The 71,013-nt window shown below is 48.7% G+C and overlaps 1 protein-coding gene across 2 annotated transcripts; it reads left to right on the forward strand.

Annotated features, from left to right (window-relative positions):
• The first annotated feature begins 335 nt into the window (after positions 1 to 335).
• Positions 336 to 52,370, forward strand: HK2 (hexokinase 2). Of its 2 annotated transcripts, none has more exons than XM_083453832.1 (18): positions 336 to 483; positions 27,167 to 27,329; positions 32,163 to 32,311; positions 33,055 to 33,174; positions 34,427 to 34,522; positions 36,457 to 36,556; positions 37,646 to 37,829; positions 38,789 to 38,944; positions 39,320 to 39,553; positions 40,104 to 40,408; positions 41,946 to 42,094; positions 43,141 to 43,260; positions 43,683 to 43,778; positions 44,273 to 44,372; positions 44,684 to 44,867; positions 45,124 to 45,279; positions 47,946 to 48,179; positions 49,778 to 52,370. In XM_083453832.1, exons 1-18 carry the CDS (start codon positions 436 to 438, stop codon positions 49,920 to 49,922), a joined length of 2,739 nt encoding a protein of 912 aa, XP_083309958.1. In that variant the 5' UTR covers positions 336 to 435; the 3' UTR covers positions 49,923 to 52,370. The 2 variants fall into 2 exon arrangements, with proteins under 2 accessions (XP_083309958.1, XP_083309957.1); XM_083453831.1 differs by lacking the exon at positions 336 to 483 and adding an exon at positions 16,455 to 16,895.
• The last annotated feature ends 18,643 nt before the right edge of the window (positions 52,371 to 71,013 follow it).

Consider the following 71,013-nt stretch of genomic DNA (forward strand, 5'->3'; position numbering starts at 1 on the left):
ATCAAAACGACTAAGTTGCATTGAACCTCCTGCGTTACTCCCTCCTGCCGGCCACGTGCCAGTTTTACCCTGGAGCAGAGCAGGGCTGCGAGCAAAACTCCCCGCGCCCCAAAGATTCTGGCTTTTTACATCCACAGACAAGCCTTTTTGACAGCAGAGGGGTGAATTATTTATTTATTTGGCTGCTCATCATCGCTCAGCTCTGGGATTAAACTGCTTCCTGCTACAATCCCGTATTTCTCTGCCTCAAGCCCAGGCAGTGACCTCCCTCCGTGAGTCTCGTAGATGCTAGCGCTCTCTCTCTCTCTCTCTCTCTCTCTCTCTCTCTCTCTCTCTCTCCACCCACTCAGTCCGTATTGAGCAAGTCTTTAAAGAGGGAACTCCAGAGCAGGCACCACATTGTTCTAAATTGCTTCCCCACAACTGAGAGAGAGGATGGCTGGCAGGGACCTTGATGCCATGGACCAGGAAATCTTCAACCAGGTAAGAGCACTCTCTTTTCACCTCTAAGCACCTCTCCTGTTTTGGTGAGAGGGAGAAGCAAGCCAGGCTTCAGTTTTTACAGCCCACTTGAAAATTAAGGTATCTTTAATAGGAATACAGCTTAGGCAGGTGTGTAATTTTCAGCTTCCTCGAGCAAACAGGTAGCTCATCCTTCAGATGAACTTGGTGCAACCCTTTTCACCACAGGTTTAAATACTAACATTCCAGTCTAGTGTTTCCTAGTCACTTGCAGTGTTTATAATCCTGAAAAGTTCAGGATGAACACAGCTTGCCTTGCTCCATGGTGAATTTTCAGCTGATGTGTTTTTCTCTGTGTGTCTTCTCTGTCTGATTCCTCCAAAGCCTGATAGGAAGGAAACACTGTATAGAAAACATAGCGATCAGGGAAGGGAGATGTTCAGCAACAGGAAAGATAAAATCTAGATGGACAATGCAAATATCTTGCATTGTCCGGGATGTATGTTGACACCCCTTATGTTGAAACTAGTTTCTTGTTATGCATGATTATGTTGACTTTACAGGGCAACATAAACTGATAAACTAGAGTTGTGCAGATAATTGAGGCTGGAAGCAGAGAATGGCTTTTAAAGAAAGCAGAGTGTGATTGGACTATATGCAAGGATGGGGAAGCTGTAGAGTAGACCTCCAGAAATTGGAGGTCCATTGACCATGGTGGTCATGACTGATGGGAGTTCATGAGTGATGGAAGGTCATGACTGATGGGAGTCCAATGACACCTGCAGGACATCTGGAACTGTATTCCTGGAGTAAATATATTAAGTGGGCATAAGGCCTCTAGGAAGAAGACTTAGAGAAGCATCTTCTGTTAACAGAACCCAGTGTCAAACCCATTATGTTTTCTGGTTAGATTTTGCTTCCAGTGTAACTGAACTGGCTTGGTTCTGGTTGAAGTTTGCTGCCCTTAGTTTAATTCTACAGACAGGTGTTTCCCTGAAAATCTTGCTGCTGGTAGTAAGTGATGCAAGGTTCAGAATAGCAGTTTCCCCGCAAACACTGAGGTTTAAAATAAGCATGTAGCTCTGTCTGGGAAAAGAGAGCACTCAGACAACAGACAAGATTTTATTAAATAAGACCATGGCACACATTTACTGGTTGCTGGGAAAGGAATAACATGTTCCCCCTTTTTTTGGGGGGGGGGGGAAATGCCTGCAAAAGAAACAGTTCAGAAGTTTAAGCAGAAAGATGTATTCGTAATAATTAGCTGTGATTGCAAGATTGATTGGTTAATTAACTAATATACATGTTAACGGTGGACTTTTGAATTGGAGCTGCCCCCATGAAAGAGGGATCAGGGCTAATTGCATTGTTCTGTTACAAGTCATTCTGCTTCAACTCTTGATTCGAGCCAAGTATTGAAGAGGGTTTGCCAAAGAATGCATTAATTGTCTCTGTGTTAATTAACTAAATCTACATGAAATAGTTTCAGAACCTTCTCTTTACTGAGATACAACAATATTTGTTTTAACTGTGTAATTGAGCATTTAGATAAAAATGAGAAGAGTCAGTCAAGCAAACACAGCCGACCTGATGGGCAAACTGAGCTTTCTCTCTGCTCAGTGCAGACTGCCTGGGTTCAGCCAGAGAGTAAATGCCTACAGTTCAACACTGTTCCTCCTATCTGGATGTGTTCAGGTTCAGGCTCAGCCCTGGCATTTACCTGAGCAAGGCCCCCTGCCCCCACTCCCCCCCCATGAGTCCTGTAACCTGCCCTGCTGCCCTCAGGAATGGGGGTGAATGTTGCTTCATTGCTGCAATTGCAATAGGATTCACCTGCCAAGCTGGTTGGATTCTGTCTGGTGGGAGCATCACCTTTTACTTTGCCTTCATTGATTTGTTTCATAAAATTTATATACTGCTGGATTGTAGAAAGCCTCAAAGTGGACCAAATGCCTTGGTCCAGCCCTGTGTGTGTGTGTCTGTGTTTTGATTTCGAAGTACATCCAATGTACACTTAAAGCACATGACTTCTGCCAAAGAATCCTGGGAACTGTAGTTTTCCCATAACAGAGTTACAACTCCAAGCATCCTTAGCATTCCACAGTTCTCAGATGGATGAAGGGCTTTCCTACTAGGGCTGACGTAGTGACAGCCCAGTCAATCACATGCATTTTCTTCTTAGAGACCTCTTTGCCATAGCTAGTCTTTTGGAATGGCTGAGTTGCGCAGAGATTGACAGAAATGCCTCTGTAGGTTCAAGAAAGAATAATGTGTGAGAGAGACGGGAGAGAGTGTGTGGCTTTGAAATTTTGAGCAGGTAATGTTAATGGGGCTCGTGGCTGGTGACCTGTTCTGAGGAGGGAGATCCCCAGCTGGGGTGCCACCAGCAAAAAGGCCCTGCCTATAGCCTCCATGCTCAGTACCTCCACGAGTGGAGCGTTCAGAACAGAGCCTCCATAGGCACATGACAATCAGGCAGATTCCTAAGGGATCAGACCATACCATGGTGAGTCTAGCACTTTGAGCTAGGCTTGGAAACAAACCTGTACAGGTGTTTTAGCATTGGTGAAAATGCTCAATCCTGCTTGTTTAATGTTTCTCTAGGAAGGGGGGCTGCTGGTGCAACATCTGTCGTTGATGGGGGGGGGTATGAACCAGGTGGACACTTCTCCGAGGCTGCATTTAAAAATACTCCCAAGCTACAAATCTAGAGTTAAAGAATGGGATAGTGGTCTTGTAGGCCATTTCATCAAACCTGTTGCTCAGTGCAAGGGATCCAGATCTAACAGCATCCCAAGTAGAGGGCTGCCTAAAGACCTCCATTGAGGGAGGGCCCACCACTCACCTCCTGCAGCCCCACCCAGAAGCCTCCATCCTGACATGCTAGCTTTTTCTGAACAGCTTTGAACACGGTTTGTCATTAGCACGGAACTCGCTTCCTGATGGTGATGTTGTGTGACGATAACAGACGTGTACATAATTGTACTACCCCAAAATGAAAATGCATTTACTGTGTCGAAGAGAACTATAAATAGATAGATATGCTACTTTGACAGCATAGGAAGCTGCCTTATATTGAATCAGACCTTGAATCCAACTAGCTCAGTGTTGTCTGTTCTGACTGGCAGTCGCTCTCCAGCACTTCTTGCAGGAGTTTTTCCCAGCCCTACCTGCAAGCTTTGAGGGTATTGAACCTGGAAAGGGTATTGAACCTGGAAGCAAGGCAGGTGCATCAAGGCGGATGGCCATTCCCTGACCCGTTCTACTAAGTGGGGTATGTGGAGTGCACATGTGTGGCAGTTTGGGGTCCAGGTTTTGACAGAGCCTTGGGCAAAACTCCCTCCCTAGCCCCACACTCAGTGTGCCTACCTCCTCATTGCAGCAGAACCAGGGGACTCTTATCTGCACCGCCCCAGCAGGAGCCCCACCTGGCATCTAGGCCTAGTGACACAAGACCTGGTGTGCTCTGTTATGTGTGCAACCCAGATTTGCCACCTGACTGTCTTGGGTCCTTTCTCAACGTATTTTCATTTTCAAAGAACTGACACAATTTAGCTTCCCTTCTTGCATAGTGTCGGTTTCAACATGCTGCAACAAACCATTTAGAAAGCACCACATATTGCACTAGCCAATGCTCAGGTAGTCGTATTGCATCCATAATACTCTACAGAGGACAGCCCTCTATTTCAAGTGCTTTTCCAGTCCAAGTTTGTTTTGAAGAGGAAGAACCATAAAGACGAAGATCAGTGGGCCTTGAAGTTGCCCATCAGCAGTGAACAGCTGAGGTCACCTGGTCATTATGATGAGATGCATTTCATTAAAAAAATATAGCAATTATTTCTAAATTTGCACCTGTGCCTATAAACTGCTAACACATGCAAATTTTATGCATATGTCTCTTTCGCCTGCTTCCTTTTTGGAGCAATGCATCTCCTCTGTTTCGATAAGGCATAAGTGGTCATTCTGTGGAGCTCTCAGTGTGCAAATGGTACTTCAGAAAGTGTGCCCTGGGATGTCTGGAGAGACAGGAGGGGCTGCATCTGGGTACTGACAGGAAGCCTGTATGTATATGTAGCCCAGGAGAGGCATTGCATGATCAGAGGGATGAGAGAGTTGCAGCAGAGTTCTGGACAGAGGTGATGGGGGCTGACATAAGGCTCTGGAGATGGACATTGCATTATCTTCATTTGCTGTTTTCTCTTGATCATTTGACATATGGCTTTCTGGGCTGCTATTCTGCCACTATTGCACTATGCTGTGTGGAGAATATGTGGGTTGCAAATATTAAATGAAATCAAACAAAAACAAGGCAACAACAGGGCACAGAACTGTATGCCAAGGGAGCAGAGAGGAAGGGACATGTTTTTGCCATGCTGGAATGGGAGACGTAACATGACTCTTGAGGAGGAAGATGATAATTTTGGTCTTGGACCCATTGAGTTTAGATCAGCCTTCCCTAGCCTGGTGCCCTCCAGATGTTTTGGCCTAACAACTGTAATCAGTCCTAGCCATCACAGCATTGGACCTGGGAGACCAGGGTTTGAATTCTGCCACTCAGCCATGAAGGTCACCTTGAGCTAGTCACTGCCTCTCAGTCTAACCTAGCTCACAGGGTTGTTGTGGGGATTAAATTGAGGGGGAGTACCATGTATGCTAAAAAGCAGAGACATCACCTTGCCAACAAAGGTCCGTATAGTAAAAGCTATGGTTTCCCCAGTAGTGATGTATGGAAGTGAGAGCTGGACCATAAAGAAGGATTGATGCTTTTGAATTCTGGTGCTGGAGGAGACTCTTGAGAGTCCCATGGACTGCAAGAAGATCAAACCGATCCATTCTTAAGGAAATCAGCCCTGAGTGCTCACTGGAAGGACAGATCCTGAAGCTGAGGCTCCAATACTTTGGCCACCTCATGAGAAGAGAAGACTCCCTGGAAAAGACCCTGATGCTGGGAAAGATGGAGGGCCCAAGGAGAAGGGGCAGACAGAGGACAAGATGATGGGACAGTGTTCTGGAAGCTACCAGCATGAGTTTGACCAAACTGCGGGAGGCAGTGGAAGACAGGAGGGCCTGGCGTGCTCTTGTCCATGGGGTCACGAAGAGGCGGACACGACTGAATGACTAAACAACACCATGTATGCTACCTTGAGCTTCTTGGAGAAAAAGATGGGCTAGAAATGCATAAACAAACAAGTAAGATGGTTGCTCAGCCTCACAACACTTCAGGCAAAACTCATCATCGGCAACAACAAATGTGTTTACACATTCCAAATCAGAGAGGTTAGTATAACAAATATGAGCCAAGTACATTTTCCATCCAGGATCCCTTGTAAATCACTGCTATGAATTGCTGGACTGTCACCTTAATCTCCTGGATTCTTCTTGGCAGAAACACAGCTCTATGAAATCAGCTCTATGATATCAGTTTGGAAGACTTTTTTATTTATTTAAAGTAACTAGCAAGAAGCAATCCATGTAAGTGATGTTGACAGATGAATATATGTTATTATGAATGACATTCATATCCTTTGCTCTGTGCTTTATATATCCTGCTTGCAATGCAAACTGCCCTCTGGATGAAGAAGCCAGCTTTTGACAGCTCTGGTTGTGACAAGCACACTTGAGTAGCACTTGAGGAGGAGGAAAGTGGAAAATAAACAAGAGGAGAGGCTGTCACTCAAAATCTGCATTTCTCCGGATGTTGTGATGCAGTGTTCCAACTTGCAAAGGATCCATTCGAATGAGTACATTAGTGTACTTACTCCATCTTTTGACATGTTATGATGCAGCCATGGGTAATACAAACCCAACGACTTCTTTCCCACTGCAATGTGTCCTTAGCACAGCGGAATCTCCAGCAGCAGAATGGTGGTTGTGTGGCATGTATGCGTGCAAAACCCACCCACCCCACTCTCTCTTCTCTCTGGAATCCCTCCCCAGGTTGCTTTTCTGGAACCCCTATTAGTAGTGGGGTAGAATCATGGAGTTGGAAGGGGACCCCAGGGACCATCTAGTTCAACCGTCTGCAAGGCAGAAATCACAGCTAAAGAATCCCAGACAGATGGTTGTCCAAATGCTGTTTAAAGACCTCCATTGAAGGATAGCCCACCACTTTCTGAAAGCATCTGTTCCACTGTCAAAGAGCTCTTGCCATCAGAAAGTTCTTCCTAAGGTTTAGTCAGAATGCCCTTTCTTGTCATTTGAATCCATTGGTTCAGGTCCTCTTCCTGGAGCAGCAGAAAACAAGCTGGCTCCATCTTCCATGCAAACAGGTACTGTCTCTGTCTCTCTTTCTCTCTGTGTAGGGGAAAGACTTTCAGTGGGACAGTGGGACCTTAAGTACCGGTACCCCCTCCTCCCTTGTGAATTGTTCCCTCCTGAGGAGGTGTTTTGCAGCCGTGCCTAGGCTAAAGTTATGCTTGGCTGGGTCAACCTGGAGCATATGGTTCTGGAAGGCAGGAGCTTAGATGGAAAAAGGGAAGTGGAGGTCACTGGAGGAGTGAAGAGCGGTGGGTTTGTAGTAGCAGCACCAAGACCCCTGAACCTTCCTCCTTGCGGTGGCATTGTAGCAGCTGGCACATGGGGAGAACGGCTGGCCAGAGCTTCCTGCTCCCCTGATATGGCCAGAAATGGGGTCTAAGGATCCAGGAGGGGCCACTCTGGTCTTATGTAGCTGCTGCACCTCTTATGTACACCTCTCACCTTCCATTCTACATCATAGGTGTAGCACCCCCAAGGCTCTTTGTTGTGCTCCCCTAAATCTGCCTCTGGCTGCTGCCTCTTGCGGACTCTGCATGGAGGGCGATGGGGAGCTTTGTGCAATACTTCAGTTGCAAAGCACACACTTCTCTCCCATTCAGCCATTATATGCTTTGCAACTGCATCTGCCTTCCTGATAAGCTGGAGCAAAAAGCTGGCCAACACAGACTGCAAAAAGAAATACTCTGAGCATATGCAGTTTCACATTGATAAAAACTCACAGCACCAACGTGACTACGGGGATAAAATGGAGTTTTCTGCTGCTGTCTTGTTTCCTGCTGCCAAACATTTGGGAACAAGTACTAGAAAAGCTTTAATAAAATGAGCATTTGCAACCATGTTCATGCCTCCTTGGCCATTCCTCGGCTATATGGTTTTTAAAAAAAGAAGGAAGGAAGAAGCGATGCTGCAGCAACCAGCATCTGACCTGATGGCCCCTGGTATGTGTAGAACATCTCAGGTGCTGATGCTGGGCCTGCTAGTTGATGCCTCCTCCAATCTCTGCTGCTCTCTTGGTCATTGGGGGCCCCAGGACCCTGCACTTTGAGGTCCAACCCAAGCTGGAGCACCGGGGTCTGACCAGTGGTCAGTCTCAGAGGACAAATGTTTCCACACCATTTTGATGGGGCAGCTTGGCAGGCATGTGGCAGCTTCTATTCCAGACCAGCATCCTCAGGTTACAAGGGACAGGGAGGTTTCTGACCCGGCCTTGCAGTTCTTCCCGCGTGCTCTTTCAGGGAGGCCTCCTGCACAACAAATTCTTGGTCTGGTGCACAAATCCCAGGTGAATTGCATTATAGGGTATAGGGTGTGAAGGAGCAAGACTGAATGGTTTTAAAAGTCACTCCAGTCCTCTTCTCTCAAATATGAAGCCATTGTGGGCAACCGTGAGTCCTTTGCACACAGCTGAGCCCCTGGAAAGGGGCCTCTAGCCACCCACTTGCTCTGAAATGCAAGCACGGCTCTTCCGCTCACCCACATTTGCACCCTTTCACCTGGGTGCAAAAGGGCTGTCACGTGGAAGATGGAGCAGGGGAATCCCACTAAACCTTTGGACAACATCCTCAGAAGCTGAATGTTGGAAGATTCAGGGCAGATAAAACAAGGTTTTTCTTCACACAGAGCATATTAAGTTGTGAAACTCCTTGCACAGGAGGCAGTGATGGCCACTACTCTGGATGGCTTTAAAAGAGGTGTAGACAGATTCATGGAGGACAAGGCTGTCGATGGCTGCTAGGCTACATTGTTCACTGCTGGAGGCAGCGATGCTTTTGAATACCAGTCTCTGGAAATTACAGAAGGAGAGAGTTCATCTTGCACCCTGTTTATGGGGTCTTCCACAGGCATCTGGTTGGCCACTGTGGAGAGGATGCTGGACTAGATGGGCCATTGGCCTGATCCAGCCAGCTCTTATGTTCTTAGTGGGTACTGCAGTCGGGGTGTGTGGGGGGCCACTCCTGCACCGATACATCATGTGTCCTTAGTTTCAGGTCATTCTTGCCCTGATGATTCAAGTGGGCTTTCGTTTTTTTACTGACTTATCCCTTTGCACACACAGACATGCACTTTCAAAAAAAACACACATTTTGTCTACCACTCTGTGGGAAGGGGGAAGTAACTTTCTGATTGATGCAAAGTCCAGCCAAGTGACACTGTCCACAGCCATCCTCCCAGAAAAGGGAGAGACCTCATGACTGACACAAAGGATAGGCAGTCAGCTGTGTGCAAAGCTGGAAAAACCGGCTCCCTCTGAGCCCTGTATGGGCAAGGAAATGTTGGGTGTGTTTTCACGCCAAGATTACTGGCATCTGGATTCACGTTTATGTAAGTGCCTCTTGTCTCAGCCTTTCTCCCATCTGCAACAAGGGAGATCATAATATTAGCCTACCTTACAAGGCTGTTGTAAAATAATTATGGAGACAAATGCCTGTGAAAATGCTATAGTGTGATAAATGCTAAAATGCAGTAGCAGGAGCCAATGATGGAAGTTGCCTTGTATCAAGTCAGACTATTTGTTCATCCGGATTCTTGTTGAGTATTCTCGATGGTTCTCCAGGGACTCGGACAGAGAAGCACCTTCACCATCACTAGCTGGCTGGACTGGAAATGCCAGGGACTTTTCCTGGGACCTCCTGTGTGCAACATATGTGCTCTGCTAGTGATCTCTAGTTTTGTCCCTAGTTGTCAGTATTCTTCATCATGAACCCCTCAGCAATACTGATGTCATATATATGTGTACACACACACACACACACACACACACACACACACACACGGTGCTGTGTCCTTGCTCACTCAACTCACCAATCCCCCACCATTCTCCCCACATTAACCCCCTAGAACTTCCCCTCCCCACCCCAATGCAACTACTAAGTGCCCCTTTCATTTTCCCAACACCATTTCCAAGATTGTGATGTGACACTGCAAATCCTCCAATGGGGGCTGTGTGTGATGACAGCATTACACTTTTATGTATATAGACAGATACCTATATATTGAAATGCTGCCCTCAGATATGAGGGTGGTAGGACCGCTTGTGTTCCTGGAGCCTAGAGCTCTGTCTTCCTGAGCAGCCAAGCAGCAGGAATGCTTTGCTCTGCCCACATCCCGCCCCACGTGCTCTGCCTCTTCTCTACCCTTTGGAAACTGGCCTGACTAACATTGTTTCTATTTCAAGAAACTGTAAAATGACCAGGACACATTCTGTTTCATTGCCTGAGGCGAAATGGGAAGGTGCTGTCCTCTCATGGCCGCTGCAGTCCTGCTTACTGGAGTCACACAGCTTCGGCTTCCGGTGAGATCTCGTCAGAACACAGAAGCCACTTCTTATTGCTTCTCTAGTGGCAGCAGCGATGGGCAGTTCATTGCCAGGGGAAAAGTGAGGTGAAGATGCAGCAGCAGCAGCGAAATCTCACAAGAGTTCAGTTGCCACTGCTTCTTCCTGCTTCTCTGGCAGTGGTGTGTGTGTGTGTGGTGCCACGCTCACAGGATTCTACCACCTGAGGCACCTTCAAAGGTTTCTCTGAAGGGATTCTGGGAATTGTGGTCAGAATCTTTTAGTAAAAGCATCTCACTTTCCAACCACAGAACCACAAGTCCCACAGATCCTCAGGTGGAAGCCACAATGAGGCTGCTTTTTATCAAGGGCACGGCAGCCAGAGCTGCCACTGAGATCAGCCACGGGTTGCTGCTCTTACCAATGGTCAGAATCTGCAAAGGCAAAGCTGTCACTCTGAGGTTGCTTCCCCTCTTCCCAACCCCCCCCCCTTTCCCTCCTGCATCATGTCTTTCGAATGTGAGCCTGAGAGGAGGAACTATCTCAGTGCTGGCAAAGCAAAAGGTTGGGCAGCTGGCTTGCTTCGTTAGCAGTAACACATCCAGATTTGGGACGGATAAAAGAAAGTACGTCTTCATGTTATGCATAGCTAAGCTGTGGAACTCACTCCCACCATCCTAGGTGGCATTAAAAGAGGATGAGACAAATTCATGGAGGAGAAGGCTATTAGGGGCTACTAGCCAGGACAGCTCTTCTCTGCCTTCATGCTCAGAGGCAGCAATGCCCCTGAATCCCAGTTGCTGGAAACCAGAGGAAGGGAGAGTTGCTCTTGTGCTCATCTCCTGCTTGTGGGCCTCCCATTTGGGCATCTGGTTGGCCACTGTGAGAACAGGATGCTGGGCTAGATGGACTGGGAGTGAGAGTGCCGTTCATATTTCATCTGTGCAAACCTACCAAGATGCTTGAGGAAAGGGCTTAGCTATCCACTGTTTGCATGTATCTTATTTGAAATGGGTTTTTAAAAAGTCATTTACAAGCAAAGGGCAGATGTTCTCCATTCTATTGAGCCTGAGTCACGCATTCATTTTGCCTGGGGTTTAGCAGGAGTCAGTGAATGACGTAGTGTCATGCTGAAAAGATTAAGCAGCACCAGCATCTGTGACAGTAGCAGGCTTGACTTCCAAGGATCTTTCCCTATATAAGGGCTAGGTCAGTGTCTGGATCATATAAGAGCAGGATGCTGAACTGAATGGACCACTGTCTGGTGCTCTTCTGGCGATAAATCTCCGCTTGGATTTGGACCACATTAGATTCTGAGGAACTTCACATAAGAACGTGCCTCTTTCCACTTCAAAAAGGGTTCCAGCCTAGAACCTTTTTATTTAAAAAAATGTGGCAATAACTCCCACTCCCACCTCTTCTCCTAAACAGTTTTCTTTGGGCAGGGGTCTTGTTTTTTCGTGGAGTGGCTTCCAGCCGTATCAGCCCACCCCTGGACCTGTGTGGTTCAGACACACCTCTAATGTCCTCTGGGAGAACAAAGTCTCCCTCTCGGTTCTGTGCTAAATGACTTGCCTTAGAGAGTGATTGCGAGGGACTGTAAAACCCAGTCAAGGTGCTGCTGTAACAGAAGGCTCCCCAGGAAGTATTAATTCTTCCGTGCCCTTTACAGCATCCAATAAAACTGCATTGAGGCTATATTTAGACAGGACAGATGCCCTGGGAGGGGCTTTTAGATTCGCAGGGCACAGTTCAAGGGAGAGGAAGAAGGCCCTTTAAAAGGGGAGAGCTATAAAATTGCAAAGTGAATCACCATGAAGAAACTAAATATTTATTTCTCTGAAAGCAACCAGGGTGGAAAACGTATGTTTTTTAAAGCACAAAACACAATTTAACATTTGTAGAAAGAGGCACTTGAACCTTCCAGTGCACACTTTTCAATTTACAGTGGATCAGGTGTTGCAGAACTTCCTGCCCATGGCCCAAAATTGGTTCGCAAGGCTATTTTGTCCAAATCAATGGAAAGTGGCAGCAGTAACGGCCGTGGCCTATGAGGCCTTGCGGCAGTGATGGAGAGTGCTGGCAGTAGATTGCAGAAGTAATTGCCAGGACATTGTCCTGTTTGCCTCTGTGTAGTTCCTTCCTTATTTCATGATATATATCATAAATTCAAAGATTATTTATAGAAATATTATAAGATTAATGAATGCTAGAATGACATCAGATTGAACGTAAAAGGTTATTAGTAAAAAGGTGTAAAATTAAAAGACTCAATATTTTAAGATATCAAGGAGATCAAGATATATTAAGATATCAAAATTAAGATAAAGGTCAGTTAAGATAGAGGGAAGGGATCTGCTGATCAAATATATGAACTGGAATACAGTGAAGGGAGGTGTGGGGAAGTCTGGGAAATAAGTAAATGCAAGGAATATTATGAAGATGGAATTGTTTTTATTTGTTTTTTTCCTTCTCTTCTTTTTTCTGTTATGTTGCTGTTTTTTGTCGTTTTGTATTTTTCTGTTATTTTTCTGGGTTTTTTTAATGTAAAAACCTTAATAAAAATATTATTTTATATATATATATATATATATATATATATATATATATATATAATGATATATCACAATATTTAGCTGATATATTGTGATATTGAAAACCAGTTATCGCCCAGACCTACTTTAGAAGTTGAGTGTGTGTGTGTGTGTGTCGTCGTCCTGGAGGCAGAAGAGTCACTGTCACTGTCACTCTCCTATGTAAAAGAGGTCCTGGACTTCCTAATTTTAAGATGCTGCTTCTTGCCAGTTGCACTTTCCATAGGCACTTGTCTTACTAATAAGCTCTGAGACATTTGCTATCCAGTTAATCAGCACCAGTTATATAAGGTAATTCTATGAAGGTTTATTCTGAAACAAGCTCCATTGAGTTCAATGGGGCTCCCATGCAGCTGTGTACAGAACCACAGCCTTAATCAACTAATTAACTGGTTAAACATTGTGGCCCTAGGATATAGTGAAACCACACTCGAGCTCCACCTTCCATGGTATTTTTAACATCTTAAATTGCTGCTAATTTCTTGTCCCCTAATTAAATGCATCCATCTTTGTAGATTATTTCCATAGATCAAAACCCCATCACTGGCCATCAAAATTGGGTAATCATTTCAAAGTACTGCAGCTGCTGATTTAGCTGGGCTGGTTTCATCCTCTTCAACCCCCCCCCCCAAAAAAAACCCATTCTAACACTATTTATTTATTGCATTTCTACCCCAGCTCTTCCTCCAAGGAGCTCAAAGTGACACATGTGGTCGTCCCCCCTCCTTGTTTAACCCCCCACAACCAGCCCTGAGAGGCAGGTTAGGCTGAGAGGCAGTGACTGGTCCAGGGTGACACCCAGTGAGCTTCATGGCTGAGTGTGGGATTTGAACCCCAGGCTCCCAGGACTGGCCCAACACTCTAACCACTAGCTCCCTTGCCAAAGAGTGGTAGGATGTTACACAGATGAGCAGAGCAGGTTTACGCTCAGAATTTCACAGTGTTGCGGATACACCACCTGTACCTATTCAGCTTTGTGGGGAAGGAAGAAAACACAGTGGCTGGCCACAGTGGCTGGCACCCATCTGGACTCACGGGGCGGAAGGCAGGGAGCCCAAACAGTAATTAGAGCCAGTCAGTGCCAAGAGGAGAGGCAGAACCAACTAGTTTTGTCCCCATCTCCCCCCTCCCTGCTGACTTTCCAAGGGCAACCCCAGGAGCAGAGGAGGCGGACAACCTTGGCCAGTGCCACCCCCTAGGCTGGTCGAGGCAAGAAGGCAGGCGGATAGGTGGGGGCTGGGTGAGGGCGACTGAGGTAGCTCTACATGCTGCAGTGGACCAGCCAGCACGGCCAGCAATGCTTTAGATCAGATTCTTTGTTTTAAAATTAATAGCACATAGTTAGAATTATGGATCTTGCTCCCACAAGAGGTAATGTGGCCACCAACCACAAAGATGATTTTAAAAGAGAATTAGCTCCCTCCTCCAAGAATTTGTCTATTGATGGCTGCTAGCCATGATGGCTAAGCTGTGACTTCACAGTCGCAGGCAGAAATGATTCTGAATATCAGTCGCTGGAAACTGCAAGAGCGCTCCTGTGATCGAATCCTGCTTGTGGGTTCTCCACAGGGCTCTGGGTGGCCTGATCCAGCACGCTCCCTTCATGTTCATAATATTGTATGGTGTTATTGGGGGTTCAATGTGATAAAGCACTTTGTGAAGCATGTTATTTAAGAAGCAATTTCATAATATTTTAAATGGATATATACATACAAATAAGAAACGACGTAAAAACAGCAGGTGTGTCCCTGGCATTACTTGAATCTATGCCATGGTTTCCCAGTCAGGGACTATACTGTCCACAAACATTGCATGTGGAGGCAGCCAATGACATTGCCATGCATGAGGAGCCAACAGCTGCAGATCCACTGCAAAGAGCCACTGTTATTGCTGGCATGCTGCTGGTATGATAGAGATTAGAGGGTGGCAAAACTAGGCTGTGCCCACTCTCTGCCCTGTGGGTGCAACTTGCCAGCATAAATCTACATTGGGGGAGTTTAGCACCAGCATGGGGCAGAGTGTCCAGTAGTGTAGATGGAGTTATTTTGGTAGAATGACACACGGCTTCTTAATGCTACTCAGCTAGTAGATCTTCAGTTTCCTCCTTCATTTCATTGGAGGAGAGACCACAGGCAATGCAGTACAAACACTTCTGGACAACCTGTTTGTTCAGCATTCACTCTGACTTGATTGTACAAAGAATGCAGGGTGGGAGGTTCTACAATGTTGTGTGTCTAAAGAGCATTGATTCTGATTTGTTAGTTTAGAAGCTAAGGTGGCATACATACTTCTCCGCCACAATAACTCTACGGGGGTAGGTTAGGCTCAGAAGAAGCGACCGGCAGTCACACCCAGTGGGCTAAGTGGGGGATTTGAACCCTGGTCTCCCAGGTACTAGTCCAGCAGGCTAACCACTACACCATACTGGTTCTCAATTATACAACTGTGACAATACAGTGAGGTTATACGACATTAGTTCAAGCAATCATTATTTCAGATATTCAATGCATCTTCCCCTTCACGGTCCTTATTGCAAACTGTCTGGGGTGGTGGGGTTTTTGGGATATAGGTTTTGTTGCACAAGAAGGCCAAATATGCTATTGTTACTATTATTAAAATTTGTATACCACCCCTCATCTGTAGATCTCAGGGTGGTTCGCAACATAAGAACACAAAATTAAAAAATACAAAATATATGATAAAAATAAAAATTACACAACCTGGATTTGACAGCATGTGAATGAATCCACCCTGGAATGTATTGGTGGTGTGGAAGTCTTCTGTGTCTCTGACTGAATTTGCCAGGTATGTGGTTCAATTCCACTTGCAAAATAACTGACAGCCTAATTGACAGCTCTGTGGATTGCTTGCCCATCCTGTAGAAGAGGAGTGGGAAATTTGTGGGAGTCCCCAAATACTATGCTTGATTGCATGCAAGCTCCTCTGGGCTTGAAGGACAGGGCACAAATGTCCCGACCACCAGCCATGCTGTTGGAGTCCAACAATCTCTGCAGGGCCACAGGTTCCTCATCTTTGACAAAGAACATGACAGCATCATAAAGCTTTCTATTTGGAAGTCTTTTCTCAAAGGGCACCAAAAGCACTTTTAGCTTTCCTTATATAAGCCATTTTTAATGGAGCATCATCAGGCCCCTCAGGGTGCACACTGGAATTTAAAATGGCTTACTGTCCCGATAAGAACTATTTCGCTCCTCCACCCTTTGGGCTCCGCAGGGGAACAAGCTTCGCGTCCCCCTCAGCCAACTCCGAAGCAGCGCCTCTAGCCCCGGCGCCGCACTCCGCACGCGCTCAGGAACCCGGCGCCGCCGCGCGTCTCCGGCAGGCGGCGATCCTTGCGCCAGCCCCTCCCGGCTCAGGCGAGCGTCGTGCGGTTCTGCACGCTCGCCAGCCCCCGGCGGAGTGACGACGCCGGCAGAGGCGGGGCAGCGCAAGGCAGGGCGGCGCGCCGAGTCCTCAGCTCAACCTGGGAGCCGGAGCGCCATGTGCGCGGCGGGTCAGAGCGGGATGCGGTGCCTGGAGGGGCGCCGACTCCATGCACAACGGGGCGCAGCTAGTTTCCGATGTTGCACTTGCAGGACAATAAAGAGCCCCAATCCCCAAAGTGGCCTCTCTGCTGCCGCGCCTTTAGGGCTCCTTTTGCTCAGCCGCCCCGCGCAAGATGCCCAGGGCGAGAAAGCGCCCTCGTGGCCAGGGAGGTGCAAAGGGAATGCCGGGTGGGGCATTGGACCCCTTCGGATACCCGAGGCTGTGCCCAAGCGGGCGCTTGTGTTGTTTTCAGAGCCTGGGCACGGATCCTGGGACTTGTGTCCCGAGTAGAAGCGCCTCGGGTGCGGCATGGGCGGGCGGGTGATAAACGGAGCCGCAACCTCCCGGGCGCGTTTTTCCTTGGGGAGCCTCGGCTGTGGGCGGGGCGGGCGCTGCACTCTGCACTCGCTCAGGAGCCTGCTGCCGCCTGGGTGGGCCGCTGGGATTTCCGAGCAGCCGCCTTCCTCCTCCTCCTCCTCCTCCTGCGAGGCTGAGGCTCTACACACCCTCCGGCCGGGGCCAATGGGAGGCGCCGGGCAGGGCGCGTCACGCGGGAGCCGGCAGGGGAGGATGGCATCGCTGGCGAGCCTCGAGAAGCCACTTTGTTCCCGCGCCGGGTAGCCAGGCAGGGCCGCCTCCGCCTCGTCCTCGCCGCCCTCTCCCGGCTCCGGGGCTCCGGCCCCCCGTCTCGCCGCGCCATGATCGCCTCCCACTTGCTGGCGTACTTCTTCACCGAGCTCAACCACAGCCAAGTGCAGCGGGTGAGGGCGCGGCGCCGGGGCCCCGCCGGGCTGGGCGAGGGAGCGGGGCGAGCACGTGGGGGCAGCTCGGGGGTCCGCTCGGGAAACGGCGGCGCGATTAGGGGGGGGGGCGGCGCCGCTCTGCACGCGCTCAGAGGGACGCGCAAGGAACGTCGCCTTGCTTTTCAAGCTGGAGCGCAAAAGCGGGGAATTCCCGTCTGCGCGGGAGACGCGGAGATCTCGTGAAAGGGAACCCAGGGACCCTCTCGTCTGGGGTGGATTGGGCGGCTCTGGGCGCCCCGTTTCCCGGGACAGGGGGAAGGGGCGGGGGCGGCGGCGGCGGCGGCTGCCGCTACGATCTGACCACTGCGCGGGGAGAAACAGGATTATATTAGTGGGTTCTTTGAGCAGCAGCAGGAGATGCGAGGCGCTCTTTCCGGCTTCCACGTGGAATGCAGATGGGACTTTTTATCCCCTCGCGTTTGAGGGGGCTGGACTGTGGCCTCCCCCCCCCCAAATACTCAAGTCTCTTCCCTTCTCCAAACTTTCATGTATTGCAGAGGAGAGCGCCGCCCCCTCCACGACTATCTGGAAGAAATGGGGTCCCAATCCTGCTTTTTCCTTCTCGATAGTTGCTCCCTTCAGTGGATCAGGATGGAGGGGGGGGGGGGAGTCCATGCGGTGATACGATTGGAAGAAGGCCGCCCCTCCCCCCCCGACAGCATTTTGGGGCTACTCCTTCCCCGGCCTCTTCCAGCTTTTATGATGCCAGGAGCGGGTAGTGGTGATGGAGGGATCCCGGATGATCTCTTTCTCCCCCCCCCCCCGGCAGACAACAAAGGAATCTGTTTTCACTTAAAAATTACGCCCCGCCTCCTTGTGGCATCCGCTTCCGTGGACCTCAGCCTCGAGGCAGTGACTTTTTTAAACCTACCTTTTTAGAAGCTTGCTTAGTTCTGAGAACTTTAGGCATTGGGAAAACTTCTTTTTTTAGCCTAGCAACTCTGTGGGAGAGACTGGGGTGTGCGGTTGGAGCCTCAGGAGCAAGATTAATTGTATTTAAATGCAGATGACTTGAGTTTGCAGTAGCTTAAAATAATAACATGCCACATGAAGATTTATAGATGTGGGCATGCTTCTGCAGAGCCTATACTGAGGCAAAGCTTTTGTGTGGTATTTCTTGAGTAAACCTGCGCAGGATTGCCACCTGGTTCTGTGCTGGCTTTTCGTTTCCAATGCCCAGGCTTAATCTTGGCAAGGGGCATGTGCAGAGTGGAGTGCAATTGCCCGTAATGATGCAATATGCATCCATTTGGGGTTTTTAGGTACCTATAAGGTTCCATGTCAGCCGGATCGTGACCTCTTGGCTATCAAACCTTGAAAGTGCCTTTCTGACACTGAGCAGCAGGCAGCCACAGAAGGCAACCTCTTTCATTATAGCTTGCTAGTGGCTTCAGTGTGCCAACACTGTGAGTTGGCACAGCAACAGCGCTTGGACGTGGGTGACCTGCTGCCAGCAGGACCAGCCCAAACCCTCTGATCCTCAAGGCAGAACATCCAAATGGCCCCTTTGACCAAGCAGCATCAGGGACAGGCTGTAGAGTGACTGCTGTGCATGCAGAAGGTGCCAGGTACAATCTCTGGCATCTTCCAGTCTGAAGCCCTGAATAGTCACTGCCAATCAGTGTCAACAATACTGGGCTAGATGGATCAGTGATCTGATTGCTATTTTGCAGGGAGACATTTTCCTCAGCCTCTTCCCCATCACAGTGAGTGGGGGGACTTGTACGCAGGAGGATGTCCCGTGGGGGTTGTGCATCCTGGCTCAGATCTGCCTGCCCCCTCACGACTCTACTTCCCAGTGTCCCAGATGTGCTGCCCGCAGAAGCCACTTTGTCCTGCCTGCTGGCAAGCCTTGCTGGCTTGTGTGCAAACAGAGCTGAAGCAAAGCAGCTGTTGCCTCCCAACAGGAACTGATGCAAGTGGGACACTTCTGCTTTTGGATGGCTTGCTATCTAGATCAGGGCAGTCTTAACTTTTCATACCAAGTGAGAGTACTTGGATACAAAACCCACGGCCGCACTCTGCCTTGTTGCATGGTGGTGGTGGGGGGGGAGGAAGCAAGGCCAGAATTTGATGCCTGCATGCTGCCTTCCCAAAGCTGGGAAAGCACTAACTAGGCTTTGGGAAGGTGGCCTGAGGGCTAGGAGGGGCATAGGATGTTGCTGAGGACTGCCAAAAAAATGCCTCTGCTGCATGGACCACCGTGATCTAGATGATCCCTCAGACAGACACACACAGCCTGCCAAAGTCACACAGGGAAAAGGCTGCCTCTGTTGCGCTTTTGATCTCAGGGGGAAAACCTTTTCCACTCCTCTCTGCTCCATTCCCTTCATTCCAGTGTTGGACTGTTTCAGCTTTCCTCCTTCCTGTGACTCCAGAGTTGCCGAGGAAAAAAGAGCTGCTGGCATCTCCCTTTTTCCCTTGTGGCCCAGGGCTGACTTAAGTTAGGAAATCTTAGTGAGAATTACAGTGGTACCTCTGGTTACGTAAATTCATTCCGGAGGTCCGTTCTTAACCTGAAACTGTTCTTAACCTGAGACACAACTTTAGCTAATGGGGCCTCGCACCGCTGCTACACAATTTCTGTTCTCATCCTGAAGCAAAGTTCTTAACCCGAGGTACTATTTCTGAGTCTGTAACCTGAAGCGTATGTAACCTGAAGTGTATGTAACCTGAGAGAGCTCATGTGATCTCTTTCTATTGCTACGAAAGTAGCTGCAGTTATGACAAAGATCAGAGATAGCATCAGAGTTGGCTCCCTCTCATTAGAGCGCCCTTTGCCCACCTGATGACCTCCAGATGTTTCAGGCTTCAACTTGCATCAGCACCAGGGGACACGTCAACATCATGCAACCATGTTGACTGGTGGGAATTGTATTCTGACCAGGAGGTTGGGGAACCCTCAAACCTTATCAAGAGAGGATGCCTTCTGCCTTGGTTGAGTGCTCATTGACTCACTCCTCCATCCTCATCTGCCCATCCAAACCTGCAAACAGACCCTACATGTGGATGAGGTTGATGGGAATTATAGTCCAAGAGCATTTGGAGGTCACCAGTTGGTGAAGGATGTTCTGTGCAGATGAAGATGTAACAGAGGGAATGTAGCACAATTGGCATTCTTCTTTTTGATGGTTTACTTAGTTGCAACCTGGGAACAGCCTGTATGCCACAGCCTGGCCATTCCTTTGATCGTGTTAATTGCTGCTCCCTGTGAAATAATAGTTTGTCCCTCCTTGTTGGGGAGAGAAGGGTCTGAGCTTTTAACTATTTTCTGTCCAAAGTGGGTCACTTTTGGAAGTAATTCTTCCACTTAAAATGGAACATGCCTGCAGCAACCAGGTCTCATTTGGATATGTGTAGTTTGGGACCCAGAAAATAAGGAGGCAGAAAAGAATTGGGGGGTTGGGGGAAGGAACCCCCCTTCTTTTTGTTCAGGACACACCCGGGCAAACCAAACTGCTTGAACCTCAGTGGTTTGCCTACCTTCCATGCAGCACATGGTGTGGAAGAAACTTTGGAAAAGTATTGCATGCAATTTGTAGGGCCCTTAGTGCAGTCAGAGACATAGAACCTCCAAAGGGCATCCTTTTAAGGTAGCCCCTGCATCCTTGTTGGCGCATTAGAAAAGGCAGGGTAAGGCTATTCTAGAGGGACCTGATTGACCAATTGCAGTTTTATTGTGGTTGGTGGAAAACAGCAATGTGCTTCTTCCAAAGAAAGAGGTGGGCAGGTAAAAATCTCCAGAGGGTTCCAAAGCTGTAAACACAAATCTCAGCTCAGTTGGTAGAACATGAGACTCTTAATCCCAGGATCATGAGTTCGAGCCCCAGGTTGGGTGAAAATGCCCTTCATTGCAGGGGTTGGACTAGATGACCCTTGTGGCCTCTTCCAATTCTACAATTCTATGATTCTATTTTCTAGCTTTCCCCAGGGTTTTTCCAGTTCAGAATGCCAGTTCCTCATGAACTGCCCTTGGAATGTGCCTGTTGAAACACTGCAGCCATGTTATATAAGTCACTGACTTTTGTTGTTGAGCTATAAACTCGGTTTTTCTGTAATCAAGGGATTCTGTAATGTTTTCCCTCTTTTCTTAATTAATACTTGACAGCATTTAGGAAAAGGAACTTCTCCAGCCCTTACTTATGAATGTGACTCATGGACATTTATGCTCTTGCAGAAGTTGTGCCGTAAACTGATGCAATTTGAGGTGGAGGAGATGCAAAGGAAAGACAGTGGGAGAGATCTTTTGGCTTATAATTTCTAGCAATTCAGGGCACCTGCATTGACATACCTTGATCACTCTCAAAGTTGAGTTTCATTGCCAAGAAGTTTTAGCATCATTGAGCAGAGTCTGCGGAAAGGGCCTCTGAATGAAGTCATCCATCCACAGAATAGTTTCTATAATTAGAAGCTCACTTACTAGTGAGTAAACCCCTGAACTTTGTGAGAATTTGAGGGTAAATGTGCATAGGGTTGTGCAGTGAAGCAGCAATCGTATGCAGACTTAGCTTTGGAGCAAGCCCAATTGAACTCAGTGATATTTACTTCTGAGTAAACGTGCATAGAGGTGGACTATAATAGATCCTTGCTGTGCCTCAATCCTTGCCTGTTCTCTCTAAAGCTAGTGATTTTGGTTGAGGGAATCAAGCAAGCCAGCAAGTTGAGACAGGATCGGAATCCAAGTCTTTCAAAATCTAAACCCTTCCTGGCAGAACCCAACCAAAACCTACAAAGATGCTGACTGAGATGATGTTTTTGGGTCTATAGCAGGTTGATTAGTTTGTCAGGGTAGTTCTTAAGTTCAAATCTGCTACTTAACTTGGTAAGTCTATCTACGTTTGATAAAGAAGCACATAAACTATTTTTGGAAAACCAAAGAATTTTAATTGTACCTTCTGGAAATATTAGGTAATGCTAAACAACAACAACAACAACTGCATGTAATTGGCAATCATTTTTAATGATTTCTATGCAATTGTACACACGCTGTACTTACCAAGCAAAACTAAATTATATTAATTGAACCAAAATATATTTTGAATTCCCAAGTCATGTTGCAACTTTTTAACACCCCTCATTTTTGGAAGCTGAAAAATTCAACATGCCCTATTCATGCAGGGCTGTCTCCTGTGCCAACCTGGAGATGATGGGGACCTGCATGCAGAGCAGATGCTCTGTGCTGAGCTACAGCCCTTCTTCCCCTTTCATTATTGGCAGTGGTTGCTCTCCCTGCAGAAGGTGTGTCTGAATGCCATGAGGCTGCAGCAGGAGGGCCCAGGCTTCTGCTTGGTAATTGGTTGCTAACACTCTGTCCCAGCTAAGAGTTCAGACACAGGCTGTGGTGCTAACTGAGGGTGGAGATGAACCAGGGAGGGAGGAACCCGACAAGCAGGAAAGTGACTCATGTTCTGCTGTGAAAGGGCTTTGGGTAACTGTTGTGCTTCATTCATGAAGCCACAAGCAGGCCCAGTTTCTTCAGCCCTTGCTGGAGTAGGAAGTGATCTAAAGGCCCATGGCTCCCCCTCCAAGGCTCTCTGTGCTTCTTGGGATTGATCTTAAATCTTAGCTTGCTCACCTATGCTTAAAGTGTGGACCGTGGTGGGGCAACCACCAGAAACGTACCATAATTGTCAGAGCTCCTCCTCTTTAGCATTTTAAGGATAGGGCGGAACATTAATATGCCAGGATATATTGGTTGTTTGGGGCCAATTTATCTTTCAGAGAGGGGCAGAGGATTATTATTATTATTAAATGAGGCTCCAGAAAGCTCAAATTAACCTGAAGCCGAAGAGCTGTGTGGCTCTCCAAGCAGTGCTCAAGACCACTGTTATGGCAAAATCTGGGTGCGAGGCTGCTCTGCCACCCAGCTCGTCGGACTAAGTCCATGGGTCCCTGCGGAGGAAAATGAGTTCAGCCAGAGAGGAGCAAACTGCAGAAGATCCATGTTTATTGCGCAACAGGTTCAAGGCGAGATTGAACAGCGAGAAAGGAGTGACATGAACTTTTGAAACTTCCCTCCACGTCCCAGAATACAGTGCAAAATACATCCCAGTTACATGATGAATACATTAAGAAGAGGTTGGGTTACACAGATTACATCATGAATATATTAAGAAGAGGTTGGGTTACACAGGATTAACATATGGAGGAGGGAGGGGGGAATATGCAGAGCTGGAGATATGCGTAGATAAGCACATCCTGAGTACCTGTGATAAGAAGACAATGGTCCATGTATGCATAGTCTGCCACCTGGCATTGCCCAGAGGAAAGGCCAGGCAGAGTGATTTGACAGGATTAGGGTTGTGACACCTTGCTTGAGGGATTATGGAGGACAGGGGAGGTGTCATGGAGTCCTAGGGAAATTAAGCAAATTGGCACGTTGATTTTCTATGAATTTTTATAGATTTTAGTCCCTTTTGTCATTGACAATTGGAAATAAATGGATATATTGTAGCGAAGAAGGAGGTGAAGAAGACATGCCCCCCCCTCCGTATCACCACCAAGCTGATGCAAGAAAACAGCAGTTCTCAGATGGGGTTTTAGCTGTGACTACAACTGTGCCAGCCCCACTTTTACCAATGTTGATTGGGCTGCAGTCAGCTTTCAGCCATCAGGGTAATTTGTGTTGAGACACCTGGCTCTGAGATCCAGATGTTCTCAGGGTGCAGGTGTGCAATGTGTTTCTCCACATGGTTTCCCTAATTGCTGCCCACTGACTTCTGCAGGACGGTGGGTTGGTGGCTGCATCCGAAGGACCGGGCGAGTGACGCATGGCTTGTTTGGCCGTCTTTCTCCATACTTTTCCCATGAGCATTTCTGCGGCATTTCCAAATGGGTATTCTTACATAAGGGCTTTGGGAGGTTGCTCCGCAAACCTGGGATGCATTTGAGAGGCAGCAGCACAAAGTTAACAAGCACACTATTGTTCATCTTTGCCGTTTAATAGCAGAGCAGAGCCACAAGAGCACCACATGTGATTCCTGTGTTTTTAATTTTGGCAATGTTTCCTTGATTTTGCACAGAACAGCAGAAGGCCAGATTTACAAGAAGAGGATGACACACTTCTTCCCCCTTGAGTTGGCACTGTGGAAATACTCTATAACTCCTAGCATGGGACAGGCTGGTTGCCTTGAAAGATACCGTATTTTTCGCTCTATAACATGCACCCGACCATAACACGCACGTAGTTTTTAGAGGAGGAAAATCCATAGGCATGCCACCCCTAGGCATTCTCTCCATAACACGCACAGACATTTCCCCTTACTTTCTAGGAGGAAAAAAGTGAGTGTTATGGTGCAAAAAATACGGTATGTGAAATGGGAGGAGGCACGACTTACAGGAAGCAGCCTGTCTTCCAACAAGTGTACAACCCCTTCATACTCAAACCGGCAGAGGATTGTGAAAGCCACGCCCAAAGTTCCTGTTCCGTGTCATTTTTGCTCCTACATGTGTAGAGAAATGTGGTTTGTTCTGCAAGCACGTCTTTCCCTGCCCCTCGGTTGTTTGCGTCATCCCTGAGATGGGGTGGCAGCAGCTGTGCTGGCTCACTTGCCTGCGTAACACAAGGAGGCATTTGGAATTTTTGCATTGTCTTGCGTAGAGAAAGTAGAGGAAAGTTTTTCTCCCTCTCATAACAGTAGCATCTGACTAGCCCCTCCAGCTTTCTTAGGTAGTTAAGCAGAAGAATTTGTTTATTGCATTTATAGCCCTCCTTTTTCACCCCCTCATTTAATCCCTACAACAACCCAGTGAAGTAGGTTAAGAGGCTGTGACTGGCCCAGGGTCACTCAGTGAGCTTCATGACTGAGTGGGGAATTGAACCCTGATCTCCCAGGTCCTAGTCCGACACTCCAACCACCACTCCACACTGGCTTCCTGGAGTACCTCTGCTATGGGGCAGCTATACGAATTAAGTAAATAAATAAATATCAGGAAAGCAAAATGTAACTCGGAGAAAGATCTGAAACATTTTCCTTGAAGCTTGAATTTGTTTTATTCTGGATTGCTTTGTTGGTGTTTCAATGTGTTGTAAACCACTTCGAGATTCTTTCTTGAAAACAAAGCAGTATAGAAATGAAATGAATAATAATAACAATAATAAATCTCAGTGGGGGCGGAAATGGTGCCTTGAGATTCCTTTGTGGCAACCTAGGTTTAAGGTGCTATTTGGCAGCTAGATTATATATCTGAGTTTCTAACACTGCTTATGTTCTTATGGAAGCCTCAGGTGCTGGTGGGCTGCTCTTCCAGCTCACACCAGTGTGACGCCCTCTCACTGCTTCCACTTGTGCGCCATGACACACACCTGTGGCCGAGAAGGCTCTCTAAGAGGCAGCCATTGCACAGGCTGCACCTGTTGGAATTTCTACCTTGGGAGAGGGAGACTTTCCGCTCCCTGGGTGTCAATTGACCATTCATGTCTCCCTTTTCCTCCTGCGCAGGGCAGCTTTTTCTAAGCCTTGCCTTGTGTTTGCTTAACCTGGCAGGCTCCGGGGTTTTTCAGCGTTCAATAATTTCCTCCTTGGAAGTTGCCCAGACTAAGCCGCAGCAAGGACAGAGTTTCCCCTTTCATTGACATATATTGTGTCTCTGTGGAGTTGCAGCATATGGAATTTGAGATCCAGATGACCTCAGCCTCTAGCTTAGCTTTTAGCTCTTTCAGCGCTGGGGATCTTTTCTGTAAAACTAAACATTGCTACCTCGTGTCATGAGGGAGGAATTCAGAAGCCGAGGCCTGGGCAAGATCTGGCATTCCTTGAGCTGCCTTCCCTGTGAGTCCTGCTTTCTGGACTCTGCCTTGTAGCCCTCCAACTTCCATGCTCTTGCCCTCATCTTCTGCCCTGACTCGTGATCCCCGATGGCTTTCTTTTGTGGAAACCCGGATCTGTGAGGAGAATGCACGGTGCAATATTAAGTAAATATTTGCACGGCTGTTTAATAACTAGCCCTGATATGAAATCAGACAAGCAAGCTGGATCAGTTCCTCTGTGCACCACATGCAGTGGTGCGGTCATTAATTTCCGTGAATCAATACTGAATAGAGCCTAGCTGTATGCAACGAAGGCACTCTGCACCTGCCTTCTGCAACCTGGCGCCCTCCAGATACTTTGAACTACAACTCCCATCCGCCCCAGTGCTATATGGCCCTGTTAACTTGTAGTGGCTTTCTGGGGTTTCAGGCCGTAGGACACGGGTAGGCAACCTGGTGCCCTCCGGATGCTGTTACTTCCCATCATCCTTGAGCACTGGCCATGCTAGATGAGATTGGACCTGGGACCTTCTACATGCAAAGCAGGTGTTCTGCCACTGAGCTACAGCCCTTCCACTCATACTTATGTTCCTTTACCCGCTTCTGTTCCCCACTCAGCCTCTGCCAAGCTGATGGGCAGGACAAGATTTGGCCAATTGTCCACATTGCCCAATACCTTTTGTAAGAAGAACAGTTTGTTTTTCAATGTTTTGTTGTTAGAACAGGAAAATTTCTCAGTGCTCAACAGGCTCGATACTTTTGCTAATTGTAGAGACAAAAGCATCAACACTTCCCCCTAATGCTGAGACTTCAGATGGTGCAGATAGGCATGGTTTTATTCTGAGGGCTCACTTTAAAAACACAAGCCTGTCTAGCGCAGCACCCTGCCGTTGCAGTGTGCAACCACTTGCTGATTCTGGGAAGCCAGAGCCAAGCCCCACAGCAGCTTTTGCCCCTTCTGTACTTGTCAGCAGCTGGTCTTCAAAGACGCACTGCCTGCCTCCTCCAGTAGAGGAGGCAGAATGTAGTTGTGTAAAACATTGGCCACTTTCCTAGAGGCATAGATATCCCATGATCAGCTTTCCAGCTTTCACTATCTTTTGACGTGGGTAATAAAATGCATCGTGCCCTTTTCTCCTCAGGCAAGACGGCCCCTGGCACACCCAGAGGCTCCCAGCCGGATTCCAACCAAGCAGCGGGTTCTTGCAGAGCTGGTGGGCAGCTCTAGGTTTCGTCAGTCTCTGAAAAGTTCCGTCTTTCTAGCGTAGCGCATAAAAGGACGAGCTCATAGGAAACACAGGTCCATATATAACAGCAGACCTGTTGCAACAAGCAAGGGTCAGACTTGCCTTGTGGCTCTCTCACGGCACCTCTGAGGGGTCTGTGGTGGACTGAGATCACCAGAGACTCAAGGATTAGCGCTGTTGCGATGTCTCTTTCAAATGTCAAACTGACTTCGCTTTCCCCTCTCCTCCCCCAGATTGACAAATACCTCTACCACATGCGGCTTTCAGATGAAACCCTGCAGGATATCTCAAATCGGTTCCGGAAAGACATGGAGAAGGGCCTTGGGGCGGATACAAACCCTACAGCCTCCGTGAAAATGCTGCCGACGTTTGTGAGGTCCACCCCAGATGGAACAGGTAAAGGGCCACCACCAAGGAAAGGGTTAAATTCCTGAGCTCTGGGACCCGTCTTGATCGACAACGCTCAGCTTTGAAAGATCATAGAGCCATGGACTTGGAAAGGACCCACAGGGTCATCTAGTCCAACCCCCCTGCAATACAGTGGGAGGTGACGATTAAACAGAAGAGTGTCTCTGAGAACGTGCCAAGTGTTTTTTCCTCCATGTAACTGAGACGGTTGGCAGACATGCTTCTCTGCAACCACTGGCCACTTTCTAAAGAGACAGGCCTGACCTTCAGCCTCTGAAACCTGCTGTCCACAAAGGGTGGCGTGAATTTCCAAATAACTCTGTTTCTTTCTGGTCTCCATTGCTGGTCTCTTGGCTCTTGTCCACTTAATAGTTTCAAGTTCAAGAAAGAAAATAGTTTTAAGGGAGCTAAAAGGAATTTAGGAGGTTTTTATTTATGTGTTTGTTTTATGCCCCACCTCTCCTCAAGTTCAAGGTGGCATACAGGGTTTTCCCCTGCCCATTTTATCCTCACAACAATCCTGCGAGGTAGGTTAGGGTAAGAGAAGGGGACTGGCCCAGGGTCAGCTGGTGAGTGGTGGAATTCCCAAACGGCGGTGTCTCCCAAGTCTTAGCCTAGCACTCTAACCACTACACTATGTCTTCTGCCTATGTGTGTGTGTGTTTGTGTACACATGCACACATATATTATACACAGACACACTGGATTTGCTCACTGTTGCCTCTGGTCTGACAGGTTTTGCAAGTTTTTGAAATGATGGGAAAATGTGCAGAGCCTCTTCACCTAGAGGCGAGAGGGCAGTGAGCCTGCGCAGTCTGAGCAGATGTCCTACTACTCTATGTCCCCTTCAGCCCTGCAGAAAAGCCCCCAGCCTCCCCCCCATGGTCTCTCATGGACTGCAGCTCTGGGATGCTAGGTCTGAATTACTCTCAGGCAACGGGGGAACAGAAAGCCTTTCAGTCAGCACCAAAGCTGGCTTCAGTCAGGGAAGTTGGATTGTTTGATGGTTAGCAGCCAAACTGACCCCCTGAAGTTCAGGAAGTCATGGGCTGGAAGCCTCCAGCTTCTCTGCCAGCTCTTTAGTGGGACGTTTCCTGTAAACATCCTTTCTTAGCTTTCTGCTGTTTCCTCAACCTGGTGTCTTCCCAATGCTTTGGGCTTCCATTCCCATCAGCCCCGGCAGTGTTGCTGTGCTTCCCAAGTCATAGGATTGCAGTTGGAAGGGACCCCCAAGGTCATGTAATTGAACCCCCTGCAATGCAGGAATCACAGCTGGTCACTCCTTGTTTTCATGGCTGGGGTGGGAGAGATTTTTCACTCAATACCTCAAAGGTTTGCACATGCACTTAGGTCCGGTAAAGAGACCATTACCTTTGCCCGTCTCACAAGGACAGAGAGCAGAAATAAATACTGTTAAAGCAGCTTGAAGGTGGCTTGAGGCAGGGCTCTATCACTGAACTTGTTAGAATCAAAGAACTGTTGAGTTGGAAGGGACCTCGAGGACAAACCGATTTCTGGCTTATATGTATTCTTTTGTAGTAAGTTAGCTTAATCATTGTTACTGTGGACCAGATATACAGTGGACGCTCAGGTTGCGCACGTGATCCATGCAGGAAGCACATTTGCAACCCGCATCACTGCGTCTGCGCACACACGGGTTGCGATTCGGCGCTTCTGCATTCAGATTTAGTGCTGCTGTGCATGCGCCGAAACCTGGAAGTAACCCGTTCTAGTACTTCCGGGTTCGGTGCTGTGCGCAATCCGAAATCACGCAACCTGAAGCGTCTGTAATCCAAGGTATGACTGTAGTAGGAGATATGTGCCACCCGCCACCCCCAATTTTAGCTATTATAATATTAGCAGCAGTCATAAGGTTAGACACTGTTTCATGACCATTTCCCAGAATAACATCTTTTCGATAACCAAGCAGAAATATTTCAGGTGCCAAGCATATATGGGCTCCTAAGGTGCCGGAGATATTGGCCTGAGCCGATTTCCATAATATTTCTATTTGAGAACAATTCCAAGAGATGGGTATGTAATCTGCATTATTCAATTCATGTCTCCCACCCTAACTTGGATATTAAGTTCAGTTTATAAGACTTTGAATACCATTGATGAAAGGCTGCAAAGTAGTTTTCCTTTAGGTCTGCTGGAGTTAGAATAGATGTGGGGCAGGGGCATTTTGCAAGTGTGAGAAGGGGAGCTGAGCATCCTGAGGAAAGCGGGAGAATTACAAGGCTTGGGGCTGAAGAGCAGGCTGGGATAGTCTCGTCTTGCCGACTTGGCACCAGGATCTTGACTTGGCACTGGGCTCTTGTGTTCTCGGAAAGGGGCTGGCGGCTGGTCAGAAACATCCCCTGCATTTGACCCCTCCACATGTTGTTGCTGCTGCTGCCACCCTCCCCCCTCAAAAGCAAGCCCCCCCCCCCCCCGGGGAGCCTGGGTTGGGGGCCAGCTGGCTTCTAAGAATTGCCTAGATGAGGAGAGGCAGCTCCCTGTCCGGCTGGAGGAGCAGGCTGCCCACATGAACTGTTGCAACACTGGAAGCTCCTCTTGAGTTGGCAGAGAGACCGGCCCAGAAATGGGGAAGGGTCATCTGGAGGTGGACGAGGGCCAAGGAATGTGCTGCTTCTGCAAGGAGCTCCAGATGGTTATCTAGGCTTGCAAAGCAAGAAGGGAGAATTTCCCCTCGGGAAACCAAGCTGGGAAGCCTTTGTAAATGGGGTGGGGTGTGGGACGGTGACCACCACCCAGAAAAAGGGCTCACTGAGCCAGGTCAGAGCTCCACAACCTGTGTGGATCACCAAAGCTCAGCTTTGAAAGATCACAGAATTGTTGAACTGACGAGTCAGAAGGGACCGAAAGGGTCATCTAGTCCAACCCCCTGCAATGCAATGGGAGGCGACAATAAACAGGGAGAGTCTCTTTGAGCAAGCACCAAGTGCTTTCTCTACATGTAACTCAGACTTGTCAGCTGACACGTATCCCTCAGCTTCTTTCTAAAGAGAGGGCCCCAGCTATGGGCCTCTGAAGCCTCCTGTCCCAAAAAGATGGAAAGGACTTCTTTCAAATAATCTTGTTCCTTTCCAGTCCCCTTTGCTGGTCTCTCTGCCCTCGTCCCACTTAATTGCGTCATGTTGGAGACAGAAAATAGTTTCAGGGAGTTGAGTTGGGCCTTGAGTTGGCAGGGGAACAGTCTCACACATGAGGAATGGTTGTTTTAAGACAACGAGGACCAAGGAGGGGGCTACTTCAGCACTGAGTGTCAGGTGCTTATCTAGGCTTGTGAAGCAGCAAGGGCCCATGATATCTCCCATGGGGAAAGCAGAGCTGATCTCTGCAAAAACACAGCCCTAATTCTGCACTTTCCAAGAAGATGACAGACATGCAGCGGGGAGGGGGCTTAACCCCTCCCATGCCTGCCAGGCCTTCTTGGCAAAAAGCCCCTTGATGTCATCTGCCGCCCCAACCCAGTGGGATCCACTTTCAGTTTAAGAATCTGGCTGTGTGAGAGAGAGAGAGATAAAATGGCAAACGGGGATGATTTGCTGGGGGCAACTGTTTGGGGAAGGGTTAAGCAATTCTCCCACCCCATATCTAGCCCACTAGTTCTCCCTGGCACCAGCCCCTGTTTCTCCTTTGCAGTCTTGAGTTCTGCTCTCAGAGACCAGGGGCACTCCGGGGCCTTACACCCAGGCCTGGGTGCTTGGACATTGTCATAGGAGATCCTGCCAACACGATGAGGGGATCCCCGTAGGAAGCTGAACGTATCTACGGCAGGAATCCCTTTCCATGAGAAGGGCTGTTTTGATGCTCTCCTTGCCAGCTGGCCTGCAACTCTGAAGCAGGCAGGCAGTGGGAGAACTCTGCATGGATTCAGCCCAGGCTTGGGGTCTTCCTCTCCCCTCCCTGATCTGGGGTGGGTTGCCGAGGCCCCTGGTCAGAGAGTATTAATTTCGTATCTGCTGCTTGCCCTCTTCTCTACTGGCTTCCTTCCATAACTTGCACGCTGTTGTCGAAATGCAGAGTGACTCTCTGGTGTATCGGTTTCTGGGCCCCCACATTGATTTCTAGGAGCAAGATGCTTTGTACGGTTTCTTAAATTGAGGATTGCAGAAAAGAGATGTTGTTACATACATCAGATGGGTTTCTAAGCTTTAGCAGGGTGCAGTCCACTGGGAAGCTTCTGTACATGTCATAGAATCATAGAATTGTAGGGGTGGAAGGGGAATCATCTAGTCCAACCCCGCACATGGCAGCAATAACAGGTAAAGAGCCCCTGACAGTCCCATTTCCCATGGATGTAAGCCCCCCATGTACAGTGGATTGATGTCAGTGAGGAATGGGGTCATGGCAGCCTCTAACTGATGCCTGATTGGTTGATTGTCTGCATGAACACCATATGGCTAGAGCCTTCTCCGCAAGACCTAGAACTGCAGAATCACAGTTCCTGGCCTTTCCAACTTCCCTTTTCTGCAAGGAGAATTGGATGCTGAGAGAGGCTCTTGACCTGCGGGATCAGACCAGTGGCACACCTAGTCCACCACCCTGTTCTCACAGTCGCCAATCAGATGCCTATGAGAAACCCACAAGCAGGATTCAAGCACAAGAGCCCTCTCCTCTCTTTGGTTTACAGCAACTGCTATTCAGAAGCTCTGCAGCCTCTGTGCCTGTGGAGGCACAGCATAGGTACCATGGCTGGTGACCATGGCTGGTAGCTTCTCAATAAATGTCTTCCAGCAGATGCCCACCATCCAGGGCTTCTTACATCAGGGAGTGAAACAATCCCCATCTTTTCTTTCTTCTTTTCCCCTGCAGAGGAAGGTAACTTCCTGGCCTTGGACCTCGGTGGCACAAACTTCCGGGTCCTGAGAGTCAAGGTGGCTGATAATGGCAGCAAGAAAGTAGAGATGGAGAACCAGATCTATGCTATCCCTGAGGATCTTATGCGGGGCAGCGGAGTGCAGGTGAGTTGAGCTGCCTTCTCTTGGCCATCTCAGGAACCTTTTAGCACCATTGCTCTTTCCTGTTGAAAAAGGAAGCTAAATCTGGGACTGTCATACTTCCAACGATGGGGAAGCAGTGACGAAGAACTGCAGAGAAAGGACCTCAGCAAACACTCTTAAGTGGCTGTTTAGATCTCCTGGGCCCAGGACAATTTGGCTTTAAATGGGAAAAGCAGCACCTTGACTTGAGCTTGGAAACAAGTTTGTCATTTGAGGGTACAGAATTGTCACCTGCTCCAGTCAGCTGCTCAGACACTTTGCTTCCCTTCTCTAAATTTCACGCAATTTGTGATGGCTTCTTGGTCATTTGTGCAAATTCTCAACTCTTAGGGAAGCTGTTTAGAAACAGAGGGAGTTCCTAAATCGCACTGTTTCCTTGTGATGAAATGTTTTTGGGGAAGCTGATAGGATCCAGATTCATTTTCGAATCCTTTGACAAACGATTTCCAAGTCATTCAGGTTAAGCAGCAAGACAAAAAGCAAAACAAAAATAGTGTTTGCAAATTTTCTGCTCCAAAAAAGGGTCCAGAATTCTGCAGTTTACAATGAATGTTTCATCGTTAGACTCCAGCTGTCAAGTTCTGGTTTCAATGGATGTATATACTGTGTGTATAGTATAGAAATAAATAAGGTGGGTCCTGATGCCACCGTTGTCTGACCACAGCCGGCCTTCCTAAGTGTGTGTCTCCTTCTCCGCCCCTCAGCTCTTTGACCACATTGCTGAATGTTTAGCTAACTTCATGGACCAGCTGGAAATCAAGGACCAGAAACTCCCCCTGGGCTTCACTTTCTCCTTCCCTTGCTCCCAGACCAAACTGGATGAGGTAAGCTTGCGACTCAAGTTCTCCTGGGATTCGTGAGAGAGATGGTAAAGGCTCCAGGAATTCTGGAGGATTTCCTGCTTTAAACTTTGCCTCCTCCATGAATTCAGTTAGGAGGCTTTGGAGAAGCTAATTTCTTGGCACCTGATTTGCAACATATGCAGGTAATAATTCTGGTCTGCCCCGTAGGGCCATTGTAAGAACTTACTAAGATGATGTACATGGAATATTTTCAAACATTCATGATATTAAGAATAGTTAACCCATGAGGAGGGTGTGCCAGGCACTTTTTGGAGCTCAGGACTTTTGTATAGAGGAGAAATGGCTGTTTTTGGTGATAGAAACTGGGCTGGCTTCCCATTAGCGGCAGCACAAATGGAAATGTTACGGTGATTATTTTATTTATTTCATAGAATTTAGTACATCGCTTGATTGTAAAAAAACAACCAACCGACCCTCAAAGCAATTTATAAAGAAAATAAAACAATACAGCTATCAGTAAAAACAACTCTTTAAAACATTTAAAAGATAGAAACAGTAATAAACTAAAAACAGATTAAAACCTACATTAAGCTTGCCTAAGCAAAAATGTTTTTCTCAAGTGCTGTAAAGAGTGCCCCGAAGGCGCTTGCTTGATGTCAAGAGGCAGGGAGTTCCAGAGGGCAGGTGCTGCCACACTGAAGGTTTGAGTTCTTACAAATGCAGAAGGGGTATTAGGTGGCACCTAGAGCACCCCCAGCTCTGCCAGTCGAAGTGGCTGAGTGGGCATGTGCGGAGCAAGGTGATCTCACAGGTTTTTATTGTGATCTTTACCCACTCTTCCCAGGGCTGGTCCCAGGGCAGGTTTGAAATTCAGTATTCAAAAGTTGAAACAAATTACAGTCCCAGGAGTTGGGTGGCCCAGGTAAGTCACATCTTGCTTGGGGATTATGTTCCAGGGAAGGCGCATGTACACAGAGACGTGTATACTCAAACCATTCCCTTGGAACTGCCTCCTTCTTTACTGGGAAAACCCCACGCAAAAAGTGCTTCTAAGCTCTCTGCCTTCCATGCATTTAACCTGAGCTATTTCAACCGGCCAGCCTTCAACTGTGTAAAGCTGAAATGGCGCAAGTTAAAGGTGCATTAAGTTGTGAGGTCCCTGTGTTACAACTACGGTGTGGGAAAGTTCTCTCTGCTTTGGAAACTGAACCTCTGTTTGTCTCCCCTGGCTGGCAGGCAGTTCCTTATTTCCTTTCCTCTTTTTCTCAAACAGAGCGTCCTCGTGACGTGGACCAAGGGATTCAAATCCAGTGGTGTGGAAGGCCGGGACGTTGTGGGCCTCTTACGGGAAGCCATAAGAAGACGAGGGGTAATCTAAGCTTGTTGCTGTCTCTAAGATAGTTTGTGTGTGTGTGTGTTGTTGTTATTACATTTACCATATATACTTGAGTGTAAGCCAACTCAAATATAAGCCGAGGCACCTAATTTTACCACAAAAAACTGGGAAAACTTACTGACTTGAGTATAAGCCGGTTCACCACACCACAAATCTCCTGGTGGGCCGGAGTGTGTGTGTGTGCATGCTGGTGGCAGCAAAGGCGGTGGAGGAGGAAGGAGCAGCCCAAAAGGGACCCTCACTTGAGTATAAGCTGAGGGGGGCTTTTTCAGCATTAAAAAATGTGCTTAAAAAGTCGGCTTATACTTGAGTATATACGGTATATCCCACATTTTCCTCCAGAGAGCTAAAAGGTGGCGTACATTGTCCTGCCCCTCCTCATTTAATCCACACGACAACCCTGTAAGGTAGGTTAGGCTGAGAAACTGTGACTGGCCCAGGGTCACCCAGTGAGCTTCAGGGTTAAGTGGGAATTTGAACCCTGATTTCCTGGGTCTTAGTCCAGCACTATGACCACCTCACTCTGCCCGCTCTAGAGCCAGGCAGCTGAATTCCTTTCATTTCCCCCAGTGTGTTGGAGGTGGCAGAGTGCATCCATGGCTGCCTGTGGAATCGATGGCCATGAGATGGTCGCTGGATGAGCAGGAGCGATAGGCCCAGTTCTTCGGCCATGCCCACTCCTTGGTCCTCTCTGGCATCTCCAGGGAGGGCTTGACCTGCAACCTGGGGAGCCACTGTGGGTCAGTGTCGACACTCACTCAGCTAGATGGGCCATTTCCACAGGAAGCTGCCTTCTCCCGAGTCTGAGCATTGGTCCCTCAAGGTCAGTGGTCCCTCACTCGCTCTGCAGGATTTCACACAAGAGTCTGTCCCTGCACCACCTGGAGATTCCAGGTGGACACAGACAGTGAACTGGACCATGCCATAATAGACACCAACATGGCGGCTACTCCATACGCCTCTTGTATCAGGCAGCCGCCACTGAATACCAGTTTCTGGGGGGCACAAGTGCCTCTGCCCTCCAGTCCTGCTTATGGGCTTCCCAAGGGACTAAGGGGGCCTCTGGCCTGATCCAGCTGCAAAGCTCTTCTTGCCTCCTCCTGATCTTGCCAGCTTGGTGGAGTTTCAGTTTCCCCTTGCACGGGGTGGGGTGGAGGCCTGTGTGTGAGGGCCCCCGGCCCCCATTCCCTTCCAGATGCCGCATTTTATTCTTACTTTTTTGGAGTCAGAACATCGCTAGATGTTCATGGTGCCTCGCCCCCCCCTTGTGCAAAGTGGGGGTTTGGGGCTGTGGTGTGGGGTGAGCAGGGCCCGGGACTGACCCATCCAGACAACCAGCTCTTTCCCCACCCAGTTTCTGGAGCCTCATCCTGGAGGGGTAAAGTGAGTGGGTGTTTCTGTTTGCGTGGGTGTGAATGAAGTGAAAAGCAGCACAGTATGTGCAGAAGAGATTTAAATAAGAAAGAAGGAAACCTGAGACACTTAGGAAAACCAAATCGCACATTGCACTGTGGAGAGGGGGTTCTATGCGCCTGTATCTGTGGTAGATAAGTTAAAATCCCACCAAAGAGCATATAATTCTTTGGGATCCTCTGAGTCTTTGAGTTAATTTATGAGTTTTTTTTTTTTTCCAGCTAATGCCAAACTCCACATATTTTTATACCAAAGCAAAAGTTGCACATCCTGTAAGGTTTTCCATTTTGGGGCAGCTGAGGTTCTGGCAGCCACCAGCCTCCAGGTCAGGAGTTCTTGAGAACTGAAATATTTCAGTTGATCACCCCCCCCCCCCCACACACACACAGAGACAGAAGCTGGAATAGGATATTTGAGTATTTTGGACATTTCTTGACAAACCATTGTTCAGAATTTGAATCAACGGTGGCCTTTTCCAACTTCCTGCTCTGTAGGACTTTGAGATTGATGTTGTGGCTGTGGTGAATGACACCGTTGGGACAATGATGACCTGCGGCTACGACGATCACAACTGTGAAATCGGGCTGATTGTTGGTAAGAAGTCTGCGGGGAGAGGAGGGCAGTGACATTCCCCCCACCTTTGGAAAGCACCTGAATTTCCTGCGTACCTGAGGCCAGCCTGCTTCTTATGTTGTTTTGTAATATTTGTACACTACTTGTCTGCAAAACAAAACAAACCTCAAAGCGGTTTACAATTAAGATAAAACAATAAAATTAACATTCAGAAGAGTTAACAACAGTAATTTAAGACTTTCCGAAAATAACAATAGACTGAAAACAGGTTAAAATGCAAATCAACTTTCTAAACATCTGAATAGGCTTGTCTGAAGAAAAATGTTTTTAGGACGCACTGAAAAGAGTACAGTGAAGGTGCCTATCTAGTATCAATAGGCAGGGAGTTCCAAAGTGTAACTACTGTCAGACTAAAAGATTGAGTTCTTACAAATGCAGAATGGGCATTTTGTGGCACCTATTGCATTGCCAGTTCCAACGATCAAAGCAGTCGAGGGGGCACATGTGAGGTAAGGTGATCTCATAGGTCAAGTGGTCCCAAGCTGTTAAGGGCTTTGTATACTAATTATAACACCTTGGACTTGATCCAGAAGCAAGCCAGCAACCAGTGCTGATCTCTGAGCACAGGGGTTCGATGCTGACACGGCCACACTCCTGTCAGCAATTGCGTTGCAGCATTCTGCATTAACTGCAGCTTCCAGATCAAGTGCGAGGGAAGCCCCACACAGAGCACATTGCAGCAGTCCAGATAGTTTGATCCCTCCATCTCACACCCTGTCTTTTGACCTGCCAAAAATATGTCTTAGAAAGTAGTGGCGGCTTTTATTTAGTCTCTTCTGGTACTTTGCTTGCAGTCGCAGAGCCCCATGAGTGTTCCGGGCCAGAAAGGCCAGGAAATAAATCAGGGGCAGGGGAACAGGACACCGTCCAGCTTCCAGCAGCCAACCTGGTCAACAGCTTGGGATGATGGGGGCTGTCACTCAGCGGCATCTGGAGAGCACTGTACTGGCTGCCCTTGAAAGTAGGAAAAGGGTGGGAGGCTCCAGCTGCAGGTTTTTCACTTTCATGGAGTCTCCTAATCTCTCTTTCTCTCTCTCTCCCTCCCTTTAGGTACAGGTAGCAATGCTTGCTACATGGAGGACATGCAGCACATTGACCTTGTGGAGGGCGACGAGGGGCGCATGTGCATCAACATGGAGTGGGGAGCTTTTGGCGACGATGGGGCCCTGAATGACATCAGGACCGAGTTTGACCGGGAAATTGACATGGGCTCCCTGAACCCGGGAAAGCAGCTGTAAGTCCTGTGCCTCAAAAATTATAACCCTGGGTAGCATCGGAAGGGCCTGCTGGGTCAAGCAGAAAGGGCCCCTTTTGCCCAGCGTCCTGTTCTCACAAATGCCTGTTGTAGGAAACCAGCAAGCAGGCTTTGAGCACAAGAGCCCTCTCCCCTCCTGTGGTTTCTGGCAACTGCAGTGGGGCAGGAGAGCTGAAAAATAATCCACATCTGGCAACCAAAATGGCCCTTGGGTTTCAGATAGAACCTGGGTAGACAAGTCTAAAAAGCAGGGACACAAATTTTCATGGTGGCTCATTTATCAGAAGTAATATATCTCTCAATTACCCTGGAAGTGTACACTCCATTCTGATTTAGCTCTAGGAAGGCTTGCCTAAATAAAAAGGTTTTCAACATGCACTGAAAAGAGTACAGTGAAGGCACCTGCCTGGTATCAATAGGCAGGGAGTTCCAAAGTGTAATGCTGCCACATGAAATGATTGCTTGCTTGCAGGTGTGGAATGAGTCTTATGTGGTAGCTGTAACAGTGCCAATTCCGCAGATCAAAGCAGTTGAGAGGGCGTGTCTGAAGTAAGGCAATCCCGCAAGTAAACTAGTCCCAATTTGATTTTAGGAATATGCTTGCTGGCTTAAAGCAGGATATTTAGCTGGTACCAAACAAGAACCTGGGAAGTGCAGTGAAGGTTCTGCAGGGGGGTACATGGTTGTTGAGCGCTTCCCCTGCCCAAGGGCTCCATTTTCCTTGCGGGGGGAGAGGCGCAGGATGTATGGAGGGGCTGTCATTTTCACAACTCCTTTGAGGGCTGAGCTCCTGCCCTACGCATTCTTGCCACGATGGAGTCATATGCAACCCAAACTATCCATCAAACTCCTTTTCAAGTTTATGGTGTGTTGGAGCTTCGGTTTCTGCTGCTGCCCAAACTCAGTCTCTCGCTCCCTCACCTTGGGGTGTGTCACAGGTTTGAGAAGATGATCAGCGGGATGTACATGGGAGAACTGGTCAGGCTCATCCTGGTGAAAATGGCCAAGGAAGACCTCCTCTTCGATGGGAGACTCACCTCGGACTTATTGACGACGGGACACTTTGAGACCAGATACGTCTCTGCAATTGAAAAGTGAGTGAATGGGCCTTGCCTTGTGTTTTCCGTGCTCCTAAATCTGTAGCTTTGGAATAGCCAGAACAAATCCCCCTTGGTGTTTTCCCCATGTGCCTTCTCCGGAGGGATCCTAGGAGCCCATCCTCAGTGGCCGACTCACCTCCTTTTTCTCTGATTGACTGCAATCAGCACAAGGGCTGAGACAGGCGTCTCAGTGGCTGAAAAGCTCCCCTTTCACGCTGACTGGGTGGCCCTGGGATGCTGGGGACAGGGAGCCTGTTTCAGAAATAGTAAAGGACCTTTGACTCCCCACGACCCCAAAGCACCCCCCTCCGCTGTGCAGGAACTGCTGCCTCTTACAGACCCCCTTTGCTTGCCATCCTGGATTTGCAGGGAGAAGGAAGGCCTCCTGAAAGCCCATGAGATCCTCACGAAGCTGGGCCTGGAACCCTCCCATGAAGACTGTGTCGCCACCCAGCGCATCTGCGAGATTGTCTCCACGCGCTCGGCCAACCTCTGTGGCGCTGCCCTGGTGGCTGTGCTCCGGCGCATCAAGGAGAACAAGCGCGTTGAGCGCCTGCGCTCCACTGTTGGAGTGGACGGGACGGTGTACAAGAAGCATCCTCAGTAAGTGGAGCAAGCAAAGCAGCCTTCGTAGCAATGGGGTGTGGGCCATTTGGGGTTATCCGAAGGCAAGTCCCTTGCGTGCCAGTCCTAGAAGGAGAAGCTATCCCAGAATGCTCCCTCAAACATTCCTCGTAAAGTGCTTGGTTTGCAGCAGGGGCAGACTTTTGGTCTTTCAGATTTCACCAGCGAGGCCAAAATTCAGCTGCCCCCACCTCTCACCTTTCATTCTGCATGTGCACAACATGATAGTTGTTGCACCCTGTGGCACCCCCCTCGACTTGGCACCAGTGCTGGGGAACTGGTCTCACTGCCCTAAATCTGCCTCTGTTTCCACACCCTTGATCACCTTGGCCCCCGTCCTCTTCACACACCCCAGCTTATCAAGATGCTCCTCCAACTGTGGTCTTTGCTGGCTGTGCTCAGGGAGTTCATCCTTCGGGGAGGGAATCCATGGTCCTCCAGATGATGCTTTCCCTGTCTGCCAAAACCAGTGATTTCTGGATGTGCCATGGGTGTGTTTGTAATGGTTCTCTCCCCTTGCCTTGCACAGCTTTGCCCGCCGCCTTCAGAAGATGGTGCGCCGCTTCCTGCCCGATTGCGACATCCGATTCATCCGCTCAGAGGACGGGAGCGGGAAAGGCGCGGCCATGGTCACCGCGGTGGCTTACCGGCTGGCAGCCCAACACAAAGCGCGCCAGAAGATCTTGGATCCTCTGAGGCTCAGCCGGGAGCAGCTCCTGGAGATAAAGAAGAGGATGAAGGAAGAGATGGAGCGGGGCCTGGGCCACGAGACCCACGACGAGGCCACCGTGAAGATGCTGCCCTCTTACGTCTGCTCCATCCCAGACGGAACAGGTAACGTGGGTTGAAGATAGTGGACAGTGTCCTTGGCCAAATCCGGTTGGCCGCTTGTGTGCATCACTTGTACTGGAGCAGGACTTGGGAGACACAGTTTCAGATCCCCACTGAGCCATGAGCAAGTCGCAGCCTCTCATTCTAGCCTACCTCGCAGGGCCATTTTGCGGATGAAATGGGCAGGGGAACTATGTGCACCACATTGGTCTCCTTGAAGGAAGGGTGGGATCTGATAATAAAAGTAATTAATAATATGACCCCTTTTGGCTTATGGCATCAAACCGTGGGGGTGTCAATATGTGGCACAGTGGTTGTGGTGGTGGCAATTCTGGCCTCTTTGAATGGGGTGGGAAATTATGCTGTTTTTCCAGAGTGCCATTAATTTACCGCCACCTTTAAAAAGAGGACCGGAGGATTCCTGGAGGACAAGGCTATCAAAGGCTGCTTGTGGCTCTGCCCAGCCACTGCAGTTGGAGGTAGCTTCTGAATACCAGTTGCTGGAAGCCACAGGAGAAGAATATTGTGCTGGCATCCTGCTTGCAATAGTTCGAAAAAGTCTCTGTCGGACACCTTTAGGGAGCAGATCACTACTAAGTCTTGTGTCTGAATTTGCTGGTGTCAGAAAGCTTTCTGTTCTGTCGACCTATTTTCCTCCCTCTTCCCTCTCCTCCTCAGCAAAGCCTTTTTTTATGGACCCTGTGAAACTGTTGGAATAAGAGACATGACTTTGCATGGGGCAAATCTGGAGCGCAATAACATTTTGCTTTAGAAGCTCTTGTTCTTAAGAACATAAGAAGAGCCTGCTGGATCAGGTCGATGACCCCTGCAGTCCAGCATCCTGTTCTCAGAGTGACCAGCCAGATGCTTCTTATGGGAAGCCAGCAAGCAGGATCCAAGCACAGAGCGCTCTCTCCCCCTGTGGTTTCAAGTGACTGATATTCAGAAGTGTTGCTGCCTCCAAGACATGGCCATCCTGGGTAGTAGCTTTGTCCTCCATGAGGTTGTCTAATCTTCTTAAAGCCATCCCGGTTGGTGGCCATGACAGCCTCCTGTGGGAGGGAGCTCCATAGCTTAACTCTGCAGTGTGTGAAGACATACTTTCTTCTGTCTGTCCTGAATCTTCCAACATTCAGCTTCATTAGAAGCCCACTAGTTCTAATGTTATGAGAGGAGAAAACTGTTTCTCTCTCCACTTTCTCCATGCCTTTCATAATTTTATAAACTTATACCAAGTCATCTCTTACTCACCTTTTCCCTAAACTAACAAATCACAAACATTGCAACCTATCATTTCACTTTTCTCCACTGCCCTTTCTGGAGTCAGAAAGGAATTTTCACTTGTGCCAGGTTAGCAAGAGCAGCCTCTGCCAACCTGGTGGCCTGCACATGGTATCTATCTCAGCACCCATACTAGAAGGCAGGTCTAACCCATCCCACCCATCTAAAAGACACCACAAATAGTCCTCTGGGTTCAAGTGTCCTTGGAAGATGGAAGGGAGAGGAATGCTGATGGCAAGTGTGTCTGTTTTTGGTTCAGAAAAGGGGGAGTTCCTGGCCTTGGATCTCGGGGGCACAAACTTCCGGGTGCTGCTTGTGCGCGTGCGGAATGCGATGCGGCGAAGTGTGGAGATGCACAACAAGATCTATTCGATCCCTCAGGATATCATGCAGGGGACAGGAGATGAGGTGAGCAACTCAGTGCAACACTGTGACAGGGATCACAATGGGGGCTTTGACTTCTGAGAGGGTCAGAGAAAACTGTAGCTGAGCAGGAGAGCTCTTGGTTTGCATGCAGAAGTGGTGCAATGATAGATGGATCAGCTGTCTGACCTGGTAGACCAGGGATGGGGATCCTTTTCTGGACAAAGGGCTGCCTTCAGGGCCTGTTACATCAGAACCCCTTTTTGCAGAGTCCCTTTTATTCAGATAGTAAAAGCCCTGAGTGGTGTTTTTACAGACAACCCTAACCATTCAAGCTCAGTGCCTGCAGTCTATGTGTCATTATTTACTTGAGACATTATTTGTTACATTGGAGTTGCACTGTGACAAAGGCTGGGTCCCTTAGGCTGGTTCCAGTTTCCCAGGAACGTCTCTCTTCTCCACCAAGAAAAAAAGACATTTCTGCCTGAAGTGTTTCCTTGAGCACTTTGGGCAATGAACCTTATTCTAAGCCCTTGCTGCAATGGGGTTGTGCGGGCCGAATTAACTACGACATAAAATATGGTTTATTCAGAGAAGGGCCTCAGCCACACCCTGGAGCCTGTGCCTTAGTGCAGCGATGTGCATGCACTCTATAGAGACCGAGGCCATCCTAGCCTTTGCAAACCTGGTGTCCTCCAGGTGTTTTGGACTACAAGTTCCATCAGACAGCACAACTAATGGGAGTCGTAGTCCAAAAGCACCTGGAGGGCATCAGGTTGCTGGAGACTGGCTTATCCTCTTCCCTCTGCTGACCTCCCTCAAGAGCCCCCCACTGCCCTGTCCAGAATGCAGCCCTTATCCCATGATGAGGAAGTTAGTGGCTGCATTCCCAAGATTGCTTTAAATGATGTTGGTAGTTTGCAGAAGAACTTTAAATGCAAGATGGCTTCAAATGATGATGGTAGTTTGGTCCAGGATAGAGAGCAGCTCAGTCCTGCTCACTTTGTGATGCCAGCAAGACCCGCCTGAGCCCCCGTTCAGCTGCTCTGAGCCGTCTTCTCCCGACTCCATTTTGCACTTCTGCCTTTCAGCTCTTTGATCACATTGTCCACTGCATTGCTGACTTCTTGGAGTACATGGGGATGAAAGGCGTGTTGCTGCCTCTCGGATTCACCTTCTCTTTCCCTTGTCACCAGAACAGCCTGGATGAGGTGAGCTTCGTTTGGCTTCTCCCTCCGCCGTAAGTCATTCCTGCAAAAAGGACAAGACAATGTGTTTCACAACAAAGCTGGCTTGTTAGGCTAAGTGGAGCTATCAAATGCAATCTCTGGCAGAGATTTGGGAGAAAGGAAACTAAATGCTGGCAAAGTTTTCCTGCTAGCACACATCACGCTAAATCAGCCTTCCTCAATCTGGTGCCTTCCAGATGTTTTGCACTATTGTCACTTTGGTCCCTGCATCGTACAGGCTTGGGTTGATGGAAGCTGTAATCCAATCAGGAAGGCACCAAGATGATCCTAGGATACAGTTCTTGAATTGCATCCTTTTGCTTCACTGTACCCTTGACAATTTTGTGTTTGCATAACTTCTTTCTTCTCCTTCTTCTTCCTCCTCCTCTTCTTCTTGTCTTAAGGCAATTCTCCTGAAATGGACCAAAGGTTTCAATGCTTCTGGTTGTGAAGGGGAAGATGTGGTTAGCCTGCTGAAGGAGGCCATTCACCGGAGAGAGGTGCGTTCCTGTCAGACAGGTGTGACAAAATATGTAACTTGTGCCTCAGATCAGCCTCCATACCTGAGGATGGGGAAGCAGCCAATGTAACACTGGTTTTGAAAAGAGATCCTGGAAGTATCAGGCTGGTTAGCTTAACATCTGCCCTGGGAAAACTGGTGAAAAATATTGATAAAATAACCAGGCATATAGAAGAACAAGCCCTACCGAAGCAGAGCCAGCATGGCTTCTGCAAAGGCAAGTCTCTGTCTCACAAACCTATCAGAGACCCTAAAAATCTAATAAAATAATTTATTGGTTGTGATCAGAGGAGTAATGACCCAACAAGCAGGGACTGTGCCGTTGGAATGGCCTCTGCATGCCTAGTTAATTTTGTGTACTTGATCCTTGTTTTTGTGTTGGTGGACGCCACCCGCCGCCCCCCTGCTGAATTTTAGAAAGATTCTGGCTTTCATTCAGCACCTGATGCCAAACCTTTGCTCCCTCTTTCTCAGGAGTTTGACCTGGATGTGGTGGCCGTGGTGAATGACACAGTGGGCACCATGATGGCCTGTGCGTACGAAGACCCCTTTTGTGAAGTTGGGCTCATTGTCGGTAAGGTTTCGTTTATTCATTTATTTAATCAAATGTATAAGTATGCATAAGAAATGTATAAGAAACACACAAATACGAGTGTGTGTGCCCGTGTGTTCACACACGTGTGTGGTAGCCAGACCTGCTTTTGGCAACGCCCACAGCTGTCTTGTGAGCAGCATGTGGCTGGCAGAGGGTGAATGCAGCCCCCAGGCCACAGAAGTTTGGCTGTCGCTGCTCTGGTCCCTGTTTACTACCCTGCCCACTTGCAGCAGGGTGTCCCCCCCCCCCCCCCCCGGTGTGTGATGCTGACCTGTGTTGTGGCTTCCCAGGCACAGGCAGCAACGCCTGCTACATGGAGGAGATGAAGAACGTGGAGCTGGTGGACGGGGACGAGGGCCGGATGTGCATTAACATGGAGTGGGGGGCCTTTGGCGACAGTGGCTGCTTGGATGACTTCCGGACGGAGTTTGATGCCGCCGTGGATGAAAACTCTCTCAATCCTGGGAAGCAAAGGTGGGTGGGAGGTTTTCCCTCCTCTTCCTCCTCCTCCTCCTCCTCTGTGTCTAATACATACCAGCCTCCCATTAAGGAGGTTTCAGGTTTGCTAAAGTCCTTGTTCACTAAGCTCCTCCCAATGTTCTTATGGAGGGAGGGTATCTTCCCATGGATGCTGGCCTCTCCATGCTGATCATGTTTACCTCTAAACTGAATTTCCTTCACAGCAAAAAATAAAAATGAAATAAAACCCCCTTTCCCTTTACTGTCTTAGGTTCGAGAAAATGATCAGCGGGATGTACTTGGGTGAAATTGTCCGAAACATCCTGATCGATTTCACCAAGCGAGGCCTGTTGTTTCGTGGGCGGATCTCCGAGCGGCTGAAGACGAGGGGAATCTTTGAGACCAAGTTCTTGTCTCAGATTGAGAGGTAGGTTGGGGGCAAAATGGCGGGGGGGGGGGACAACCTAAAGGCAAGAGCAGTTTGGAAGTGGAGCCAATTGCCTCTCCCACCCTCTGGAGGTATTTAAGCAGAGGATGGACAGACTATCTGCTGGAGTTGTGGCCATTTCATCCTGTATCGCAGAACTAGAGAACCTCTGCTCCTGTGAACCCTTTGTCCCCTGAAGCCACGTTCACGCGATACGTGTAAAGTGCTGTGATACCACTTTAAACCGTTACGGCTTCCCCAAAGGAGCTTGGGGAGCTGCTGTTTGTTACGGTGGGTGAGAGTCGTGAGGGGGCCCCTATTCCCCTCCCCAAGCTACAATTCCTGGAGTGGTTTAACAACCAGTCCCTCTTCCCAAGGAACTCTGGGAATTGTGGTTCTGGGAGGAGAATAGGGGCCTCCTAGCACTTATCTGTGTGCTACGCGGGTGGCGCTGTGGGTAAAAGCTCAGCGCCTAGGACTTGCTGATCGCATGGTCAGCAGTTTGAATCCCCGCGGCAGGGTGAGCTCCCGTCTTTCGGTCCCAGCTCCTGCCCACCTAGCAGTTCGAAAGCACCCTTAAGTGCAAGTAGATAAATAGGTACCGCGTTATAGCGGGAAGGTAAACGGCGTTTCCGTGTGCGGCACTGGTGCTGGCTCACCAGTGCAGCTTCGTCACGCTGCCCACGTGACCCGGAAGTGTCTCCGGACAGTGCTGGCCCCCGGCCTCTTAAGTGAGATGGGCGCGCAACCCCAGAGTCGGTCACGACTGGCCCATATGGGCAGGGGTACCTTTACCTTTACCTTTTAGCACTTAGCTGTACCCTTAAGAAACTACAGGGTCCAGAATTCTTTGTGGGAGGTTGTGACTGTTTAAAGTGGTATCATAGCACTTTAAATGTATTGTGTAAATGTGGTCTGAATCTTGTAGGAACCTTTCTGTGGAAGAAGTTCCTTATGTGTGACTCCCAGTCTTTTGGGTGCTGGACATCAGCACTGGCCAAAGTGTGGGTGGGAATGACAAGACTCTGCAGGGCAAGGCGGAAGAGGAAGCGATGGGTGAGATGATCCTTTGGGGAGCCTGCCTGGGCCATTGTAGAGCTGCCCAGTCGGGGCTGCCTGGCTTGTTGGCGTAGCCTGAGAATCAAACATTGCACTGCACCATTACCAGCATTCATGTGTTTGATTATATTTATTTCACAAGATTTATGCATACTTGATTGTTAAAAACACACACCTCCAAACAGTTTGTGAAAAAGATAAAACAGCAAAATTATCGAGAAAAATGAACAAAAATAAATTTAAACTTTTAAAAAGTTGAAATCAGATTATAACTTTCTGAACATCCGGGCAGGCTTGCCTAAACACAAATGTTTTTAGCAGACACCTGCCTGATGTCCAGACCAGGGAGTCCCCAAGTGTAGGTAAGAGACCGAGTCCTTACAAATGCAGAAGGGGAATTTGAAGCACCTGAAACAGTACCAGTTCCGCAGATTGAAGTGGTCAGGAGGGCATATGTTGGCTCAGGTTATCTTGCCGATAAACAGATCCCAAGTTGCCAAGGGCTTTGCATGCTAATAATAACACCTTGAACTTGGCCTAGGAGCAAGTCAGCATTAAGGGCAGATCTCTGAGCACAGGTGTTCTGCGCAGACAGGGTCTCCCTCCTGCCAGCAATTGTGCTGCAGCATTCTGCACTGACTGCAACTCCCCACCTATGTGGCTCTCGCTGTGAGATTTGCTGCCACCTGGTGGCTAGTGAACCTACTGCATAGCATTCTCTCACTGGCACCCGAATTCCAGTGGTATCTCCCTTTGGGCACAACTGGGCAAGACCTTGACCCCGTGGCCAAAGCCTCTTCCCACAAACATTAGCAAAGGAAATATGTGATAGGATGTCTTCGTGATGTTTTCTCTCGATTAGCAGCAAGGCTGAAAAAGAGCCAGGGTGATACAGTGGGACTAGGACTGTTGGACGAGGGACTGGGAGACCAGGGTTCAAATTGCCACGAAGCTCACTGGGTGACCTTGCACCTCGGGTCACTCACTCCCAGCCAAACCTAACTTGCAGGGTTGTTGTGGTGATTAAGTGAAGAGGGGGCGAACCCTGTACACCACCCTGAGCTCCTTGGAGGAAAAGGAATAAGTGTGAATGCAATGGCACCGCAAACCATAGTGATATCACCACAGGGGCCACTTTTCTGAAGGGATGTGATGTGCAGAACTGGACTGCCATGCTCAGCATTGCAGGGTCTGTTGCTGCGTCTCACTAAATATTTGAAATATTTGAATGAGGGGCTAGCAGGATTCTGCATGGTGTATTCCTTCGGAAGCAACTCTCCAGGAGTCTGCAAGTTTTGGCCAACCAAAGTGCAAGTTCTTCCTGACCGTACCTCCAAAATGCAGGCAGGGTCTGGGACAGCCCCCAGCTCTGAGCACTTACATGCTCCACCGCTAGTCTTGGGTGGTCCAGGAAGAAAAGGCTCTGTTTTTACCTGGTTTGGTGCTTCTGCACAGCGCCTCCTAGCTTCAGGTGCCTGGAACTGCGGTGACCCTTCCTGCTCTACAGCTGGGGCAACTGGACCGCCTTCTGTCCATCCTGGCGTAACTGTCAAGAAGCGCCTGCCTCTGCCCCTCCCAACTTTCTCTCTCTCTCTTGACCCCTCCAGCGACCGCCTCGCCCTCCTCCAGGTCCGCTCCATCCTCCAGCATCTTGGACTCGAGAGCACCTGTGATGACAGCATCATCGTGAAAGAAGTGTGCACAGTGATTGCCCGGCGTGCCGCCCAGCTGTGTGGGGCAGGGATGGCTGCGGTGGTGGACAAGATCCGAGAGAACCGTGGTCTAGACTCCCTGAAAATCACTGTCGGCGTGGATGGGACCCTGTACAAGCTCCATCCTCAGTAAGTCTCTCTCCTTTCAGCAAGACCTTGCCTGGGGTTACTCTGCCTCTGGGAGGGCTGGAGGGAGAGCATTGGACCTGCAGTGTTGCTGCTTCTGCACAGAATTGGGAAGGGGTGGGGGGTGGGGCGTGTGTGTGTTAATCAGGCTCTCTCTGGTCCTAGGACTTTAACCCATTCACCCAGAGTTGAGTGTATGCTTTTTGCAATAATATTCCTGCACCAAAGTCACCCCAGACCTGATTCTGTGCAAAGTTTTGGGCAAATGTGCTCTGAGCTCCTGGCATCTCCTCATCCCAGCGTGGGCTTGCTTGGGCCCCCTGCTTTTGTTTGCAAGCAGACCTGCAGCAAAAATAACTTCCAAACTCTTGTATGATTTCAACCAGCCTTCCTTCCTCTGTGTACAGTTGAAATTGTGCAAGTTAAATGTGCGCAAGATGTGGTCTAACTGTACAGTGTTTTGCATGAAATTAAGTGTGGGGTGGGGGCGGGGGAGAAGATCAAAACTCCTTTACTTCCCGTGTCTGCAAATACTTAAGATTAGAATTGATGGTACTTTTATTATTAATGGTAGGGCAAAGAAAATTAAGCCATAAGCAGCTTAAAATATAAAAGGGAGAGAGGAATGGGTGGGGTGACCAGGATAAGAGAGGAGCGAGGTGCTCAGCTATAAGCTCTGCCTGCAATGGGGTGTCTGACTGGCTGCTCAGACAAATTCATAGAGAAGAGAGCTATTGGTAGCTACCAGACACATTGGCTATACTCTGCCTCCATGAGATGCCAAATTGAATTAAATATTTGCGGGGGGTGCATTTAAGCCCCACCCTTCATAATCGATCACAAGACACGGCACGCACATGCCATTTGAATGTCAATGTCTATCAGCTTTTTTTGGGGGGGTGGCCCCCTCAAATATTTTATGGGGGTTAGAACCTTGTTCCTATGCCAGAGACAGCACTGCTTCTGAATGCCAGATGCTGGAAGCCACAGGAGGGGAGAAGGAGGCCCTTGTGATCAAATACTGTTTTGGGCATCTTCTTGGCGACTGCGAAAAACAAACCCCTGTGTTGCAATGAGAACCAATCACAGAAATAAAGACACAACATGTAGGCTAATAACTGTTAGAGCATATATAATAGAATAATGATATCATTCAAAAAGTAGAAATAAATCTATTAGAGTTCATATATGCAGTGTAACAGACTAGCGGTGCAGAACGTTGAGCCGTGTGTTCAAGATAGGCGTCAAAGGTCAGTCTCACAATGGTTATTCAAAGGTTTCAACAAAAGACGTCTCAAAAGTCTAAAAAGCAAAGTTTTCTCAATAGTTTTTCAAAAGTTTCAATGGACGTTTTCTTGAACGCATGGCTTGACGTTCTGCGCCACGAGTCTGTTACGCTGCATATATGAACTCTAATAGATTTATGTCTACTTTTTGAATGATATCGTTATTCTATTATATATGCTCTAACACGTGTTGTGTTAACACGTGTTGTGCCTTTGTGTTGTGTCTTTATTTCTGTGATTGGCCACTGTGAGAGGAGGATCCAGAAGAGCTCTCCTCCCGGCCCCATCTTAATCTACTCTCCCTTTTCCCGGCAGCTTCTCTACCGTCATGCGTGAAACCGTGAAGCAGCTCTCTCCTAAGTGCGAGGTGACCTTCCTCCAGTCGGAAGATGGCAGCGGCAAGGGCGCAGCGCTCATCACTGCTGTGGCATGCAGGATCCGGGAGGCGGGCCAGCACTAGGCCCCCAGGTCAGGAGAGCTGGGCCCAGCGGATCCCCAGCTGCGCCTGCCCCTCACTCCCCTCGAGCCCTTGATCACCGCTGGCCGGATCCTCGCTTTACTTCTTCTCCAAAGATGCCACTCCTGTGACCCAAGGCCCTACATTCCCCATGCAAAAGGTGTCCCCTTTGCCCCTCTGCATGCCATGCCAGCACATATCGAGTCAAGCATCCCGTGGTGTCTGCGTGTCTCCCTCACACCACTGCTGGTTCAAACCCAAAATCTCTCTCTCTATCTTGCGTACACAGTGTTGGTGTTAGATCTCACCTGTTAACCTCTCCACGACCTGTGTCTTCCGTAAAAAAAGGTGGGCAACCGGGACACCCGCGTTGCCACTTTGCAGCCTGTGGTCTCTGTCTGTGTCTGTTTCCAAACTGCAGGATCAGTCCTAGCAGAAGAATACAAAAGAAGGGCAAACCTGGCTTGAATATTGGGCTTGAAGGATCAAGGTGTTGCTGTTTCCATGAAAGGCACGGCATCTCATTGTTATTAGTAGTGTTGTTATTTTTAGAAGCACAGGGTATACCCATTTCAAGAGTAGAATGTCCGTGGAAGGGTGCTGAGTCCGGGGAAAGTGGGAGCATTCTGCTGTCAGAAACACCTGTTTGCATTGCATTTCAAGGTGAAGAGGCAAGCATGTGCCTGGGAGTGTTTCAGGGCTCCTGGGATAGTCCCGTCTTCCAGCCCGCTCTTCCTCCATTAGCACTGCAGCTTGGTGGATAGCGTGTGCGGAGGGGCTTGCCTGCACATCTGGGGGTTTGGTGACTGGGATTGCATTGTCCCTGCTTTCTGCTGCTACTCCTGTAAATAGAGCAGTCGCCAAACAGAAGCTTGTTTACCCCCCTCCCTCAAAAGTTTTGCATTGCACTATCTTTTTACCTGGGTTTGGGGAATAACTTATTATATTTTGTCTGTGAAAATAGCACCTTCACCTTACCTCACAACTGGCTCGACACTTTGGAACAAATGTCTTGCGGGCTGTACCTCTCTTTCTGTATATAGTCGGGGGCCGGGGGGGGGAGCAGGGGTTCTTGTGTGAATAATAGTGCTGGCAGGAGTGCAGGGCTGAAGAGCGTTTCGGGGGTTCTGACAAGCAAAAATGTTTCTGAGGGTGGGGTTGGCGGGAGGAGGGGTGGGCAGGAGCAGTGGATCAGGACAGGGAGGAAAAAATAGGAGAATACTTGAGACAGTTCAGGGCTGATCAGAGGAATATGAAAATGTGAAGCCTATCCGTTAGCAGAAGGCGAAAACTGGCCCCGTTCTCATCACCACTACTGGAACTTCAATCTCTCTCTCTCTTTCTGCAGCCTCTGTTCCTTTCAGAGGCGCATGGGTTTGCTGCAATGAATTGAGGCTGTGTAGCTGTGGTGCAAACTTGGGCTGTCTCTTTCACCTGCTACTCGGTTAGCGTCGGTGGAGCAGGGCAAGGGCTTAACCTGTTTGGGAAGGGCAACGTTCTGCATCTCTTAAGCATGCCATAAATCCACTAGTGGCCAAGTTTAGCCCTGAGGCCACGAGAGATACAGTGGGAAATGAATGGTTGAATGTAGAATGTGCTCCAAATTTTTTTTGGATTCTCATTTTAACTGGCAACGGCCATCCCTGAGCCCTTCTTATTGACTTCCAGTGTTTGTTTGTTACTGAAAGGAGGAAATAGATGGTTTGCTAGTGGGAAATTGCTACTCTGGGAGAAACCGCCAAGCAGTGTGTTTGTACTACAATAAAGAAAAGAATATTTTTGGTATCTATTTAATGCAAGACAATGCCTGCCTGTGATGTACACAAGAAATCCTTGGTGAGGCTGTGAGTTTGAAGATAGATTTTCCCCTCTATTTTTTTATCTTTATATCTGTATCTATATATTTATATGGTTTGGAATAACTAGTACCAAAAGAGCATCTCCACTGGTGAGATCCTGAGGCAGATGAAAAGCACATTACTTTCTCCTCTTTTTTTTAAATGTTAAATGTTTGCATATTTTATAAAAGTTTCAAAGTTGCAATGAAGATGAAAATTCTGAAAATAACCTCTGGGTAGAAATGGCAGGCTGGGAATCTGAGGAATGTCCCAACATCAAGATACATCAAGAGTATTTTTGTAATAAAAGAAAAAGAATTGACCAATGCAATACCAAACAGCTTTACGTAACAGTTTTACTGGAAATAGTTATCCCTTCCTGCTGAAAGAATTGAAACGCAAGTCTTTGATCTATTGTATAATGGAGAAATTGATCATAATGTATATTTTTTTAACTTGAATATTACGTGGTTGCTGGATTGTACCTCCTCTGGAAAAAAAATGTATTTCACTAGTAGTGAACTTTCTTTGGTGAACAGCAGATTTTTATTTGATGGTGATTGTTTTATGAAAAGGGAAAACAGTAGCAATAAAATTATGTTTTGTGTGACAATTTGGGTCCAGACTCTCTGCCACAGTTCCATGAGGTGAGATCCAAAGGTCCCTAAATCACTTGGCCGGATTTTGAAAACATAAAAACAATACTGCGGTTCAGAGCAGTAGTGGTTCCACCTGGCCCAGTGTCCTGTTCCCAACAGTGGTCAGCCTCTGGGAAGCCCACAGTAGCTGCACTCAGGAGGTCCTGGCTAGCTCTTCAGACTAGTAGCCATCAATAGGCTTCTCTATCGATTTGGCCTAGTTTTCCTTAGCTGTGCAAAGGGTCTCCTGCACTCTGCACCTCCCAGCTGTTTGGCCCTACCATGAGAGTTTCAGCAAGGAGCAGAATCTCCTTCAAGGCAGCCTCTGGAGAGTTTTTGCAGCAGGCTGGTGGAAGCTGCTATGTAGACTATTTTTAATTCAGAGACAGCTCCTCTGGGGGCTGTGACAGTCCCATCCCTATTCTGTATCAGCCACAAGAGCAAAAACGCCAAAAAATAAAACTAAGGGCAGTGATTGGTACAGAAAACTAGAAATGTTGGTGCGGGGAAGTGAATAGGAAAAAACTCCAAAATACTTTCCCTTTCAGAATTATCGGCGAAATGATGTTAATTGCAGTCTGAATCTGTTCTGTTTTAGTGGGATGATACTGAAGTCTTGAACATTATTTGTAAGGTAAATAATAGCCCTTTTTGGTTGGAGTCATAGGATTGTAGAGTTGGAAGGGACTTGCCCAACCCCCTCCAATGCAGGAATCGCAGCAAAAGAATCCCCAACAGATGGTCATCTGATCTCTGTTTTAAAACCTCCAGGGATGGGGACACAACCACCTCAGTATTGACGGCATCCGGTTTTAATTCTTTCCCCACCCTCAACTTAAGAAAAATGCAGGTTAGTGTTTGGAGGAATCTAATGAATTGGCTATACAGTGGTACCTTGGGTTATGAACTTAATTCATTCTGGAGGTCCATTCTTAACCTGAAACCATTCTTAACCTGAGGCGCGCTTTCGCTAATGGGGCCTCCTGCTGCTGCTGCGTGATTTCCGTTCTCATCCTGGGGCAAAGTTCTCAACCTGAGGTACTACTTCGGGGTTAGCAGTGTTTGTAACCCAGGGTAGAAGAAGAAGAAGAGGAGTTTGGATTTGATATCCCGCCTTTCACTCCCTTTAAGGAGTCTCAAAGCGGCTAACAATCTCCTTTCCCTTCCTCCCCCACAACAAACACTCTGTGGGGTGAGTGGGGCTGAGAGACTTCAGAGAAGTGTGACCGGCCCAAGGTCACCCAGCAGCTGCAGGTGGAGGAGCGGAGAAGCGAACCCGGTTACCCAGGTTACGAGACTACCGCTCTTAACCACTACACCACACTGGCACACTGACAACACCAATACAGGGTACTACTGTATTTGCATCTTACTAGTTGCATATAATAATTAAACTTTTCAAATTTAGAAACATAACCAATTTTGTTAATTTACGCTGACCTATGGCACTTCATTTCCCTGAAAGCAGTACAATTTAGGCTTGGCTATGCAAATGCTAACTAATGAATTGTCACTGGTAACAGCCAGAGTCATTGAAATGTGGGAGGACAATTTCCTTGGTGAAATGTGTGGAGACACCACATACACCCCAGGCCTCTCTTCCCCCAAATGCTGAGTTAGCTGTTCAGCCTGGGTACCACTTCCAGTTGCAGGGGATGGATTATTGTATGATGTGATGTCCCCTATGTAGAAGATTCCTGCGCACAGGGAAGAAGTATCTCAATGGCTAAGCCATTGTTTCCCAACTGTGGGTCATGGTTTTAAGAAGTAAACTCAAAATTATAACTTGTAATCCCTAAGGGGAATGTTGAATGCCTCTTGCAGCTTGGGTCTTTGGTGTATTATAAAGTCTGCTATTCCCCTCACAGTGCTACGATTTCCAGAGTTCTCTGGGAAGGAGGGTTGTTAAACCACTCTGACTCTCCCAACAACTCTCAAAACCCTTGACAAATTTCACACTTATGTAACCCGCATGTTTTTGGAATAACTTTTTATAGCTCATGAAGCAATATTCTGCAGCCAGATGCCTGGTGCCCTTGCATTTCCTTAAGCAAAACTGGGAATAACATTCCAAGTGCCACAAATACGTCAACAAATTCCACATCAGCAGGTTGAATAAGCGTTTGCTTGGATGGCTCAGGTAATGGTTATGTAACAGGCAAGCTTGCCATTAAAACTCAGGAAGCAGACAGCTGCCAAAGACCTACAGTCCAAAATTCGTATGACAAAATATCTATGGGTCACCATACCAAGCACATTAGGACTTCTGGGTTGCTGTACTGAAAGTGATGGAAGCCAGTGGGTTAGACCACAGTCCTTCCCCCACCTGCATCTAATATTCTACATGGAGGTTAAGCACAGGTCCCCAGTTGCAGTTCAGACTTTTGCAGCGCAATGACAGGTTTCCCTCTCCAACCCCTACTTGTGGAAATGTGGCTTGAACTTCTCTGTAGAAATGACATATGAAACAAGATCTTCCAGGAGACTCCTTGGCTGCTACACTATGAACAAGTACGGAGGGGAGAGTACTACTCTTCTGCTCAAATCCTGCTTGTGGGTTTCCAGGAAGAGGCACCTGGTTGGCAGCCATGAGAACAGGATACTGGCCGAGATGCAGGCTCTTCCTGTGTTCTAATGTTCCATGTGGAAACCCATATTTTCAAAACATCCCAGCCATTTCTGTAGCTGAAAAAGTTTGGCTGCCACAAGGATTAAAGTGTATTCATAGGGAACATTTCTCCTGGGTGTGGCAGTGCATGCCTTCCGGAGTTGAGGAATGCAGCACTGGAAGTCCCTGCCCAATTGCAAAAAGTCCAGACCATTAACCAAGATGGCTACTGAAGGCTCTGTGGAAATGGCCAGCTTGTGACTGAGCTGCATAAGGGGGTTTGGAGTGGGAGGCCCCGTCACTAACACAGCTGGGAAGCCTCAGCTGGCTGTGCTGCTTCTTCCAGGGCCACTTAATCAACGGTCTTGAGGACTGATGCGCACAAACGAACATTGGCTAAAGACCTATGCAACCTGTGAGAACTAGGACTGAGGGGAAGTTTCAGGAATGCTTCTTTACGCAGCACGTAGCTGAACTATGGAATTGGCTACCACAAGACGCAACAATGGCCACAGTTGTATAGATGTGTAAATAAAACCATATATCCTGAAGACACCACAGACTCCGCTGACCTTCATTCCAAGGAAACCTGGAACCACTGGATTCTCTCGCATCTAGGAGTCTGGGTGGGTGTTAAACTGTGGTCCCTGAACTCCATTCAGTGGCCCATGGTATGTCTCTAGATTTGTGACTGAAGAAATAAAAGAGGCAATAAAAATACAACTAAAATTGTACTGCATCTAGCACAGGCAGAATAATCAGTAAGTGGTCTGCCAAGGGGGGGGGGGGGGCTGAGGGAGGGGGGAGCTTGAGACTCACTCTTCTAAAGAAACACATTTTTAAAAAGCAAGCTGGGAACAACAGGGGAACACAGAACATTCCTTTGCTTCCAGTTTGATCCTGCCAGGATTGCAACATAAAAAAAACACTCCACGAAGTCCCGGCAGGTAATAAAAATCTCAGACATTCCTATATGTCAGAAGGACACTGAGAATCTTTTCAAGACATGGTGGACTGAACTTGTACATTTGAAACCTTCCCACAGATCTAGAATGCAGCTGCCAGGATGTTCGCTGGAGCAGGCAGGTTTCATTATAACACACCACCCCCGTACTGTCACCACTGCTTACCAATTTGTTTCTGGGTTCGGTTCAAGGAGCAGGTTTGCCCCTCTGAGAGGTCACTTTGTTGAGCAAACGCAGGAAAAACCACACGGGAGACAGCAGCTACTAGTTGCCGGTCTCTGCAGGCCCAGCAGACGCTGTGATACTCCAGTGGTTTGACTTCACACCCAGACACAGCGCACTCCATTGTCTCTCAAGACAGACGGATGCCAGCGACAAGCCCTGAACAACTCTACTCAGTTCTCAAATAGAAAAGCCAGTACTTGGGCAGGCACAAGGTGGCGATATTGTGCTTTCAGTCAAGGTAGAAGAGTCCATGATGCAGCTGTACAAGTCTGCACAAAGTAGGCAGATTAGCTTAGAGCTCACCCCCACTTCCTCTTGTGATGCTGCTTTCCTGGCGGGGGGGGGGGGGGTCGCTCTTTAGTGCTCAGGCGGAGCAAATGGCAAGTCAGGTTTTCTCCGGATAGACGTTTGGACCGATTTAGAGCAAAAGAGCAGGTTTTCCCTGGGAAAGGGGGAAACTGCTCCAACTCCTGCTTTCTAGGCTTGGACAAGCAGAAGCATGAATGAGCCCTTAGTTCTCATAGCAATCGCTTTAGAGAACACCCAGTATTTTCGGGAAGGGAGTGTGTGCCTGAGGATTTTTGACAGTAACTTCTCTGCCCCTTCCTTAAATAACATTGAAAATATTCAGGAGTTAAGCCACGAACGCAGGTAGAAATGTGGCTCAATGCTTTGTTAGGATGATTATGATGTTTAAACATTATGATGTTTAAATTTATTTATATTCCATGTTTTTCCCAGACAGGGACTCAGGGTGGCTTACAGGTAAAAACAGGCATAGGCAAACTCGGCCCTCCAGATGTTTTTGGGACTACAACTCCCATCATCCCTAGCTAACAAGAACAGTGGTCAGGGATGATGGGAACTGTAGTCTCAAAACATCTGGAGGGCTGAGTTGGCCTATGCCTGGATAAAAAGAAGCAGCTAAAAACATAGAAGAAACAATCATTAAAAAGCAGGTAAACAGTAATAGAATTGTGTGTGCATTTATATACCACTGTGGTGCCCAGAGGTGGACACAGGACTCCAGGTGGGGTCTAACCAAGGCAGGACAGAGTGGGACTATTACATGGGGTGGGCTGAAGCAGCTGCCTTGGGTGGGGGGCAGAACCCCGTGGGCACTCTGCCCGCTCTGCCACCTCCGCTACTGGCACAGAAGCAGCAGTGGCTTCTGATGAGATCTCATAAGATCTTAGATGATCTCCTCAAAATCTCATGAGAGCTCACCAGAACCTGCCACCATCACTGCTGCTTTGCAGGTGCCGCTACGTAACCCAGGTAAGGGAGGCCTTGGTGGCAGGGTGGCACTTCAGGAGGCAAAACAGGCTGGGCTGCCCCTGGCCAGTCTCCACCAGCCAGTGTGCACTCCTGGGGGAGCAATTGCTACAGATTCAAAACAGTGACCAGAGGGGGAATTAGGAGGTGGAAGAACCAGTAGACTCTGGGGCTGAGACCCAGAGAACGTCAGGGTGCCAGGATGCTGCAGACAGAGAATCGTGCCCAGTGCTGGGTTTATGTATAAGCTAAACAAGCTATAGCTTAGGGCCCCACTCTCTTGGGGGCCCCCAAAAAAATTAAAGGGAAAAAAACCTGGATGTACATTTCCAAATAGAAGACAAGAAACAAATAAAATAAAACCTACATATAGCAACAGTAGCAAATGGCTTTAGATACCTATTAGGTCCATAACTTACCATATAGCATATATTCAACACAAAAAACAGTGATAATTTGTTGTTGACAAAGGACAGCTGGACATATAAAGGGCCCCATTACCTTCAGTAGCTTAGGGCCTCATCAAACCTAAATCTGGCCCTGATCGTGCCTGCCTGCAGTTGTTGACTGGCTAGCTCAACAACCACACACTAATCACACAACTAACCTGCCTTCTCCATTGCCATCTCCTGACACTCCTTCATAAGGGCAGGAATCTCCTTCCTCTCTCAACGGCAGAAAGCAGTTTCTACTGGTGACCTGATTTACCAGCCACAGCAGCCTTAAAACATGCATTCGCTCTCCTAGCTTTGCACACCGGCTCCCTTTCAGTGTTGTGTTTCAGACACGGCTGTATTAACCATTAAGCAAAAAAGCATCAAGAGAAGTGGCCATTGCTGAATTTACCATGGACCATATGGTGCTGCTGAACCAGGTTCCACAAAAAAGGCTCCCACAATAAATGAAAAAATTGCGCGCGCACACAATAAAATAAATAAATAAATATTAATAGTAGAGATTAATGATATACATCAATCTTGGGAATACAACAAAATTGGCCTGCCACTCAGTCCACTGGGGCTCACATGATTGTCAGCTGCCCCATTCAGTCTTCCACTGAGTGCCTTATTTCTCATCTTCCTGTAGGTTTTGCTTCATTTCAATAAATAAAATTATATTTTGTGGTTTATTATTATGTGTTGAATTGGATATATATGGGGCAATTCCGTAGCTATGTGGGGGTGGGGGACCAGCTGGGGTTATATTTTTGTCCCTGGTGAAGCCTCCAGAGGGACACCATTGAGGCTCCTATGTGTGAGAATGTACAGAAATGCAGGGGGGGGGGGCACAAGACCAAACTGGTCTTTGACCTGGGTGAAATAAAGCCTAGTGTTGCCCCTGATATGGGGGCACCGAAATCTTTTAAGTGCTTAGGGCCTCTAAAGGTCCTAATCCGGCCCTGGCTTTGGAAGAGCTGAGCCTTCGGTTTCGCATTAGACTCTCTTCTCCTTGCGTGGGCTACAGTCAACCATCTCTTAATTTTTCATTTTGCTAACAAGGGAAAACATTCACTTCTGTGAGTGGGAGTCTTGCCACAACATTGGCAGCAAGTGATTTGAGAAGCTTCTCTTGCAAACGGGCTGCCTTTCTTGTGTGGCTTGCTCAGGGGCTGCAAAATGCCTCAGGGGATGGAGGTACAGGCAGGGGTGGAGGGAGGGACAAATTAATGGAGGATATCAATGGTGACATTTTGGGAAGGGCAAGAGGCAGGTGGAGGTGCTCTGGAAGCAAGTCCAGGAGTGCTCAGCAGAGCCTTCTCCAGCCACTTCCCCACCCCCTGTTGTAGTTTTCAACTACAATTATCATCAGCCCCACTGAGCACAGCCAAATGACAATACAATCATAGAGCTGTAGAACTGTAAGGGACCCCGAGGGTCATCTAGTCCAACCCTCTGCAAAGCAGGGATCTTCTGTCCAATGTGGACAACCCTGAGATCAAGAGTCCACAACCCTGAGATCAAGAGTCATAGAACTGTAGAACTGTAAGGGACCCTGAGGGGCTGGTGGGAGTTGTAGTCCAAGACACCTGGAGGGATTCAATAGACAAGAGATTCCAACTAAATATTAGGAAGAGCTTTCTGACAGTAAGAACTGTTTGACAGTGGAACGGGCTCCCTTGGAAAAATAATAATAATATAATAATAATTTATTATTTGTACCCCGCCCATCTGGCTGGGTTTCCCCAGCCACTTTGGGCGGCTTCCATAGAAACCAAAAATACACTAAAATATCACACATTTAAAACTTCCCTGAACAGGGCTGCCTTAAGATGTCTTCTGAATGTCAGGTAGTTGTTTATCGCTTTGACATCTGATGGGAGGGCGTTCCACAGGGTGGGTGCCACTACCCAGAAGGCCCTCTGCCTGGTTCCCTGTAGCTTTGCTTCTCGTAATGAGGGAACTGCCAGAAGGCCCTCGGCGCTGGACCTCAGTGTCCGGGCAGAACGATGGGGGTGGAGACGCTCCTTCAGGTATACTGGGCCGAGGTCGTTTAGGGCTTTAAAGGTCAACACCAGCACTTTGAATTGTGCTCGGAAACGTACTGGAAGCCAATGTAGGTCTTTCAAGACCAGTGTTATGTGGTCTCGGCGGCCGCCCCCAGTCACCAGTCCAGCTGCCGCATTCTGGATTAGCTGTAGTTTCTGAGTCACCTTCAAAGGTAGCCCCACGTAGAGCGCATTGCAGTAGTCCAAGCGGGAGATAACCAGAGCATGCACCACTCTGGCAAGACAGTCCGCGGGCAGGTAGGGTCTCAGCCTGCGTACCAGGTGGAGTTGGTAGATAGCTGCCCTGGATACAGAATTGACCTGCGCCTCCATGGACAGCTGTGAGTCCAAAATGACTCCCAGGCTGTGCACCTGGTCCTTCAGAGGCACAGTTATCCCATTCAGGACCAGGGAGTCCTCCACACCAGCCCGCCCCCTGTCCCCCCAAAACAGTACTTCTGTCTTGACAGGATTCAACTTCAATCCATTAGCCACCATCCATCCTCCAACCGCCTCCAGGCACTCACTCAGGACCTTCACTGCCTTCACTGGTTCTGATTTGAAAGAGAGGTAGAGCTGGGTATCATCTGCATATTGATGGACACCCAGTCCAAACCCCCTGATGATCTCTCCCAGTGGCTTCATATAGATTTCAAAAAGCACGGGGGAGAGGATGGAACCCTGAGGCATCACACAAGTGAGGGCCCAGGGGTCTGAACATTCATCCCCCCCCACCACTTTCTGAACACGGCCCAGGAGGAAGGAGCGAAACCACTGTATAACAGTGCCCCCAGCTCCCAGCCCCTCTAGACGGTCCAGAAGGATGTTATGGTCGATTGTATCAAAGGCCGCTGAGAGATCCAGCAGAACCAGGAAACAACTCTCACCTTTGTCCCTAGCTCGCCGGAGATCATCAACCAGCGCGACCAAGGCAGTTTCAGTCCCATGGTGAGGCCTGAATGAGGTGGCAGACTTTCCTTTGGAGGTCTTTAAGCAGAGGTTGGGTTCTTTAGCTGTCATAACTGCATTGCTGGGGTTGGGCTAGATGGCCTTTGGGTACCCCATGAGGGCGCTTGGTTGGGGAAGGGTGGTGTGGGGAGCAATCCAAACTTCTGGTTGGGAGCAGCAAAGCCAGTTCAGGCATTGCCAGGCAACTTAGGATTCAAGCTGGATTGGCATGGCCAGGCCTGGCCCCTGCCTGACCCATCCCAGAGGGTTCCACTGGCTCATGCTGGCAAGAATGCCACCCATGGTAGCTTCTGCTTCCTGAGTGGGCATGGCAGGGAGCTTGGTGGGGGAGCCTGGCACAGGCGAATGAAGAGACACCTCTGCCACACCCAAACCTCCTTCAAGCATGTAGGAGAAAAGGCTCCCAGAGATGCTTACAGACAGTCAGAAAAAGACAGTCCCTGCCTGCAGGATTACAATATAAAAATACACAACACACAAGGGTGGAGAGACAAGCAGGGAAGAGGAAAATCAAAGCCAAACTCAGGCACTGGCTGGCACAGTTGTGGGGCAGGAGGTGCCTGAACTGATGAAATGAGCCCCGTTCACCTTTTTTAAAAAAGGAAGGCAAAAGGGAACAGATAACTATTTCCCTACCATCTGGAAAGGTTCTTTTAAACATTGTTTTTAGCTGTAAGCTATCATTTCATTATTATTCAAAAGGGGGTAAAAGTCAGAAGAAGAGGTGGGAAAGGTTGCATTTCAGGATTCTCTCAGTTCTAGTTTCTTGGAGTTACAAAGACTTCTTTAAAAATCCCCAGCAGATAATCGTTCCTGGCATTTCATTACCATATCATTAGCTGCTCCTGACTGTGCCGGCCCTTTGTTTAAGCTGCAGACCTGCTTTGTGCTGTGTGTGTCGGGGAGGGAGCAGGAATCAGACCCGTCTTCTTCCAAATCAGATTTCATTAAAATTGTTTACTGTTCGTTGTTCTTTGGGAGAAGAGGAATGGAGGAGCCGGCAAAAGCCATTGGAATTCCAGGCACACTGACAGGGCTCGTCTCTCCTCTGCGTCAGATAATCCATTAAAGTTAGACATTGCAAGCAGCCCACAATGCCCTGGGATGTTAACCAAGGCTTTAAAAAGACCCTCTCATCCAATGCCCCAATTCAGGAGCGGTTTGAGCCCAACCCCTGCATTGTAGGGGGGTTGGATTGGATGATCCTTGGGTGACCCATCCATCTCTAAAATTCTATGATTCTACGATTCACTTTTTGAAATGCTGAGAATTCTGCCTGGCATCCTGCCTTCCTGCCCCCACGCTGGCGGCAACAGGTCTCTCAATCAATTTCATAAGTTAGGAACTTCAGGGGCACAAGCGAGAAATCCTTCGGAGGTGACCTTGGGGTTTGTTTTTCCTGCTCCCGCTTGTGTGTCTCTTTGTGAAGACTGCTTTTGCTCCCACGCTGAAACAGAAAGTGTTGACGTGGGTGTTGAATGCTTCTCCTCAAGCACAACCCAAGGGCGGCATTCACCGGGGGCAAGTCACTTGCACAGATGGAGGCAATGCAGGAGTCCCATTCCTGGGCGGCTGGTGGGGAGACAGAGAGGCACAAGGAGAACCCCTCCCCCAGCACACTAGAGCCTTCCAGGATCCTCTTCCCCAAGTGGCCAAGACTTGGACACAGTCAGCTTCACCTCCCTGTCAACTTCAGCCAGCCAGCCCCACACTCAGGACTTGTCACAGCCAACTGCGGCAACTCGCTTGTGCAATGGGCTTCCACAACACAAACACAACTTCCGTTTTCTCTCCTACTCCTTGCAGACCTGCTGTGTCCCTCCCATGCCCAAATTGGGGCTGCATAGGGGAGGGGGCAAAGTAGAAGCCCCACTGCACCCCTTGGCAGTATGTTGGATTTTGCCCACTGCTAGGAATGTTTTGCCTTCAGACTTAGGTGCAGCCCATCAAAACTTGGAAGGGAGGCCCTAAGAAGCAAAGAACTTCTCTGTACATACAACTAGGGGTTCCTTACACATGAGCTGGGGAAAGAAGCTCCATCTCAGGCGGATCCTCGTTTTTCTTTTCTTCCTTCCTCTGAATGCAGCACACAGAAGGTGCCAGCACAGCGCAGTCAGAGGGGAGATCAAACAGCATGGGCGATTGGAAGAGAAGAGCTGGAGCAGAGAATGCCGACAGCCTTCAGAAACAAAAACATTTCGGAGTCCAAGTTCCTGTCAGGAGCGATCGCTCTGAAACCTAGCGGCAGTTTTGAGTCTTAAATGAAGCCAACCAGCTTGCGGAATGCATGCAATATTTAATAATGATGGATGACTCCAAGAGAGATTCATGTTCCGAGAACTTGGGGGTGGAGAGAGAGCCCTCTAGCAAAGGTTGGGTGGGCTGAGGGTGCAACCAGCAATTCAGACTTCCAAGGCCAATGGGAACCAGGGCAGCATGGTCTTCTCACCGCCAGCTTCCCCACACAAGCTGGCAACTGGGTTCCTGTTCCCCCTCCTCCTCCTCCACCGTCTCTCTGCTGCTTCTCTCTTACAGGGAAACATGTGCTTGGAATGTGCCTTAAAGGTATACAGTGTGTATCATGGAATTATAGAATAGTGGAGTTAGAAGGGACCCCAAGGGACATCTAGTCTAACCCCTTGAATGCACAGCTAAGGATAGACAGATAGTCACCCAACCTCTGCTTACAAACCTCCAAGGAAGGAGAGCCCACCCCTTTAAAGGGGAGTCCGTTCCACTGCCCAAGAGCTCTTGCCGTCAGAAAGTTATTTCAAAGTTTAGTCGGAATCTCCTTTCTTGCCACTGGAATCCATTGGTTTGTTTCCTAGTGTTCTCTGGAACACTAGGAAACAGCCTGGCTCCATCTTCCATGCAACAGCCCTTTAGCGATTTGGAGATGGCTCTTGTGTAGGAGCCTTCTCTTGTGTAGGGGAACGTTTTTGTGGAGGGTGCAGATCGGAAGGGGAAGATTCGTGCTCCCTTGCCTAGCAGTCCTCCTCACGAAGATCACCCCCATCCGACAATTAAGCAGTGATGGGAATTTGTGGCAGTGATTCTGTCAGGAGTGCGTGCAGGAGCCAGGCCCTGTGACCAGTAGGGCTTTGCAAGGACTGGGACCTTCCTAAGTTTGTTCTGGAGAGGCAAGGTGCAGCCGCACAGGTGAGGCCACTTGGTAACTCACTGCACCTGGTGGCACGAGCCGGGAAGGGATATAAGGTCAGCATTTCCCTTTGGCTCTTTGCCACAGCAACAGATTCCCTGCTTTGCTGCATTTGGCTCCTTGCTTCTCCTTGCTTCCTGATCCTTGGACCCTTGACTTTGTGACTCCTTGCTTCTCAACCCTCGGACCCTTGAGTTCGTGACTCCTTGCTTCCTGACCCCCGGGACCCCTGACTTCTGGATTCTCGTTCCTGCTCCCACCCAGCCATCCTCATCTGGGACTTTGATCACCTGTAGACTGGACCGTGACAGATTCCTGCATTGCAGGGGGTTGGACCAGGTGGCCCCTTGAGTCCCTTCCAACTCTGATTCTATGATTGCCAAGGGGAGGACGAGAGTCTCCCAGGGTGTGCTCTGTGTGTGTGTGCCAGGTCTGCCCTTGCCCATTCTCTTTTGCCTCCAATCACCTTTGGTTGGGCACCACCCACTATGTGATCCTCTGGCTGAAAAAGGTGTCCCTACCTCTTGTCACGTCCTTTGGGTAACACTTGGGCAGAAAGGAGGAGGCTTGCTTTTGCCGCTGATTGCTTTGAGGGTTGTTTAATTGGAAATGTTAATATTAAGTAGTTATTTTTGCGACAAATATTCAAATGATTATACTTCTGCACACAACTCTACGTGAACAGCTTGCTTTCCATTAAGCATTGTTGAGATGCTTGAAGCTTGAGTTGCTGTTCTAAAGGTGCTGTGAGCTCAACTTTGTTGCTGGGAAATCAGCTTGCAAAATCTAACTGAGAGGGAAACAAGTTCCTGCCAAGCTCTTCTCCTTCTTGCAAAGGGAAGGGGAAAAGAGAGAGTGAATTCTGAAAATCATTGGCTTTGCAGGGACCAGCCTTTCCCAACTGGGTGCCCTCCAAAGGCTTTGGATTAACAGTTCTGTGTACAACCATGCCAGCTGGAATTGATGGTTGTTGTGGTTCAAAACATCTGGAGGGAGCCAGGTTAAGGAAAGCTTCCAGGACTGGCCCAGGGCATTTTTGGTATCTGTGGGTCAAAATCTTACTCCAGCACCTAGTGTTGGAGGGAGGATGCCGGATCAGGGGGGCTCAGGATAGGCCATGTGGCAAAGAGAGGAGCAGCTGGGACCTCTGGAGGAACAGCCAGGGGTTGCTGTCCCCCAGCATTTGCCACCTGTTGTCTCCCTTTGCCCAACAACAGGGCTGGTCTTGAAAGCTGCCATAGCTGAATTTTCAGACATGAAGGCTGCAGTTCTGTGAACCACCTTTGTCAATCACATCAGAAGTGTTTGTGTTTAGCACAGACCTCCATGGAACTTGATTGTTAACTGTGAGCAGAGAGAAGTGATTGGGTTGTTTTAGCTACAAACTGTAAATAATATTGCTGCTGTCAGTTCTGGGAATATACATCTGTGCTGGTCCCGTGGGTTATCCGAGAGGCGAGGTCCAAGTCCGGTCCATGGTCAAAGGTGCAATGTGGAGGCAGTCCGTAGTAGCTGAAGCTGGGTGCAGGGCAGGGAGTCGGGTGAAGACAGGAACAGGCTTGCAAGCAGGGAGCCAGGGCAGGTCAGGAGCTCAGGAAGGAAAGCAGGACAGGGTTCAGGCAGGAACTAGCAGCCAACAATGTTGCTCCCGCAACTTGGGACTGGGGCTGGCCGGCTTTTATCTGCCCTGAGGCCTAGGGCGGCCCCGATCCTCTGGTAACTCACCTCTCCTGGCCTGGAGGCGAGCACGCCTCCTTCGGGAACTTAGTTCCCTCCGCCTCTCTGCCCTGAGCCTCTGCAGCTCAGGAGAGGCTGGAGGGTTACTAGACCCAGAGGCAACCTCAGCTTCCTCTGATGGGGCTGAGGGTGGAGCACCTGCAGGCAATGGGTCCTCCATCACCTCTGGAGCCAGAGCAGACTCAGCTGATGCCTGCACCTGAGGATCCAGCAAAGGTGAGGACCGTTCAGGCTCATGCCCCAGCCCCAGCTCAGCTGGTTCTGGAGGCGGGGGACCCTGTGCAGGCTGGGATCCCTCAGGTTCAGCATCCAAGTCCGAATCCCAGGCCATCACACCATCTATATTTAAGTCAAGGTCAAAGATGATGGCAACCTATCTCTCCCCCACCCAGAGCCCCTTTTAAAAGGACTTAGCAGATCAGAGATCTTCCCAGCTTTGCTTAGGATCACATTCCAGCCCCTGCAATGAAAGCTTATACATCGGAAGGTGCTGCTTGCTTGGAGTGGGACTCCTGCACAGTAATCGAACCTGGGAGGAAAGGGGGGCCATGCCCAACAACCCACCAGTCAGAGTCCAGTTCCCAGCATCTTGAGGGCAGTTCTGTGACTAAAACGTCAGGCATGCTAGCTGCTGTCAGGTTGTTGAGGCATTGCCTTAATTTTCAGTTAAGCAACAGGCATTAATATTTTACTCTCTTCTAACAATGTTTAATGGCTTAGGAAGAATGAGGGGGAGAACAACGCGCATCACAGCTTCGGAGCCAGGAGGACAGGGCCATTAGTTCGGAGATCGAAGAGCACGCTGGCTGCTCAAAGCCTTGTGCTCTCGGGGAGCTGTTTGTCTTCAGGAATCCTGGGATCTCCAGCTTGGGCTCCCCTGCAAAAAGGAGGCGGCGGCCAGGGAAACAGCCACGGTCTTCTGCCATTAGAGCTTAGCTACACAGAGACCACTCTCCTTTTTTTTGGTCTAACCTGCAGCCTCGAGGTGGGTCAGAAGAAGGAGGAACTGAAAAGCCCCACATGCCCTGTAAAAAGGCAGGGTTGCCATAGTCCTTTTCTGGCTCTGCTCTTGTGCCTTTAAAAAGTAGGCCTGGCGCACAGCAAGCAAAGGCAACTTTCTACCACCAATTTGTTGTCCTTTAGTCCTCATGAAGCTGAACGATGCAAGATTCAGGACAGGTAAGAGAAAGGACTTATTTATGCCATGCATGGTCAAACGATGGAACTCGCTCCCACCTTCATGGCTTTAAAATAGGATTAGACAAATTCATGGAGAAGGCTATTGACTACTATGAGCCCCGGGGTCTATGGTCGGCCACCACAGCTGGAGGCAGCAATGCTTCTGAATACCACTTTCTGGAAACCACAGGAGGGGAGCTCCAATCCTGCTTGCAGGCTTCCCACAGGCCACTGTGAGAACAGGAGGTGGACTAGATGGCTCACTGGCTTCATCCAGCAGGCTCTCCTGACCATCTTCTGCTCAAGGGCGGCAGAGCAGGCCCCAGTGGGGTGCGTTTTAGAAAGAGGGGAGGGCAGCTTCTGTCCTCATTCACATCACACTGCCCCCCAAACTGCCACGTCCCCCAAGGATGCCCTGGGAGTTACTCAAGGAAGGTCCTGGGTTCAACTGTTGCCTTAGTCACTAGCTGAGGAGGTGCCTTTAGGCCAGCTGCTCTTCCTCTGCAACCCACCATCCGATATATGGAAGCAATGCTAGTGTTCTACAGCACAGGGTTGTTCTGAGGATTCCTGCAATAGAGAAGCATTGATTGACCTATCCTCAGTAAACCTGTGCTTTAAAAAAAGATTCCCCCCTTTTAAAAAGTGAGCCTCCTGCCATCACTGGTTAGTTGCCATCACATTTTATGGCAGTTCCATAAGTTAATTCCGGTTTATAGCCTCATAGAATTGTAGAGTTGGAAGGAACCCCAACCAATCATGCATTGCAGAAACCACGGCTAAATAATCCCTGGCAGAATCTTATTTCTGGGTGGCCACTATCAAATGCAGGTGCCTCCCTGCCATCAATAGGTAGGGAGCTCATCCACAGCCAGTATGCCCACCCTCTCCTGAAACATCAGCAGTCCTGTGCCCCTCCTTCCTCACTTTAAAGGAATCCTGGTGATAAATTCTGAGAGCTCACCCAACCAGACACTTTAAAAAAACCTGCTTTATTATTAACACCCGCAAACACTTCCATCCGTTAAAAAGACAACAGGGGTTACCCCAGCTAAGCAATCTCCCAAAGTAACATTTTCTGAGCAATTTATCAGGCTGTCTGGTGTGTCGTGCAGAGGGCTCAGCAACAGGAGCCCGGGGATGGTGGAAAATGTGCAAAAGGCTCTTAAAGAAATGTTTATTCATGGAGGGTTGTGCAGAAGAAAGTGCTGGGTAATTTATTCTGTGCATCACGCCACACCTGATCTGGATGGCGAGATGCAGTTCAGCGAGGAAGGCTCCTTAGGAAGCCCAAGGAGAATTCTCCACTGGACTTGCAGGGGTCCGAAATGCCACTGTGCTAAGGAGAGAAGGATCTCCTGCTCTTAATCCTGTCCCCAGTTATCCACAAGCAGCCGACTGGCAGGCCAGGAGTCAAGTCTGGCAGGGACAGATGGAGCTGCCAGTTCCAGTTTTCCATTTTCTCTTCCCTTCATCACATTTCTACTCCAGTTTGTGATTTTTATAAAGTCCTCCTGCAAATTCATCTGCATTTACATGTATCTGCAAACAGTTTTCTATAATGTAATGCATTTTGTACTTACGCAGCTCTTGCATCCCAATTTTCATCAGGGATATGATGGATATGATGTAAGGGGGCAGGGGGGGCTCAGAGGCCCCAACTGTACAGCCTCATACCACTTCAAACAGTCATGGCTTCCTCCAAAGTGTCCTGGGAAGAGCAGTTTCTTAAGGACACTGAAAGTTGTTAGGAGACACCTCTCTTCTCCTCCCAGAGCTACAGTCTCAGGATGGTGAAACAGCCAAATCCCCTTACCAGGGAACTCTGGGAATTGTAGTTCTGTGAAAGAAATAGGGGCCTCCTAAGAACACTCATCATGATTAATAAACTACACTTCCCAGGATTCTATGGGGAAAGCCAAGGCTGTACTAAGAACACAAGAAGAGCCTTCTGAATCAAGACAACGGCCTGCCTAGTCCAGCATCTTGTTCTCACATTGGCCAACTGCCTGCGGGAAACCTGCAAGCAGGATTCAGGCACCAGAGCCTTCTCCCCGCTGTGGTTTTCAGCAGCTTGTGTTCAGAAGCCTTGTTGCCTCTTACTATGGAGGCAGAGGAAGGAGACCAGGGCTAGCAGCTACTGATAGCCCTCTTCTCAATGAAGTTGTCCAATTCTCCTTGAAAGCCATCCAGTTTTGTGGTTGTCACTGCCTCCTGTGAGACTGCACACAGAGATCTGAAACCAGGGAAGCCCACATATGAGCAAATTGGGCAGAAGTGCCATAAGACCTGAGCCAACAGTTTGTACTTCCAGGAGGCTGGAGAAGAGACTTGTCATCATTGCTCGCCCAAATGTTTTCCTTCTCCTGCTGTCAGCCTCCTCTGAAGGAGAGATGGGGAGTCAGATGTGAGTCCTCTACCCCTCCCCTCTGAACTGTATTTAAACCAGACTCCTTCAAGTGCAGCAAAACCAGCACCAGAAATTTCATTGTCAGTTGACTCTTGTTTTGCTGTGCATTCATGTACTTAAGCCTAGCTGTTTTATTTTTGTAATGCTGAATTTATTCCACTGTTGCCAAGTTGTTGGTTTTTCTCATTTTTGAATTTACTGACATGTTTTCTATTTTGTATGTTTGCGTTTCCAATGGTCTGCATTTTGATGTTTAGAATGCTTGCTGTAAGCCTCTTTGGACGCAGCTCATTGTGGCGAAAGTGGCATATAAGTAAACACAGCCAACCCAGGTGGGCTGACCTTTTGGCCAATAGGACAGCAGTTGGCCAGCATGGGGCCAACAGGCTTTAAATGCACAGTGCAGGTGGACCAGCAGATGTTCCAAACAGTAACATCACATCTCCCTTTTTGTATGGAGCATATCAAGCAGTGCGCTCCATGACTGTGAAACCATTCTCTCCCCAAGTGGCACAAGCTTTATTAGAGATGCTGGATGCTTGTGAAGCAATCCGATTATACAGCTGCAGGAAGCACCATCACCACCAGAGCGCATGGAGCTTTACAGGGTCAAAGTAGGTTTTTACAATCTCGATATTGATAGGAAAGAGACAACTGAGTAACAGATGGAGATGGTGGTAAAATGAGGAAGCATATCCTTTTAATTCCATCGTATGTATTGAGGGCAGCCTTCCCCAACTTGGTGCCCTCCAGATGTTGTTGGACCACAACTGCCACTGTCCCCAGTCAGCCTGGCTGTGCCGGGGGCTGATGCACGTTGCAGTCCAAAACATCTGGAGGGCACCAGGTTGGGAAAGGCTTCTGTAGATTTGCTTTCAGGGGGTTGTGGGAATTAAGGCTTTGCAGGAAAGGCTGATTAAGAAGGAAGGTGGCATCAAACAGACCTTACCTTTCCAGACCCCAGTAGATTGTGCCCCATAAATCAAATCTCTTTCTGAGTCAGCCCCTCTTTAAGGGACCCCTGACCATTAGGTCCAGTCGTGGCCGACTCTGGGGTTGCGGCGCTCATCTTGCTTTATTGGCCGAGGGAGCCAGCGTACAGCTTCTAGGTCATGTGGCCAGGATGACTAAGCCGCTTCTGGCGAACCAGAGCAGCGCACGGAAACGCCGTTTCAAAATCCTGCTGCGTAAGGCAACCTCTTCACTTGGCCTGGTGGTTGAGCCAGATCTACATTTGCTGTGCTCAAACGGACCCTGAGCACTTTCTTCCTCATGTCCCTGGACCGGCAGGTGCAGTATGGCGTAGCGGTTAAAGCAGGACAGCAAAGACTCTGCTTCAAATCCTTGCTCAGCCACAAAGCTCACTTGGGCTCAGCCAAAATCTCAAAGCTCAGCCAGCCTCCCAAAGTTGTTGCCGTGAGGATAAAGGGTGGAGAGCAGAAACATGCATGCGCTTGAGCTCCTTGAAGGAAAGGCAGAATGACCACTCCCCACATTAAATGGGGGGCACCCTCTGCGTGGTCATGCGCAGCCCCCTGGACCCTATGCGGCACCATTAACACAGGCTTGGCTTTGCCTTCCCCAGGTGGGATACCTGGAGGTCTC

The sequence above is a fragment of the Podarcis tiliguerta genome (genome assembly GCF_965153285.1).
Source record: "Podarcis tiliguerta genome assembly, chromosome: 8".
Taxonomy (NCBI): Eukaryota; Metazoa; Chordata; class Lepidosauria; order Squamata; family Lacertidae; genus Podarcis; species Podarcis tiliguerta.

Coding starts and splice junctions, on each gene's coding strand:
- HK2 (XM_083453831.1), top strand. CDS start 16,833: ATGATCGCCTCCCACTTGCTGGCGTACTTCTTCACCGAGCTCAACCAC. Junction 16,896..27,166: donor ACCACAGCCAAGTGCAGCGG/GTGAGGGCGCGG, acceptor CTCCTCCCCCAG/ATTGACAAATACCTCTACCA. Junction 45,280..47,945: donor TTCTTGTCTCAGATTGAGAG/GTAGGTTGGGGG, acceptor TGACCCCTCCAG/CGACCGCCTCGCCCTCCTCC.